General features: G+C 44.0%; 1 protein-coding gene and 1 pseudogene across 2 annotated transcripts; both read left to right on the top strand.

The window, feature by feature from the left end:
* The first annotated feature begins 12,292 nt into the window (after positions 1-12,292).
* On the top strand, positions 12,293-61,104 carry PSMF1 (proteasome inhibitor subunit 1). Of its 2 annotated transcripts, XM_017895708.1 has the most exons (9): positions 12,293-12,446; positions 14,276-14,400; positions 16,620-16,769; positions 23,293-23,445; positions 25,223-25,305; positions 32,684-32,869; positions 55,912-55,965; positions 57,086-57,244; positions 57,800-60,506. In XM_017895708.1, exons 3-9 carry the CDS (start codon positions 16,641-16,643, stop codon positions 57,849-57,851), a joined length of 816 nt encoding a protein of 271 aa, XP_017751197.1. In that variant the 5' UTR covers positions 12,293-12,446; positions 14,276-14,400; positions 16,620-16,640; the 3' UTR covers positions 57,852-60,506. The 2 variants fall into 2 exon arrangements, with proteins under 2 accessions (XP_017751197.1, XP_017751198.1); XM_017895709.1 differs by lacking the exons at positions 12,293-12,446; positions 14,276-14,400 and having other exon boundaries at positions 16,353-16,769; positions 58,996-61,104.
* LOC108544533 (actin, cytoplasmic 2-like) lies at positions 52,854-54,244 on the top strand (annotated as a pseudogene).
* Positions 61,105-71,813: the final 10,709 nt, after the last annotated feature.

The raw sequence follows: 71,813 nt of genomic DNA, 5'->3' as shown, positions 1-71,813 counted from the left end.
ATGAATTTTAGGACCAACTTATCAATATCTGCCAAATTGTCAGCTGGGATTTTGATAGGAATTACAATGATCGGTAAATCAATTTGGAGAATATCGCCAAATTATCTCTTTCAATTATGAACACAGATTTCTTCCCATTTATTTTATGTATGTATGTATGTATGTATTTGTTTATTTACTTTTGAGACGGAGTCTCGCTCTGTCACCCAGACTGGAGTGCAGTGGCACGATCTCGGCTCACTGCAAGCTCCACCTCCTGGGTTCACGTCATTCTCCTGCCTCAGCCTCCTGAGTAGCTGGGAGTACAGGCGCCCGCTACCATGCCCAGCTAATTTTTTTGTATTTTTAGTAGAGATGGAGTTTCACCGTGTTAGCCAGGTTGGTCTTGATCTCCTGACCTCATGATCTGCCTGCCTTGGCCTCCCAAAGTGCTGGGATTACAGGCATGAGCCACCGCACCCAGACTTCCCATTTATTTAAGTTTTTAATTTCTTTCAATAATGTCTCTCGGTTTTCAGTATACGAGTCTTCTGCTTCTTTTGTTAAATTTATTCCTAAATATCTTATCCTTTTTGGTGCTATTATAAATGGAATTGTTTAATTTCATTTTGGATTGTTCATTGTTGATGCATAGAAATATAATTGATTTTTTCATTTTGATCTTATATTCTGCAGCCTTGCAGAATCCTTTTATTAGCCTTATGAGCTTTTTTTTGGTGAAATCTTTAGGATTTTATAAAGATCATGATGATGTCATCTGCAAATAGAAATAGTTTTGCTTTTTCCTTTCCAATATAGATGCCTTTTATTTTTTTATATTGTTATTATCATACAAATTATTATAGACTACATGACCATCAACATAGATTCATAACCATTTCTTTACACAGTCATCTTTTAAGTCAGATAAGAGGAAAAGGTTTATAAAATATGTAAATATTTACATGACATGTATTTCTACTGTATCCTTTTACTGGTGTTCTTTATTTCTTCTTGTGAATTCAAGTTGCTGTCTAGAGTCCTTTTTTTCAGCCTGAAGAATTCTCTTTAGTATTTCTTAAAGAACAGATTTGCTAACAATAAAGTCTCTTAGTTTTTGTTTATCTGGGAATGTTTTAATTTCTGTCTTGTTTTTTAAGAAAAGCTTTGCTGGATATAGAATTCTTGATTGACAATCTCTTTCAGTGCTTTGAATGTGTCATTTCATCACCTTCTGGTCTCCATGGTTTCAAATGAGAAATCAGCTGTTAATCTTATTGGGGATCCCTTGTACCTGGTGAGTAATTTTTTTTCTTGCTGCCTTCAAGATTCTTTCCATGTGTTTCACTTTCAACAGTTTGATTATGATGCGTCTATGTGTAGGTCTCTGAGTTTATCCTAGAGCTTGTTATGCTGCTTAGATGTGTAGATAAATGTTTTTCCATCAAATTATTTCTTCAAATATTCTGAATCTTTCTCTCCTTTGCTTCTGGAACTCCTGTTATGCATATGGCATTATGCTTGATGATGTCCCATAGGTCTTTGAGACTGTTTATTTTTCTTCATTCATTTTTCTTTGTGTCCTTCAGACTGACTACTCTCAATTGTCTCATCTTCAAGTTTGCTGATTTTCTTGTTGCATGCTCCAATTTGCTGTTATGTCCCTCTAGTGAAGTTTTAATCTTAGTTATTGTGATTTCCAACTCCAAAATTTCCATTTGATCCTTTTATAAATATAATTTTAAATCTCTTTATTGTTATTATCTATTTGGTGAGACATCATTCTACTTTCCTCTAGTTCTTTATACATTATTTCCTTTAGCATGTATTTTAAATGGACTATTTAAAGTCTTTGTCTGGTAAGTTCAATGTCTGGGCTTCCTCAGGGACAGTTTTTATTGATTCCTTTTTCTCCTATGTGGGGACCAGTTTCTCCTCCTTCTCTTTCTCCTTCTTCTCCTCTTTTTTCTCCTTCTTGTCCTCCTCTTCCCCCTCTTTCTTCCCCTGCTTCTGCTTCTTCTTTATTTTTTTGAGACAGAGTCTCATTCTGTAACCCAGACTGGAATGCAGTAGTGTGATCATAGCTCACTGCAGCCTTAAACTCCTGGGTTCAAGCAGTCTTCCTGCCTCAGCCTTCCAAGTAGCTAGGACTACAGGTGCACACCACCACAGGCTAGTTTTTAAAATTTTTTTAGAGATGGGGTATTGTTATGTTGCCCAGGCTGGTCTTGAACTCCTGGTCTCAAACAATGCTCCCTCATTAGCCTCCCAACGTGCTGGAATTACAAATGTATCCGGCCACATGGCCATGAACCTGGCCATAGTTTCTTATTTCTTTTCATGTCTCTTTTTTTGTTTGTTTGTTTAAACCTGACTATTTTACATAATGTATTATGGATGCTCTGGAAATTATATTCTAGCCCCTGCCCCCCACATGTTGATGTTGTGGTGTTTGGTTTTTTTAAGTGACTTTTCTGAACTGTTTCTATAAAGATTGATCCTTTTTTCTGTGTGATATTGAAATATTGGGCAGAAATTTCCTTAAATGTCTGCAACTAAAATATCTCCCAGCTTTTGTTTAGGGTCTGTCTGTATGTTGAAGCGTATTCAAAACTCAGGTAGGCACTTGATAACTCTGCGTTAGCCTTCACGTTCTGCTTGTGCAGAGCCTCAAGGTCATCCAGAGGTAATAGTTTAGGGCCCTCTCAAGTCTTTCCTGTGTACATGGACAGTCCTGGGCAACTGTACCATCCCACACATGCTCATGGACTTCTAGATTCCCAGGAAATGTCAGAGCTTTTCAAAGCCCCTATAGGACATCTTATTCTCCAGCTTTTCCTTTAAAGCTTTTTGGTTAACTTATTGTTTGCCCCAAATGTTATATACAACCAGTGCAATCACAAAGTTAAATAATTGCCTCTAAACGTTTTTGACAAATACCACCAGTGAAAAGGCAAGAAAAGCTTTTTGCATTGGGTAAGCTCTGAGTGAGCTAAAATAAAGACAGTCTTGCAAGTGGGGTCACCAGATGGACCAACAAGGACAATTCCAGGGCATGTGACTTTGAAGAAGCTTCAACTCTATTCTATCCCCTCTGGTGGCTGCCAGTTTGATAGTTTTCATCATAAATGTGGGCTACTGGTTTCCAAGGCTACCACAGAGCTGAAAAGAGGGGGATGGGAATAGGGCAAGTAAGAACATCACAGAGGTCACTGTTCTTATCAAGATTTAGCCTTTTTTCTTGAATAAATGCTCCCTCAATTGCTGCAAGCCTTTGATTAATTTCAAGATTCTGAAAAAGTTGATTCTGACCATTTTTTCCAGTTTTCTCATTGGAGGAAAGAATTTTCCAGTCTTCCTCCACCATTTTTACTGATGTCACTCACCTCTGTTCTAAGGCCACATACTGCCTTATGTAATTTTCACCACAACTCTATGAGGCAGGTATTGATTTTTTAAATTATTATTTTATTTTCTCCATTTTACAGATGAGGCATCTGAGGCACAGAGAGGTGAAGTAACTTGCCCCAGGTCACACAGCCAACAAGTGGTAGAGCAAGGATTCAAACGCAGAGTTTAACTCTAGGCCTGGAATTCTCGCTGGGATCTTTTGTCTCCCTAGAAGTGGGAAAGGAGCACTGGCTTTGGGAGTTGGGAAGTCTGAGTTCAAGTCCCAGCTTTGCTGCTGTCCAGTTATGTGAGCCTCAGTGCATGACTCGCTCTCTGCCTCAGTTTCCCCATATGTAAAATGAAGTAGTTGACTGATATCTCCTATTTTCTCCAAGAGTTAGCATTTCCCCAGAGTGAGAACTGCCCACCAGACATAAACTATGACCCCTGCATGGGGACCAGGCCTGGGCACTGCTGCTGCAAAGAAAGGTACCCTGTCCTCCCAGAGCTCTTCCTTAGTGGGGAGCAGCAGCCATCACAAACTGCTCTGGCCCAGCCTAGTCACTTGGGTGCTTTAGGTGACTCCAGAGGAGGCTTTTGCCTGCCGGGACTGCCACTGGCAACAGGATCCTTTCACTTGTGTTGTGGATCCCAGAGCACTAATTCCCCCTCTGGCTCCTGGGCGGTGCTGCCCAACACCAAGGAAGGCCAGGCTGAGAAGGGGAAGTCTTTGCTCCATCCTCTGCTCCTCTCACTTCTACTCCCCATCTTAATTCCCCTCCCACCAAAGCCTGCAGGAACCTGACTCTGCTTTCAGTCCATGGAATAAAGGGCATTCTTTAAAGAAAATATTTTCCCAGTCTTTTCTTTGACCCATGAGGCCCTACTAATATCAGGCTTCCAAGTTACCCCTATGACCTCATCTCCTATCGCTCACCTCCCTCCCTGGGCTCCTGACACACATGCCAGGCACACTCCCACCTCAGGGCTTTTGTACTTACTGTTCCATCCACCTGGGACATCAGAGGGCTCACTCTGTCACCTCTTCAGGTCTTTGCTCAAACATCCCTTTTCAGTGAGGCCTTCCCTGGACTCCCTAGTTAAAATGCCTTACTCCTAACCTCCCTTTCTTCTCCCCACTTCATTTTCCCCCTTAGGACAATAAATTGCTTTTTTGCCCAAACCAGTTTGTTTTCCTTCCTTTGCAAACTAAGCATTCCTATGATCACAGCCCTCAGTGAAGACTCGAGAGCTGAACCTCCAAAGGCAAGGGCTCCTCCTCTGACCCCACCAAAGGTCTTGGCATGGAGCTGGGTGAATCGGAGGCCCAGACCCAAAGCAGGACTACTTGCCTTGCTTCGGCAATTGGCACAGGGACGCTCTAAGATGACAGCTGTGTGCAGGACGACAGCTGGGCCACAGACAAGGCAGGGAGAAGACACAGATTCAGATTCAGATGAAGCTGGACTCTGCCCTGTCCTTCCCATCCTCGCCAACTTGAGACCTGACCCAGCAGTTGGGAAACATCTTTTCCTTTTCTCTTGCTAAAGTCCAGCTGGGGCCAATCTTTTTCCACCAGGCCATGTGAGCAAGATGGAAACTATGACAGTTCTGGATGGGCTGGAGGCTGGACTTTATCCTGCCACATCCCTGACAGCCAGTCATTCTGACCTACCACATCCATGCCACCTGCCTGCCAGGCCATTCCCAGAGCTGCTCTGTCCTGGACAGCTTGGCAGCTGTGAAGTGCCTCACACAGTGGAGGGAATAGGAGATGATGTCACTCAGGAGTTCGGTTGACTGAGCACTCCTGGAAAGATGGGCAGACTGAGGCCCCACCAGGGGAGGAGGTGTTCAACAAAATCTCGTGTTCAACAAAATCACGTGGCTTGCGAGACCAGACAGGCCTGGGTTTTAACCCAGTTTGTGCTGACTTTCGAAGTGGTCAGAACTATTCTTACAAGGTGTCAACGCACACTAAGTGAGGGCATGGGTCAGGGTTGTTTGTGTGTGTTGCCCATTTCATCCTCCTCACAATCCAGTGTAAGAGAGACTGTTATAACCTTTGATTAGGGAACCAAGGCTTCACTGTCTGTGAAGTGTTCTACTCTACCAGTTCATTTCATCTTCACGCAACCAGGGAGCATTACAATTAGCCACTCCATTTTACAGATGAGGAAACTGAAACCCAGAAAAGTTGAGAAGTGCTGGATGAGAAGCCTGGAATCTCCAGGCCAAAAAGGTCTATAGAGAAAACTACAGCACACCCTTCTGGGGAACGTGTGATTCTAGTTTTGTTCATTGTCTCTGAACTTGATATTTTGCACTTTATAAATTGCAGATAACTGATAGACATACAAACTTTGTCTTGTCTGATGGAATTGACTTCCATCCCTTTGTGGAAAAATTAACTCTGCCTCCAATTGTAATTCAGGTCCTTTATTCCATATAAATTTATGCTTGTTTGACTTGTCCTTTGACCTAGTTGTAACATCTGTCTACTTATTTTACTCTATATACGTTTGTGCTTTTCTTTTGAATGAATTATAACATCTGTCTTGCCCCCTCATTGGTTAACAAGCAAAGTAAAATCTTTAGTATGGGTTCATTTTTATAGCTGTGAGAGAGTCATGGTTTTAATCTTTTTCTGAAAATTATCTTTTAACAGAGCCTTAGAAATCAATGCCTGATTCTTATTGAAGTAGTTCTGGAAACCAACCCTCCCATTCCTCCTCGCTCACCTCCAGTGCTCAGGGCGCCATCCCATTTTGTAGGTCATCCTCATTTGGGGTGCTACCTATCACCCCTCAGCTTACAAATATGCAAATTAAGGCTCAAAGAGGCAAAGAAACTTGCCCAAGTCTACACAGGAAAGCCAAGCTCTGTGTGTGTGTGTGTGTGTGTGTGTATGTGTCCTGACTGCTTGACCAGGTTGTGAATTCAGCTCCAGGTGGAGTACAAAGAACACATTTGGAAACAATGTGGTGCTTAGTGGGGGCCAGGTGATGCTGTGGTTAAAGAGCAGGTTCCAGGGGACTTGGCAGGTTGTACAATCTCCAGGGAGTGAGACTGCAGCAGTACTGTTAGTACTGTTGGTAGTGTCTTTGACTCCTGCAAATCCTAAAGAATAGTCCAGGCCTAGGTGGTGGCCTATTTCTGTCCCTTCCTAGCTCTCCGCCTAAGAAAATTGCCCAGGGTCATACTGCTTGTAAGTGAAAAAGCTGGGATTTGAGCCCAGAAAGTCTGACTTGCGAACTTGCGTGCTGCAGGCTTCAAGACTTGGACTTAGACCCAAGTTTGTTCTTCTCAGCTGTGTGACCCTGGAAACGTTGATTAATTTCTCTGAGCTACTTAACTTCTCATTTAAAAGTTGTTAAGAAAATTGAATTAGATAACATGAGCCACGTGCCAGACACATAGTAAACCCTCAATAAATAGCTGCTGTTTTCTAAGACCTCTTTATCTCAAATAATGAGCCACCTCTTAGGAGCCCTTACCATGAGCCAGGTACTGTGGGAGACACTTTATTGATATCATGTCCAGAAATCCTCCCAACAGCCCTTGGGAAGACACCACTATAACCCCTATTTGACAATTTGAGAAGCCATTTCCCCAAAGTTGCACAGTGAGTAAGCAAAGAGGTCAAGATGTAAACCCAGGTTGCCTGACTCCAAGGTCTAGACACTTTTCTACAACTATGCACCTGCTAATCTATTTATTCACTCATCACATATTTATTGGGCACCTACTATGTATGCCAGGCTCTGTTCTAGGTGCCAGGACTATAGCAGTGAACCAAACAGACACAAATCCCTGTGCTCGTGGGGCTGATATTCTGGTTTGGGGAACATCAGGCAGAACTTCTAGCCTTTCAATGTGAGGCTGGTCACCCCTCCCACCTGCCTGACCAAGGTGGGAAAGTGCCTGATGGAACTTTGGGGCTGGAGCTGGACATGGGTGGCATGGGGGCAAGGCAAGGATCAGGCCCAAGTCTGTGAAAGGATGGAGACAAGGAGAAGTAGGGGGTACAGAAAAGAGAGTGGCCTCAGAAACCGACCCACTGTGCCTCCAAGGACTTGGGTTCTCTGAGGACTGTCTATCCCTGAGGGCAACGATGCCCCAGAGCTAAAATCAGGTATTTCCAGGTGTGAAGGCTGACTGCAGTGTGGACAGAGCCTGCTGGGGGACTCTGGTCTAGGGCTTCCCTGAACCTCCTGGTGGAATGAAGTGAGGATGGAGGAGAGTGTGCCTCTCACTCCGTGGCTGCCGTCCGCGGGCATTTGGGTGGGCCGGGGTGCCCTCTTGTGGCTTCCCTTGTCTCTGCAGAGACTCTTCATGTGTCCTTGTGGTTGGAGGAGCTTCCCATGCCTAGACCATTTCTCTGTTCCCAGTCTGGACCTTGACCCTTTTTTCTATTCCCAGCCTTTTCTGCCCCTGAGGTCTGAAAAATGGTCCTCAGTCATGAATCTTGCCTTTTCCTGTGTAGATCTTGAAACTCAGAGCTCAGAATCCCGCAAGTCCTTAGTAATGCTGTTGGAGGCATGGCACTGTGGTGAGGAGGCAAGCAGGCTGACTGCCTGGCTCAAATCCTGACCCTGCTGCTTAGGACAATGACACAACTTCTTCCTGAATTTTCTCATTTTTCAAGCAAAGATCATAATAGTTTCTACCTTAAAGTGTTGTTCTGGGAATTAAATGAGACAATATACATTGGTTAATTTGTCTGTCAAAGCCTCAGTACCAACCCCCGACCCTCACCACACACACACACTCACACCTTTTATGCCTTTCCTTAGTATTGCAGGTGCCTGAAACCTAACAAGTGCATTTTTCAAAATGACTTGCCAGCTGGGTTCCGAGTTAGATCCAGCCACTGGGCAGCAGAGGCAGGGGCACATCATTGCTTCTCCAACAGCAATGGCAGAATCTCGAGTTTCAGGTTTCAGTTTGGCAGCAGCCTCTGCAGGTCCCCCCACCACCCTACATACATACATGCTGCCCCAGGATGGGAGGCAGCTGTGATCATTGCTGGTGGTTTCCTGAAGCTCCTGCAATGTCCAGACTTTCTGAAAGTTGGTGGCAGCTTTCCCTAATCTTTACATTCCAATCCATTCACTGGCTCAGTAAGCACCACATTTTCCCCCTTAAATCCCCTTCTGCTGGATGTCGAGCAACCAGGGCTCTCATTCATTGTTGGCAGGTGTGGAAAATGGTATGACCATTTTGGGAACCCATTTGGCAGTTTCCTATAAACATATACTGTTCCGTAAGATCCAGCAATTCTACTCCTAGGAATTTATCCAAGACCAATGACATCATAAGGCCATACCAAGACCTGTCCATGTATGTCTATAGCAGCATGACTCATCATCATCCCAAGCTGGAAACAACCCAAATGCCCATCAGTAAGGGACTGGACAAATTAGCACATCCATACAACAGAATATTACTCAGTAAAAAGGAAGGGACTGATACACACGACATGGATGAAGTTTGGACATGATGATGAGTGAAAAAAGCCAGGCATGAAGGGGTATTATTTTATGTGTCAGCTATGGAGGGGTGCCAAACCTTCTTCAAGAAAATAATTGCTATGCAGCTGTGAGGAGTGCAGTTTGCCAACATCCTCCAGCTGTAGGACCACTGGGACCATGCTGAAGCCATGCTCTTTACAGGCAGCCCACCGAGCAGAGAGAGCACTAAGGCCTGGACATTTCAGTCCAACAGGGAACTCTCTATGACGTTTCTTGGTGCTGGAGTTCTCCGTTGGGCTGGCTGAGACTTTCTCACTAATGCTTATTCCTTCCATCTCTTCTTTCGTAGGTGCCAGATCTGCAGAAAGGCCTGAAGGTTCTCCCCACATACTTCTGTTCCCACCCCCTTTTTTCTTTTGTGACTTATCCCCAGTAAACCTCTAATACTGCTAACTCCATCTTGACATCTGCTTCCTGGGGCAACATATACATTTCATTTATATGAACTTTTAAGAGAGGCAAAAGTAGACACAAAAAATATAGATGCAAAAACCACAGATCAGTGGTTGCCTGGTGATACAGTTTGGATGTTTCGTCCCCTCCAAATCGCCTGCTGAAATGTGACCTCCAATGCTGGAAGCAGGCCTAGTGGGAGGTGTTTAGGTCATGGGGCTTGATGTCCTCCCCATGATAATCAGTGAGTTCTCACTCTGTAAGTTCATGTGAGAGCTGGTTATTTAAAGGATCCTGGCACCTCTTCCTTGCTCCCTTCCCTTCTCTCTCTCCATATGACATGCATGCTTCCCCTTTGCCTTCCACCATGATTGAAAGCTTCCTAGGCCTCACCAGAAGCCAAGCAGATACTGATACCATGCTAGATGGCCTGCAGTGCCTTTCTTTACAAATTACCCAGTCCCAGGTATTCCTTTATAGCAATGCAAAATGGACTAACACCTCAGCTAGGGGCTAGAAAGATTAACTGCTAAGGCACATGAGGAAATTTTTTAGAGTCATATCTTGGTCATGGTGGTTACACTGGTCTATACATTAGTCAAAACTCATGAAGTATACAACTAAAATGGGTGATTTTATTGTATGTAAATTATACCTCAATAAAGATGAATTTTTAAATATCCTTTCTTTTTGGAAATATGTAGAGAATATGGTGGTTATAAGACTGTGTGCTTTTGTCAAAACTCAGAATTATACACTGAAAAGGGGGAGTTGTATAATCTATAAATTATATTCTTGGCCAGGCATGGTGGCTCACCCCTGTAATCCCAACACTTTGGGAGGCCAAGGCAGGTGAATCACTTGAGGTCAAGAGTTCGAGACCAGCCTGGCCAACATAGTGAAACCCCATCTCTACTAAAAATACAAAAATTAGCTGGGCCTGGTGGTGCATGCCTGTAATCCCAGCTACTTGGGAGGCTGAGGTAGGAGAATCTCTTGAACCCAGGAGGCGGAGGTTGCAGTGAGCCAAGATCGTGCTACTGTACTCCAGCCTGGGTGATGGAGCAAGACTCTGTCTCAAAGAAAAAAAAAATACGTATATATTTTTTCATTGAAGAAGAATGAATTAGGGAAATAATAATTTTTACTGATTATCATTTGGTTATTGCTGAAAATAACTTCATAGATGAGGAGGGAGGTGCTAATCAGTGATCTGCTTCATTGATGGCCTCATACTTCCTGATTTCAAAACTTACTACAAAGCTACTTCGAAACATTATGGTACTGGCATAAAGACAGAGATATAGACCAATGGAACGGAATAGAGAGCCCAGAAATGAACCTTCACATGTATGGTCAAATGATTTTCAACAAGGATGCCAAGACCATTCAATAGGGAAAGAACAGCCTTTTCAACCAATGATGCTAGGGAAACTGGATATTCATATAAAAAGAATGAAGCTGGACCCCTCCCTCACACTACACACAAAAATGAACTCAAGATGGATCAAAGACCTGAATGTAAGACCTAAAAGTACAAAACTCTTGGAAGAAAATGTAGGGCAAATTTTTCACAACATTGGATTTGGCAGCGATTTCTTGAAAATGACATCAAAGGCACAGGCAGCAAAAGGAAAATCAGGCAAATTGAACTTTATGAAAATTAAAAGCTTTTGTGCATCAATAGACACTATCAACAGAGTAAAAGGCAATTCACAGAAAGGGAGAAAATATTTACAAATCATATATCTGATAAGGGAATCATATCCAAAATATATAGAGGACACCTAAAATTGAACAACAAAAACCAAACAACTCAGTTAAAAAATGAGCAAAGGACTTGAACAAACATTCTCCTAAGTCAAACAAATGGTCAATAAGTACATCAAAAGATGCTCAGCATCCCTAATCATTAGGGAAATGCAAATCAAAATTATAATAAGATACCACTGGCTGGGCATGGTAGCTCACGCCTGTAATATCAGCACTTTGGGAGGCTGGGATGGGTGGATGGCTTGAGCTCAGGAGTTTAAGACCAACCTTGGCAACATGGCGAAACTCCATCTCTATTTAAAAAATAAAAAAGATACCACCTCATACTCATTAGAATGGCTAAATGGCTACTATGAAAACAAAACAAAACAAAACAAAAAAACACAAAATAACAAGTGTTGCTGAGAAGGTGGACAAATTGGAATGCTTCTGTACTGCTGGTGGGAATGTAAAATAGTGCAGCCTCCGTGGAAAGCAGTATGGTTAATATCACTAAACTGTAGACCTGAAGTGATTACGATGATCAATTTTATGCTATGTGTATTTTACCACAATAAAAAAAACTTAAAAAAACTAATAGAGTTACATAAAAAATTCTTTTTTTTTTTTTTTTTGAGACAGAGTCTTGCTCTGTCGCCCAGGCTGGAGTGACGCGATCTCAGCTCACTGCAAGCTCTGCCTCCCGGGTTCACACCATTCTCCTGCCTCAGCTGCCCGAGTAGCTGGGATTACAGGCACCCGCCACCACACCTGGCTAATTTTTTTGTATTTTTAGTAGAGACGGAGTTTCACCGTGTTAGCCAGGATGGTCTTATCTCCTGACCTCGTGATCCGCCTGCCTCGGCCTCCCAAAGTGCTGGGATTACAGGCGTAAGCCACTGTGCCCGGCCTAAAAATTATCATCTTTTTAAAAAAAGAGGTATCTGCTGTGGGTGTCAAATATGCTGGGTACCCCACTGACAAGGGGAATGGGAAGTTGGGAAGTCTTGGATATCAGATACTTGGCAGAAGCAAAGAACAATATCAATCATGGAGGGCTTCCTGGAGGAGGTGATATGGTTGGGTTGATGCTAGGCTGAGGAAGAATTACAGTAGTGAATGATTTCACCTCAGTGCCCAACTAGGCACTGCCCCTTGGTTCAGTTCTTCATGGTTTCCAGGGAGGCAGGGAGCTTGGAATACCCACATTGCTGTCACTTGGCAACCAGGAACTGGTGGCTGCAGCCACCGGCCAAGTTCTTTCTATCATCCTGGGCCCTCATCTCTGGCATGGGCTCTTGGTAGTGGGGGCCCAGACAGGGAGGCACCCGCCACCCGCTTCCCTTCTCAACCACTCACAGCGCTTACAAGGGCAGAATGGGACTCTTGCTGATGTAGGTAAGTCCACAGAAAGTGCTGGATGAATCAGGGGCAACACACACACACACACACACACACACACACACCAGCCCCAGGAGGTCCTCCCATTTGCTCCCATCCCTGGAGGACCCTGGGGTTCAGGACAGGTGGAACATAGTCCTGGCCTTCAGGGGATTCATAGCCTGGTTCAGGAGATAGAGTTTACCTCATTCTTTCAATACACTGACGCCAGTGCCTATTCCATGCTGGCTGCTGGGTTACAGACTTTCCAAGGCATGGCTCACCCCTGGTCAGGGGTGTGGGAGGACATAGCAGACCGCACTACAACACCCTCGTCACCCTTCAGCAGTCACCTCTACACGCAGACTGCTTTCTCTAAATTATGTGACTCTCTGCCTGAGGGCCTTCCAGGACCCCAGAAGCAGCTCTCAGCCTGTGGCAGATGCCCTCAAATGGAAGAGCTCTGAGACATGCCCCATACTGCCTCCCAGAGTTCCCGGGTAGGCGTGCGGTCCAGTTGCCCGTAGAGGTAACTGGCTTCATCACACTCCCTCTGCTGGCTGCCTTTCCTTCCTGTCTCACTTCCCTACTCCACTGCCCCCACTGCTATTTCCTGGAATCAGCTTCCAGATAAACCACTCAAATCCCTGTCTCACCATGGGCTTCTGAGAGAATACTTGTTAAGACAGGGATGATGGTGTAGAAGAGGGGGCCAGCGTTCTGTAAGATGCCAGCTACAACCAACTGTATGCAAAGCAGTGTTGAACCAAGGGGTGGGGATGACGGAGCTGCCTGCCCTGGTGCAGACAAGGAGTGGGTACATTTGCTGTAAAAAACTTAAAAGTAGTAATAAAACAGACCAAAAGTCAGTCCACTTTTTGCTATCATCATGAACCAACAATTTACATCAACTTCAATGATAAAATTCTCCATCTGACTAAGGCTGATAGCTCTCACTGTCCCATGCCCACCCCTTGGTACCCCACTGACGCCAAGCACACTGAGGAAAGAGCAATTAATCATGGGCAAAGAGATGAGGGAAACCTCACTCAGGAGGCAACACTGACCTTCTAATCACACAGAGCTAGCTGCATTCCACCATGCCTTTGCACATACTGTTTCCTTTTACTGGAACACCTTTTGCTCCTTAATCCACCTTTTTTTTTTTCTTTTTCTTTTTTTTTTTGGAGATAGTCTCACTTTGTCACCCAGGCTAGAGTGCAGTGGCTTGATCTCAGCTCACTGCAACCTCCACCTCCTGGGTTCAAGCGATTCTCCTGCCTCAGCCTCCCAAGTGGCTGGGATTACAGGTGCCTGCTACCACGCCTGGCTAATTTTTGTATTTTTGGTAGAGACAGCGTTCCACCATTTTGGGCAAGCTGGTCTTGAACTCCTGACCTCGTGATCTGCCCACCTCAGCCTCCCAAAGTGCTGGGATTACAGGCGTGAGCCACCGCGCCTGGCCAGTGCTTTTTTTTTTTAAACACTAGACAGCCCTATAGGGACAGGAACCTGTTCATCTGTGTCTGGCCCACACTAGGCACTTAGGAATGGGCTGCCACTAAGTAGGCACCTTAAGTGGACACCCTGCACTACGGTTCATGGCAGCGCAGCCTATCAAAGTGTATTGATGGAATGAATCTGTAGAACTTTTCCATAACTGGATAAGGGTATTACAACAGAAGGGACAGAACAAGCAAAAGCAGGGAAGCCCGAAAATGCAGAACTTCTCAGTAGAAAGGGCAAATAGCTTTATGCCACAGGCAGTACATCTCAGAGAGGAGTTCCACAGCCATCAGCTTTAGTGTCATCCAGAATGTGGTCAACATACATGGACTCTTCCTCAGACCTTCTCATCCAGAATCTCTGCAGAAGGAGTTCAAGAATCTGGGTGTCTCAAGGAAACTCTAGGAACACAAAATTTGGAGAGGCACAGGACCAGCTGACAAAGGGAGTGGTGAACTATAAAGAGGTAAGAGTGGCCTGATTGGGTTGGGGCTAGGCCAAGAATTCATTCCTTCATTCAGTATTCATTCTTTCTTTCAATAAGTACAGATTGATCCCAGAAGGCATTCAGGTATATATGTACACAAGGTAGACATGCTCCCTGTTCCTTTGTCACAGTCTAGTGGAAAGACAGTCATTAAATAAGCAAAGAAAGAAATACCTAATATAGTTTCAGGTTATGATTAGTGCTTTGTTGGAAAAAAAACAAACAAACAAACAGGAGAGGGGTTAAAGACTGGAGAAGGTTATTTGGATGGAATGGTCTGGAAAGCCCTCTATTGAGGATGGTAGGAGTGAAGGATGGAGCCACTAGAAATGAAGAAGCAAGACATGTAGATATTTGGGAAAAGAGCATTCCAGGAAGAGGAATGCAAAGGCCTAAACAGAACACATGAAAGAGGGAAAGTGATTGGGAAGCTACTGCAATAGTCTAAGTGTGAGATGCTGGAGGATCAGACCAGGGTGGAAGCAGTGAAGGTGATGGGAAGTGGTCAGATTCATAATATACTTTGAGAGTGGAGTCAACTAGCTTTGCTGTTGGACCAGATGTAGCTGTGAGAGAAGAAGGGGAGCCAAGGTCATTGCAGGTATAAAGGGGATGAGAGGACAGTTGAAGGAGATTGAATCAGAGAGGTACAGGACTGGCAGGGCTGGGGCAGGAGGTGGCAGACCACATGCAGGTTCCTGCAGACCACGGAGAGGACTTGACTTTTCCATTGAGTGTGATGGGAACCCTGTGAGATTTTGAACCAAGGGATGTGATCTGACTTGTTTTCTTTTTTCTTTTTGTTTCTTTTTTGAGACAGAGTATCGCTCTGTTGCCCAGGCTGAAGTGCAATGGTGAGATCTTGGCTCATTGCAACCTGCACCTCCCCGGTTCCATCAATTCTCATGCCTCAGCCTCCTGAGTACCTAGGACTAAAGGCGTGCGCCACCACGCCCAGCTAATTTTTGTATTTTTAGTAGAGACAGGTTTTCACCATGTTGGCCAGGCTGGTCTCAAACTCCTGACCTCAAGTGATCCACCTGCCTCAGCCTCCCGAAGTGATGGGATTACAGGCGTGAGCCGCCACACCCGGCCGATCTGACCTGTTTTCTAACAGAATCTCTCTGGTTGTGAAGTGCAGAACAGACTAGAGAGAGACAGGAATGGAATGGGGCAGTTCCGAGGCTGATGCCAGGCATCCAAGTGAAAGATGACAGGAGCTTGAACCGGGTTGGTGACTGGGATGGGGAAACTAAATTTATTCGGGTAAAAACAATAAGTGGATTTCATGAAACTTGTTGACATAATGGGTAGTAAAAATCATAAAGGGGGTAGGCAAATAAATGATTGAAATTTGGTAGTGGGTCAGGAGCTTCAGCTCTGCGGGCAGCAGTTGTGTCTTCTTGGAGAAATGGTTTCAACTCTCAGCCGTTTTGTCATCTGCAAAATGGGGATAATAATGGTACATCATAGAGTTGTTGAGAAGGTGATGTAAAGGTTTTAGTACAGGATGTAGCACACAATAAACACTTAATAAATGTTATCTTAGAAGCCAGACTGCTAGGTTCCTGTAACCATCTTAGCCATTCACCGGCTGGCTGTTGTCATCTTGGTCAAATTAGCCCTCTGTGCCTCAGTTTCCTCATCTGTGCAATAAGGCACATTAATCGTTAATATCAACTGCATAGAGTTGGGTTGTGAAGATTAAATAAACGAATACAAGTAAAGCATTTAGAATAATGTGGCCGGTAGTAAGCACTGCGTACGTATTAACGATTATTAAGAATGTATTTTAGCCACATTTCCCAGCCCCTTCCCCGGCCTAGCATAACCCATTTTGTGCATGTGAAGTCTGGCTCTCAGCAAGGTGGCCTCTTGGAGGGCGCTGTGCCTGCGTGAAGCGATCCTGTCCGCCGCGGCGAAGACCCAGGTTCCGGCTTTGAGGGGCCACGCCCCGCGCGGTCCCTGGCGGAACCTTTTAGTTCTGCGCTCGGGTTGCCAGCCCGGCGCGCCTCACGCAGTTGCGCCCGCTCCTGGGGCTACTTCCGGCTGCCCCGCCCCGCCCCGCCCCTGGGCGTCTCCATCTTGGTCTCAGGTGTAGACTCGGCCAGAGCTAGCGCAGGAGTGAAGCGGAGTTATAGCTATCCCGGCCGCGGAGCTGGCTCACTGCACTACCTCCTCCCCCTTCTCTCCTCCAGACGCCGTAGTCGCTGGCGCTCATGGCGGGCCTGGAGGTACTGTTCGCATCGGCAGCGCCGGCCATCACTTGCACGCAGGACGCGCTCGTCTGCTTCTTGCATTGGGAAATGGTGACACACGGCTACTACGGCTTGGGTGTCGGTGACCAGGTACGCCACGCAGCCGGCCAGGGTGGAGGAGGGAACTGTCTTCTGTCCAAACTCAGAGGACCGGAGGGCTGGTCCAGAGCGCCCGATTTCCCCGCCTTTCCCAATGCAGGGCCTGGGGCACATGACAGCGTTGGTAAAAACCCGCGGGTCGGAGTTTGCTCACCTGCTCCAACCCAGCCCAGAGTCCCTCACAGCACAGCTGGCACAACATGATTTGTAAACTCAAGGGCAGAAACTCGCTTCAACACAGCCTGGCAGCTTCTCAGGCCAGGACTGTGTGGACCTAGTATTCCATAGAATGGAAAAGAATCCAGACAGGAGTTTAGCTCCCCAGAGCACTCCTCACCCACCTAATCTCTGAATTCCTTCCCACCCAGCCTTGGGGTGAGGGGACTGACTCAGTTCTGCCCTCGTACCACACTAGAGCCTCCACCAAACATCTGGATCCAAGCACAGGTACGGGAGTGAGCTTTGACCTACTCAGCCCCAGGCCAGGGCCCTTTTTTCACCCCTTAGCATGGGCCCAGAGAGTTCACATGCCTTTCAGGCTTTACTCAAGGACCCAGCGTAGTCCACTCGCTACTGCCATCCCCAGCTCAAGCTCTAGGAAACAGTCCCCCCCAGAATCGTATACACATACAGCCTGATGTGAGAGTCATATAAGATTTTCTCCTCATAGCTGTCCCCGTAGGGCCAGCCCCCTCCACTCCCATCCCCAGGCTCCACCTCTTACAGCTAGGGACGTTGTTGTCATCCCCACAGAGTTCCAGGACCGCTGGGCCCAACCCACCTCACTTATTCTTTGCTCTAGCATTCTTCTATCTTTCCTGTCTCTTCCCTGTGACCCTCATCCCCCACATCCACATCATCCTAGACATCTGCTTCCTGGGACAACTGGGCCTGCCTCCATGCCTGCCCCTCACTGTCACTGTTCTCTCACTCTCAGAACCAAGACCAGCTATGGGAAACCGACCACCCCACCTGTTGCATCTTGCAGTGAGATTTCACCCTTCCTCTCCTTTTTGCCTGCTTCAGTTCTGAACTCCTCTAATCATTTTTTTAGCTTCTCAAATAGAGTCTTAATTCTCCTCTCCTGACATAGCTTTAGGGACCTGTCTTCAAACTTGCTTTGTACATTCTGAGCACTTAGGCAAGTATCCCCTTTCCCCTACCCCTCACTGCTGTCTCTATTCCTCTCTGTCTCTTAGAACTAAAGACCAAGACCACGATACCCCTCTCACACTTTACCTCCTTCAGCAGAAATCAGAGTCCAAGAACTGTCAGGGATTTTGGCTCTTTCCCCCCCGCCCCCGACCCCAGACCTCAGTTATCTCACTGGGACCCCAGGTACACACTCAGGATCCCCATTCCCACCTCCAGACTCACACGTACTTCATCTCTCAAATGGGCTCTATGACTGGAGATGAGGATGGAAAAGAACAGCCAGCCTTTCACACGCACATACCTGGAAGCAGGAACCATTTCACCTTCCCAAACACGTCTGTCCCTGTCCCTTCTCTTTGTGCTGCTCTTCATTCCACATACCTTTTAAATGCCTTTCAGCATTTCAGACCTTAGTACCAGGTAGAGACAGCGCCCTCGCATTTCGGTGTCAGGCCCCTCTTTCAGTGCATAGTCCCCCCAACAGAAGTCTTGTCTCCCCACTTGCCCTACTCCAGCTTTTTAATCTTGAGCAGCTCTTCACTTGCCCCAGTCATTTTATTTCAACTTTTCCTAGATTCTTCAAAGAAACTGGTATCTGGGATGGTGCAGGGGACAGTGAGGCTGAGAAGAGGAGTAAGATTTGATTTTGACCTGGGAGCTCCTCCATTGGCCCTCAGCTCCCTTGTCCTTCAGATGGAACAGCTGTGCTCTGCACTGTCCCTTCTCATGGACCTCATTCCCCTTATATACCCCTAGCTAGCTACTTCTACTCTGCCACACTGTCAGAACCCTGTCCACCTCTGCTCTGGAACTTGTTCTAGAGGGCGTGCCTGATGCCCTTCTCTTCTTGCCATTCCACAAATAAATATCAATCACTGTGAATCTGCTCCCATCATTCTTACCCTCACTCATCCTGTTGAATCACTTTGACAGTTTGGGAACATCAGTTCACATAAGTCGATACCTTCTTTTAGCTGGCATTATCACCTTTCCATACACTCAAGGCTGCAAAATTTTCAGATGAAATGTACAGAAAGAATACAATCTCATTTTAGTACTGTTTTTTTCTGTTGTTATTGTTGTTTTCAAAAAAAAGGTCCTTGACCAATTCCCCAAGGTCCATCTGATTTTTCTCTGTTCATGGTGCTATTTTTTGAGCTTCTGCAGGCCAGAAAAAGATGCTGGTTTCAGAAATCTTTGGGGAGACCCAGGAGCCTGGGGAATGGGTTTTTTGTAAGGCATTGCCACCTTTCTTCCTGAATCTTGCATGCCCTTGAAGGAATGGGTGTTTGGATTGCAAACTAGAGCGTGGTGTATTTTTGCTTCATTCTGCCTTTTCTCCTTGATTGCCAGTGGGGCTCAGGTTACACTTGTCCTCCTGTCACTTCTGCTGAGTCTACTTTCATTCAGAGTGGAAGCTGGAGAGGCATCTTTCCTGTTAGTTTATTTAAAAGGAGGTTTAATTTTTCAGCCTGGGGCCAGCCAACTCAGCTGACTTGATTGTATTTTCCAAGCTCAGAGGATATTTGTGTTGCCTCTCCTGCCATCTCCTGTTTCCACCCTTCTGTATGCTTGACTACACAAGTTGACAGTTAAATGGAAAGCTAGATTGTCTGCTTTCTCTTAGGTTTTGCCTCCTCTGTTACAGGGGAATTGTGTACGTAAAACTTGATTAGAAGACCAGTGCAGCCACTGGCTTCAAGAAAAATCCAATGTTAGAATTTGGATTTCTTTCTTAATGTCAGAACCACTCCTTGCAAGAACTTTACAGCTTTGTCAAGTAGTTTAGGTGGCAAGGGGGTAGGTAAGGGATGACTTAGGTGGTCATCAACATAAGTTAGATAATTTTGTTTTCTGTTGTGGGGAATGTAAGGATTGTGGTGAAAGAGAGAAAATGCCCAAAATGATCTGTTTAAGTTTCTTTGGGTGCATTTTAGCTCAGAGGCATTGGGTCAAACTCATGGCCATTAAAGAACGCTTCCAGTACCAGGATTTTGCCTAGGAAAACAGTTATCTTTATTCTTTTAGGGCCAGTCTTATGGACCTGGCTGGGGAAAACCTCTAGCCATAGCCTGGGCAATCAGGAGCTCTGAATTCCAAGTACAACCCTATAGCTGACTTGCTGAGACCTTGGTCAGCTCTCTGACCCTCTCAGGCCTTAGAATTTTCTTTCTTTTTTTTTTCAAGATGGAGTCTCACTCTCATTCAGGCTAGAGGGCAGTGGTGCGATCTTGGCTCACTGCAACCTCTGCCTCCTGAGTTTAAGCAATTCTCCTGCCTCAGCCTCCCCAGTAGCTGGGATTTATAGGTCCCCGCCACCATGCCTGGCTAATTTTATTTTGTATTTTTAATAGAGACCGGGTTTCACCATGTTGGCCAGGCTGGTCTCGAACTCCTGACTTCAAGTGATCTATCTGCCTCTGCCTCCCAAAGGGGTGGGATTACAGGCATGAGCCACTGCACTCAGCCTCAGGCCTTTGATTTTTCATCAGAGGAAGTTAAACCATGTGACTGTGTACTTAGGCTACTTTCCAACTGTGGCTTTCTGGAACTCTTGATATTTGATGTCAGGGTTTACAGGGCAGTTGCATGCCGTGTTTGGCCTGATATCCCCAGGGTCTGTGCTCTGTTTACTGGGAAACATCAGTTGCACTGCAGTTAGAGACAGCAGTCACCTGACTCAGGGATTTTCTGTAACTCTGGAAGCCAAAGGTGATGGGGTGGTGAGCAGACCAAATTGTTTATATTCCGAGAGAGAACTGTGGTGGTTTGAATGCTGTACATGGAGGATATAATATAAATTTAAAGGCCTTTGACAGAGCAAAGATGAGGATGTCATCAAATTTCTGGCTTCCAAAGTAAACAAATCCATAACACTAAACACTAAACATATTTGGGAAAGTTACCCAGTTTGGGGTGAGGGGATAGTTTCTTTTTCTCAGAAGAATAGTTTGATTAGTTTCATTTTTGTTTTTCCTCACTCTCATTTCTGTGCTTCAGGCCTGTGAATTTCATCCTCATCCAGCCAGGTTTTAAACCATGCCAGCTGTGACATCCTGAATTTTATTTGGATTCTCTTTCCCCAAAGGATTTCTGAGCACCAGGGGTGACCAAAGGGGACAGGCCAGCTGTTCTCAATGTGTGGTCTCCCCTTGTCCTTGGTGTGTGAAGTTTTGCTTTGCTGGACCTTTGTCTTTTCCATTTTCTTCATCTCCCACTCCCTCCCGCTGTATTCTCATGACTGCAGATCTTCCCAGTCCACCTGACCCATGGTGAGCAATATAAACATACATCCATGAAAAAAGATTCTAACTTTTTTTGTGCTTTTTAAAATTTTTACATAAAGGTACTGGAGTGTAAACCTCATTTTGGGGGGAACTTTTCTTTAAATCATATTTTTTATTTTACGTATAATACTATCATTAGATCTGGTTTGTTCCTTCTGACTGCTGAATAGTATTCCACTTGTAAGCATATTTTGCATTTTATCTCCACTTTGGCTACCTTAGCCAAGGCTATCCTTTGTTATGGACCCTGTGCACAGGGTTTCTTCTGGGAGTAGGGATTTTAAATCATAGGATATTGGCTTACCTAATTGCACTAAAAACTTCCAGATTGCTTCCCAAAGGGGCTGTACGAGTTTAAATGCCCATCAGCAGGGACTAGAGGTTCCTATTCTCCCCACATCTACACAGACATCTGGCAAAAAATAGAAAACTGGGTAATAACAGTCCGAATCATATAACTTAGTGTCTCATTATTTCAGTTCTGCTTCTCTGATTGCTAGTAAAATTGAATAACTCTTTAGATACTATTAACTGCTCTTTTTCTTGTTTGTATCTTTTGCCACTTTTTGGAGTTCCCAGTCGTTATTGTTCATTTTCCAGGCATTCCCTTTATGTAGAGGTTATTAATTTCTTTCCTTTGCAGCCATAGCAAATGTCTCTTCCTAGCCTGTGGCTGCTTATTAACTTAGTAGTGTCTCTGTTGAACAGAGGCTTTCAATTACAATGTCAAAGGCAGCTTTTTTTTTCTTTTATGAATCTTGTTTAAGAAATCTTCCCCACCTGGAAATCACTGTATTATTTTTCCTGTAGAAATAATTTGAGAACTATTTCTCAAACTTTAGTATAGAAAGTCTTAGGATTTTTTTAAAAGAAAAAAGGAAGACATCACAACTCATAATAAAAGATGTATTTTACACCCACCAGGCTGACAAGCATGAAAATGGCAAGCATTTTACCCCTACTAGATTGGCAAGCAACAATAGCAATGTTGCCAACTACACGGAGCAACAGGAGCTTTCATACATTGCTAGTGGGAGTATAAATCAGTAACTCTTTAGAAAACAACTTGACTTTATCTTATAAATTAAAAGCTTTTCCTCCATGCATATTCTATAGAAATTTATCCACATATGTACCAGATGTGTACAAGAATGTTCATAGCAGCATTGTTCGTAATAGCAAAACAAATAAGCTGGGAAATACTCCAAATCACCATCAACAAGTAGATGTATAAATTGCAGCATAGTCATACAGAATGCTTTGTAGCTGTGAATGTGAATCAGCTGTAGTTAAATGCATTGACATGGATGCCTTTCCAAAAACAATATTGAATAAAAAAGGCAAATGACAGAAGTGATGCCGTTTATTTAAAATTCAAAAACATTTGAAACAATATATTTTTATGGTTGCAATATAGAGTAATATAACTCTAGGGAAAAGTAAAGAAATTGTTTAAGAGTGGTGATTACCCTTGAAGGGGAAGGAGGGACATTTATTGGAGTATGCTACCCAAGGCTTTAGCAGTATTGCTGATGTTCTATTTCTTAAGCTGGTGGTAGAGACATTTTATAATTCTTTGTTATTTGTGCATATGCTACATTTTGTGTACCATGAAATTATAATTTTTGTACATCACTGCAGTCAGTTAGGGTGTATTAGGATCTGTGATTTTAGTTAACACCTTGGTAATCCTATTGTAGTTAGCCTAAGGTCCAAACTTTGGAAAACACTACTTAGAACTTCTCAGTGTTCCTCAAGGTGACTGGCTTAATTCTTAGCAGAGGGATGGGGAACAGATGATTATTAAACCAACACTGCAGGTTCTTGACAGGTTCCAATGCTGTGTCAGAAAGGTAGCTCAATATGAGGGAGAGCGCAGTAGAACAGAAGCCCAGAGACCTGGGCCCTAGACCTCTCTCTCGCTGTAGGATCTTGGGCAAGTCATTTCTCTTGACCTCCACATCTTCATCTGTGAAGTGAGGCAGGTAAGATTAGCTTATCTTGTGAGGTTCTTTATAATTCTGTGTTTTGAGGTCATGATCTTTCTCCTCTCAACTGTGCTGTCTTCCCAGCCGGGTCCCAATGATAAGAAGTCAGAACTGCTGCCAGCTGGGTGGAACAACAATAAGGACCTGTATGTCCTCCGGTATGAGTATAAGGATGGATCCAGAAAGCTCCTTGTGAAAGCCGTCACCGTGGAGAGCAGCATGATCCTCAATGTGCTGGTGAGTCTCTGAGACACGTGAGTCTGCTGATGAGATGAGGATAGGAATGGCTGTTTTGAAACCCATTTAACACTCTGGATCCAGAGCTCCAATGTTCTTGTAGCCCTTACCCAGTGATCCCACTTATGGAAATTTATCTTAAGGTGAGAACCCTAAGTATAAAAAACCTTTGTACACAAAGGTATTCACCACCTGGAATTAAGAAGGAGGGGCTTTCTGTCAACAGGGAAATGGTTAAATAAGGTAAATCTATTCAGTGACAAGATAGAAGGAAAAAACTTAGGTAACTCCAGTGGGCTACTTCAGTTCCTTAAATAAACTGAATTCTTTGCTGCCTTGGAGCCCTTGCACTTTATATTTCCTATGCTGGAAGGCTCTTCCCCTCCCCCATCTGCCCCTCTCACAGCCCTCCACCATTCCTTCAGCCTGGACAATTCTCTTTCATGTTTGACTTCCTCAAAAAGTTCAGTTCTGACTACCCACTCCTACCACTCCTACTGCCAAAAATATCTAAATTATGTCTCTTTACGCCATCATTTTATTTTCCTGCCTGACACTCATTGCAGCTTGTAATTGTGTACTTATTTGTGCTTTGCTTTTATTCTGCCATGGGACTGTATGTGCCACAAGGACAGTGACTTTCTTTTTGTTAACTTTTGTCTTAGTGGTTTGTGTGTGACCATGTGGAAGTATCCTGCTATATGTATTATACTGCACTTTGCGTTTTTTTCACTCGATGTTTTGGAGGTCTTGACATGGAAATACATATAGATGTACCTTATTTGTTTTAACTATTATGTAGTTTCTCATGGCACCGTTATTTCTTTATTCCTTTCCCTTTTGATGAACATTTAGATCTTGTGTCAGATAGGGTTCTTGGTTTCAAACAACAAAGACCTCTTGGGTTAGTTTAATCAAAAAGGGTTTATTAAAAGAACCAGGATCACCCAGGTGCAGTGGCTCACACCGTAATCCCAACACTTTGGGAGGCTAAGGCAGGTGGATCACTTGAAGTCAGGAGTTTGAGACTAGCCTGGTCAATGTGGTAAAACCTTGTCTCTACTAAAAATATTTTTAAAAATTAGCCAGGCATGGTGGTGGGTAATCCCAGCTACTTGGGAGGCTGAGGTAAGAGAATCCCTTCAACCCAAGAGACAGAGTTTGCTGTGAGCCAAGATTGCACCACTGAACTCCAGCCTGGGCGATAGAGCAAGCCTCTATCTCAAAACAAACAAAACAAAACAAAAAGAACCAGGATAGCTCATTGAAACAGGTTTAAAGCTAGGTTTCCGGAAGCAGTGTCCCAAATCATGCCCCGGAAACCGCTGCTGCCACCAACACTGCCCAGTATTAGGTACTGGCTGATTCTGTCTGCCCTGGTGCACCCTTCTGTTAAGCTGCTGATATGACCCCCTGGCCTCTGCTGCTACCCTCATTAGCAAGATATCTGCCCCTTGCTGGGTCTGCCTCTTCATGTTTCTCACTTCCAACTCAAAGTTGATGCATCAGTTCGACACCTCAATTACCATGCCTGAGCCCTTTTGCGAAAGAGCCTGGGAAGTAGGTGTTTTAGCCTCTGCCTTGGAAAGGCAATATTCCTAAATCAGAGAAGTCTCCAAGCCTTAGGAAGGTATTTTATATAAACAGTCCTTATATATGTCTTTGTGGACATATGTGAATATGTCTTTAGGTTGAAGACTCTGTGACTCTCCTTCCACCCTCCCACTCTTAGCCTAGAAATATCCCAGTCTCTCACTTTCTATTTTCACTCATCTAGGAATATGGCTCACAGCAAGTGGCAGACTTGACCCTGAACTTGGATGATTATATCGATGCAGAACACCTGGGTGACTTCCACAGGTACTTCTAAATGATGTCTTTTCCCTGAGAAAGAGAGAACCAATGGCAAGATATAAGGAATAGGGTAGATGTGTCCAGAAAATTAAGGAAGGTGAATGGAAGAAACTTTTACTTCTGGGCACAACTTCCTAATTTTCTTTTCTGTTTTTTATGTATTTGAAGAGGAGACTCACATAGGAGACAAGATGATGCAATCAAGAGTCCACAAGTGCTGTGGTGGCTGCAGAGTAGAGGTGGAGCCAGGCCAACTCATTCAGCCAGAGCAGACTCCTGGGAGAATGTGTGCCTCATTGGGTCCCCAATCCCAATCTCCAACTTAAAAAAAAAAAAAAAAAAAAAATTATTTTCTTTAGGGTCGTTTTAGGTACAAGCGAAATTGAGCAGAAAGTGCAGAGCATTCCCATATCCATATTACCTCCTGGTCCCATACACCCACAGCTTATAGCTTCCCCGTGTCAATATCCCACACATAGTGATACACTCCTTACAACTGATGAGTCTACATTGACACATCATTATTAGGGCTCAAGCCTGCTGTTGTGCAGTCTGTGGGGTTTGACAAATAGATGAGAATGTGTGTCTACCATTATAGTATCACACAGAGTAGTTTGACTACCCTAAAAATCTGTGCTCCTCCTATTCTTCACTCCTTTTTCACTAACTCCTGGCAACCACTGATCTTTTTACTGTCTCCATAATTTTGTCTTTTCTAGAGTGTCATATAGTTGGTATCATACAGTAGTACATGCTAGGCCTTTTCAGCAGATAGAGCTAGGAAAATTTTTCCTTATGAGTTTAAATTGCCACCTCTGTTTTTAATATAACACTACAGGATTCTTTTTCTCTTATTCCGTACTTATATGTCCCTTCTGCTGTGGTGAGAACCCTGATTCCCAACAGCATCAACATATTTACTTATTTAGTTGATCCTAGAATACATACAAATATTTTCTGAACTACATCAGTGCCTACCAAGAATAAACCTACTGAGTAAAGTTCCAAATGATTTATTTCCGGTTCTTTTTGTTTTTTGTTTTTTGTTTTTTTTGTTTTTTTTTTTGAGATGGAGTCTTGCTCTGTCGCCCGAGCTGGAGTGCAGTGGCCGGATCTCAGCTCACTGCAAGCTCCGCCTCCCGGGTTTACGCCATTCTCCTGCCTCAGCCTCCGAAGTAGCTGGGACTACAGGCGCCCGCCACCTCGCCCGGCTAGTTTTTTGTATTTTAGTAGAGACGGGGTTTCACCGTGTTAGCCAGGATGGTCTCGATCTCCTGACCTCGTGATGCACCCGTCTCGGCCTCCCAAAGTGCTGGGATTACAGGCTTGAGCCACCGCGCCTGGCCCTCTTTTTGTCTTTTAACTATGTCCCACAAAAGATGTAGGCAGAGTAGTGTCTTCCAAAGGTACTTAGATTAGTGCTTGTTTTTTAAATCAGTATAATGAAGTTATCTGTTTTATAGATAGTTAAGCTGATTTATGTCTGCTTTATTCCATTATAGGGAATTTTCCCCCATCTTCATTGACCACCGCAGGGTTTTATTTTTTATTTTATTTTATTTTTTTGAGATGGAGTCTAGCACTGTCACCTAGGCTGGAGTACAGTGTGACAATTCAAGCAATTCTGCTGCCTCAGCTTCCCGAGTAACTGGGATTACAGGTGTGCACCACCACACCCAGCTAATTTTTGCGTTTTTAATAGAGATGGAGTTTTGCTGTTGGCCAGGCTGGTCTCAAACTCCTGACCTCAAGTGTTCCACCCGCTCAGGTGATCCTCCCAAAGTGTTGGGATTACGGGTGTGAGCCACCACGCCCAGCCATCCTCAGGGTTTTAGAGTAAGCTTGGCATCACTATAAATAGCTTCTGTGTGAGGAGGTCTTTTACGTATTCCCCTCCTGCATGCCACCCTCCAGTGTATTTCCCTCATAGCAGTCGGACCAATCTTTTTCAGACATAGATCAGATCATGGTTACAACTCTGGCTTAAAACCCTTCAGTGATGCCACTTCACACCCATTAGGATGAGTACTATCAAAATAACCAGAAAATAAACAAGCATTGTCAAGGATATGGAGAAATTGGAACCCTTGTGCACTCTTGGGAATGTAAAATGGTGCAGCCACTATGGAAAACAATATGACAGTTCTTCAAAAAATTACTGTATAATCCTGCATGTCCGCTTCTGGGCAGATACCCAAAAGAATTGAAAGTAGGTCTTGAAAAGATATTTGTACACACATGTTCATAGAAGCATTATTCACAGTAGCCAAAAGGTGAAAGCAACCTGGCTGTCCATTGACAGATGAATGGATAAACAAAAGGTAGTATGTAAATACAGTAGAATATTATGCAGCTTTAAAAAGGAAGGAAATTCTGGCCCATGCTACAACATGGACAAACCTTGAAGACATTATGCTAAATGAAATAAGCCATTCACAAAAGGACAAATTCTGTATGATTCTATAAAAGGTACCTAGATTAGTCAAATTTATAGAGACAAAGTAGATCGTGGTTGCCAGATACTGGGGCAAGAGGGGAATGGGGAGGGGAGTTAGGGATTAATGGGTACAGAGTTTGTTTTGCAAAATGAAAAGAGATCTGGAGGTGGATGGTAGGTGATTGCACAACAGTGTTAATGTACTTAACACTACTGAACACTTAAAAATGGTTAAGATGGTAAATTTTATGCATATTTTACCACCATTAAAAGGCTTCAGGGAATGCTCATTGCTCTTAGGATAAAGAACACAATCCTTGATGAGGCCTTAAAGCCTAGCATTCACCCCTTCAATCTCACCTTGTGCGGCCTTCCCCACATCCCTGTGCTTCAGCCAGTGTCATTCTTCTGCCCTCCTCAGACTGCTTCCTTCTGCATAAAGTGCTCTCCCTGATCTCATGTAGCCAACTCCTGTTTATCTTTTGGTTACCAATTTAAATGTCAGTTCCTCAGAGAAGCTTCCTCTGGCTCCCAGGCTTAAAGCTTCAAAACATTTTCCAATTTTTTTTGGAGACATGTTTCCCTGTGTTGCCCAGGCAGGCTGGAGTACAGGGGCACAATCAACTCATTGCAGCCTCAACCTGCTGGGCTCAAGTGACCCTCCCACCTGAGCCTCCCAAATAATTGGGTCTACAGGCATGTGCCACCATGCCCAGCCAGTTTTTTATTTTTTGTAGAGATGACGTCTTTGCTGTGTTGCCCTGGTTCAAAACATCATTTTTTAAGCATTTAATCAATCAGTAGATATTTTACATTTGCCTTCTTAGAGTTGGTCGTCCCTTGCCTGTGATCTCCTTGAGGGCAGGGCTTGGGTCACTTTTGCGTACTGTAGACCAAGAGGGGAAAGGGAAATTAGCCAGGCCTGACCAGCAGAATGCTGCTCCTCTGGGTGTTGCACACACCCTGACACTGAACCGTCTTCGTGGGTGAGGGAGGCCATTTGGAGAATGGTCTCTTGACTTCTTCACTCTGGAGTTCCATTGGGAGAGAAATTGACAAAACCTGTGGAAGAGCCTAGGCATTATATTGGCCATTCATGCTCATTAGAGCATTCCGTCTGCTCAGTAATACTGGGAGAGAATTGTGATCTTGTCTCTGTCTTTTAAGTACATTTGTTTGAGGGGTTTTTGTGTGAGGGAGAGGATGTGTGTTGTGTTTTGTTTTGTTTTTGATTACTGTGAAATGAGGGACACAATAGTACTACCTCAGGGTTTTTCTGAGAATGGAATGAGATGTCAGCACATAGAGTGCTTAGTGCTTAGTCCAGCTTTTAGTAAAATACACAAAGGGGAAAAAAATCTGATCACCAGGAATCATCTCCGTGGAAATGGGCGGTGAAAGCTGAGGTATGGCTCTGCCTCCTGATCAGAGGCCCTCTCTCCCTCCTTTGCCTTTCGACCATAGCTTCCTCCATGTAGCCCTCTTTGTTAGGTCGTTGTGGCATGTCTTGACTCTTCTAGGAATTTTTGCTCCTCAGTGAGCAAACTGTGATTTGCTAAGAAATATAAACCTCTTGTGTTCCATTCTGCTGTACCCTTTCTGTGTCAGATGAGATGATAGGCTGTCGCAGTTGTTCTGCCAAGGCTTAGAAATTATGTGAGAACCTCTCCTTCAGGACCTGGTGGTTTTTTAATCAGGCCTGAATTTTACACATGCCTAGGGATATCAGAGGCCTCCCTCTGATCTGATTAAAAGGAAAGAGGATTTGAATTTACCCCCGCACCCAGCTTGGGCAGGCAAGCAGCTCATCTTTTTACCCATGGATGTCCAGTGGCTCCAACATCATTTGTTACTCCTTCATTGAATTGCTTTTGAAACTTTGTCAAAAATCAGTTGTCTGTACATCTGTGGATCTATCTCTGGATCCTCTGTTCTTTTCCATTGATCACTATGTCTCTTCCTCTGTCAGTATTACTCTACCAGTATTGATTATTGATTATTGTAGGCCTTAATATTGAGTGGAATAATTCCTCCCACTTTTTCTTCGTCAAGATAGTTTTAGCTATTCTAGGTTCTGTGCCTTGTCCTTTTCCTTTTTTTCTTTTTTTTTTTTTTCTTTTTTTGAGACAGAGTCTCGCTCTGTCTACCAGGCTGGAGTGCAATGGCGTGATCTTGGCTCACTACAACCTCTGCCTCCTGGGTTCAAGCGATTCTCCTCCCTCAACCTCCTGAGTAGCTGGGACTACAGACGCATGCCACCACGACTGGCTAACTTTTTGTATTTTTAGTACAGACCAGGTTTCACTGTGTTAGCCAGGATGGTCTTGATCTCCTGAACTTGTGATCTGCCCATCTTAGCCTCACAAAGTGCTAGGATTGCAGACGTGAACCACCACATCTGGCCTCTGTGCCTTTTCATATAAACTTTAGAGTAGGCTTGTCTATATCTATGAAAAACCTTGCTAGGATTTTGATAAGAGTTGCATTAAACCTATAGATTAGTTTGGGGAGAATTGACATTCTTGCTGTGAACATGGTGTATCTTATCTGTCCATGTTAATGTTTAGGTTTTATTTGATTTCCATCAGTATCATTTGTAATTTTCAACATATATATCCTGTACATACTTTGTTATTCATTTAAAGCAGAAAGGGAGATGATTATAAATGGCATTCTGTCATTTGTTTTGGTTTTCAGATGTTCATTGTTAGTATATAGAAATGTAGTTGATTTTCCTATGTTGAACTTGTATCCCGTCACCTTGCTGAATTCAAGGTATTCTAGGATTTTTTTTTTTTTTTTTTTTTTTTTTTTTTTTTTTTTTTTTGTGGATTCCTTGGGAATTTCAGGGTAGACTATCATGTCATTTGCAAATAGGGACAGTATTATTACTTACTTGCTAATGTGAATGCCTTTTCTTTTTCTTGTCTTATTGCAGTGGTCAGGATGTCCAATATTACGTTAAATAAGAGTGACAAGAAAGAACATTCTTTCCTTGTTCCCAATCTTAGGGGCAAAGTATTCAGTCTTTCACAGTAAAGTCTATTGTTATGGGTAGGTTTTTTGTAAATGTTCTTTATCAGATTAAAGAAGTTCCCCTTTATTCTTAGTTTGTTGAGAGTTTTTAATCTTGAATGGATTTATCATGTTGGATTTTGTCAAAAGCTTTTTTCTGTATCAATTGATATGATCATATGATTTTTCTTCCATAGCTTATTGATATGGTAGATTACATTGATTGATTTGTGACTACTAACCAGTCTTGCATGCCTAGAACAAGTCATACTTAGTCATGGTATATAATTCTTTGTATACATTTTTAAATTCAATTTGCTCATATTTTGTTGAGGATTTTTTATGTGTGTAAGTTCTTAGGATATAATAGTCTGTATTTATTTATTTATTTTTTGTATGGTCTTTGCCTGGGGTTTGCTACCAGAGTAATACTGGTCCCATGAAAGGGGTTGGAAAGTATTCCCTCCTTGTATATTTTCTAGAAGTGATGGTAAATTTTATATTAATTCTTCCTTAAATGTTTGGTAGAATTCTCCCTGAAACAATCTGAGGCTCGAGATTTTTATTTTTTGTTTTTTGTTTTTTTTTTTTGTTTTTTTAGAATGTTAAGTGTAATTCAGTTTCTTTAATGAAACTGTTCAGATTATCTGTTTCATTTTGGCTGAGTTGTAGTTTATGGTTTTTAAGAATTGGTCTATTCTGAATTGTTGGATTAAGTTGTTCTTAGTATTCTCTTATCCTTTCAGTGGCTACAGATCTATCGTAATATCTTCTGTTTCGTTCTTGTTACTGGTGACTTGTGTCCTCTTTTTATATTTGTCAGTCTTGCTAGAAGTTGGTCAATTGTATTCATTTTTTTTTTTGAAGAATTGACTTTTTGTTTCATTTTCTCTTGTTTCTCTTTTTTGTTGACTTATGTTCTTACCTTTATTACTTCTGCTTGCTTTGGGTTAATTTGCTCTTCTTTTTCTAGGTTCTTTAGGTCAGAATTTTGGTTATTGATTTGAGTTCCTTCCTCTTTTTTGATGTAAGCATTCAGTGCTATGAGGTTTCTTCTCAGCAATCCTTTAGTTATATCCTGCATATTTTCATATGTTTTTATTTTCATTTTAATTCAGTGCTATATATTTCTTTTTTGGGACTTTGATCCAAGGATTTTCTAGAAGTATGTTGCTTAATTTGCATATATTTAGAGAGTTAACTTTTTGTTTTGATTTCTGTTGTGCTTCCATATGGTTGGAGAACATGCTTTGTATGGTTTCAGTTATTTTACATTTGTGAGCTTTGCCTTATGGGCAGGATGTGGTTCATTTTAAAATACCAGTGTTTTAGAAAGCCTGGAGTCCTACCCATTCTGTTACCTCAGCCTGCCTCCACACCTCAGCTGTGGCTTACATCACTTGTCTCTCACAGGCAAAGAAAAAGAGGCCCAGGCAGGACGGGATAGGTGTTAGGGGCAGCCTTCTGAGGACTCCTGAGTTAGTGACAGAACTGGACCTTGAGCCCCCAGAGCTCTGCCTGCCTGGACCAGGAACCTGATTCATCCTCTCCATGGAGGCTTTGCCTTCCATGACCCTTCCCATGACACGTGATGAACACACAATGAAGCTGAGGGAGGGGTGAGGTGGGTGAGAACAGAGGAGTAGCCAGTCCAGGCTCTGTGCCCCTACACCCTCACCTCTTTCTAATGGGGTGGTAACGAGGAGGGGCAACCCAGATGCCTAAGAAGCTTAGGCCCAAATCTCAGAGACAGCGTGGGGCTGTTGCCCCCCTCACCCAGGTCCACCAGGCGGTCTGCTCCCCCACTTATAAACAGGCCAAGCGCAACGCCAGGAGCTATCAGGGCCGCCGCTGCCATCGTTGCAGCCAGAATACCGCTTCCAGGGTTCCTAGCCAACTGCAAGCAGTTGACTCTTCGTCTGCTTCCTGCAGGACCTACAAGAACAGTGAGGAGCTTCGGTCTCGTATTGTGTCTGGAATCATCACACCTATCCATGAGCAGTGGGAGAAAGCTAGTGTAAGCAGTCCCCACCGGGAGTTCCCCCCTGCTACCGCCAGAGAGGTGGACCCACTCCGGATTCCTCCATACCACCCACGCACCAGCCAGCAGCCTCCCTGGTGAGTACAGAGCCTCCAGCGGGAAGCCCATGCTTCTGCAGAGGGATTGCAGCCAGCTATCCCCATCCTGCCACTTGACCCCATCTCTGGCCCGTGTGTGTTTTCAACAAAATGATCAATGTCTTGGGGTGCATGGAATTAGAAAGTGGAGACGTAAGTGGAGCAGTGAGTTCTTGAACTGCTACTAGTCACCCTAATTACCTAACATCTTAAGCCTGCCTGACTTCTTTCTAGAGGCCACACAGAGCCCCTGAGTCTTTCCAAGGATCAGTGCCTCTGGGGCTTATGTGCTGTAGTCCAGGGTTGCTGCCCAGGTAATTCACAGCTAATTCATCCCAGAGCTCTTTGTCTAGACAGGGCCCTGGGCCAGTCTGTTTGAGAAAATGCAAAGATGCAGAGGTACTAACCCAGAGGAGATGCAGTCCCAATGTCTTGCCCATTTCATTTCATTTCACTGTAGTCCCCCAACCTCTCACTATCAACTTCAGAAGTTTTCCAAAATAGCATGGGGTACGAGTGAGTCACATTCCAAGGTTTTTGCAGATTAGGATGGCAGCATTAGGACTGGAGACTTCTGCTCAGAGGGAGGAGACAAGGACCAGGAGACCCTAGTCTCTAGCTGAGATACCACTTCTCAATGTGGAGCCCATACTGTGATACCATACTGTTGGGGGGATAAGGGACAGAGTTCACTGTGAGGGACATAAATAAGAACTTAATAAATATAGACTACCATTGTTATTTTATTCTGGTGCATAATTATATGCCTTTAGTTAGCTAAAAATGGGAAATCAGTTAAATTATTACAAGTAATGATTGGCATATGTCTCTGGCAAAGTCTTTACCAAAAATATTGAGTCCTGTGAAGACAATGGAGAATAAGAAAAAGTGGCTGAAAAGATTGAAAATGACTTGTCTGATATATCTTATTTTACCAAAGGGAATAGAGATAAGATGACCTGCCTGAGTTCACCAGCCACCAATAAAGAGGTAGAGCCAGGGCTGGGGTCTAGGTGTCCTTACTCCCTGCACAGTGCTCTGCCTATGATGTAAACAGATGTGATCTAACCACCTTTCCATGGTGGAAAGATTTAAGAATAAGCCCTGGTCAGAAGTCAGGTTGGGAAAACATTTTAGACCTGAAGTAAATAGTAATTCTCAGCTTTATTAGACCCAATGCCCATTTCAAAACAAATATTCTGTAAAATAGCTCTTACTGTATTGAAATGGAATTCATAGGTATTCTAACTTACCTCATGCACATTTCAGAGGAAATCAGTATAAAGTCCTAACTATAACATAAATTAGAAAAAGAGTAATTAATAAGATGATGATGTATGTTCCACGTGTAGGTGCATGAGTACACTGGAGAGCATAGATGTTTACACGTGTATGTGATATTATCTTGAATTCAACAGTGACAAAAGCTGTTGTATACAGATGTATTATGTCGACAACTCAAATACCACAAAACTCTGTTGCTGTTACTAACATGACTTTTTTGAAATGGTAAACAGCTGTTAGGAGAATTGCAAACAAAATAGTGATTGAATATTGTTTCTTCAATTATGCCATAGTTACATTCCTGGAAAAACGTGCTTGTTTTAAAGTAGCAGAAAAAAAATACTTTGTGTTCATACATAAAATGGCCTTACATTCAGATAATTTATTTAGGCTTACACCTCCATGAATATCTAAACAAGACATTTGAAAATTGTGTGGGATGTAGGTCATTCTGCATTTCGTGAATCTCTACTATCAATTGTAGAATATCCAGCATCTCTAGTCTCTGCCTGTAAATGCCAAGAAGGCCCTCCAACTACTGTGACAAGCAAAAATGACCCCAGGGCTTGCACTATGGCACCTGTAGGTTATGCTTCCCTATTTAGGAATCATAGACCTAGAGTATAGAATTGTGAAAGTAAAAATCCTAGCCTTGGAAGAACTGAGAGAATGAGAAAATCACTATGTTGCAACTTCTGCTGAAATAATGTACCTAGTCACAAATTGTCAATGGTTGATAAAACTACGAAGTAAAGGTTGATAGGGGACTTTATAATAGGTGGATCTGGTGAGTAGCGTCTGAACCCATTGATTAATCTTAACGCTAAAAGTGGGATAGCCAGATACTGTTTTCTAATATTATGCAATAGTAAGTTCACAGCAACCTCAATCTAGATCTAACTCCCAGTTTCAAAATATGAAGGACAGAAGAATGAGTTAAACAGACACACAAGGATACAACATCCAAAATTGGAATACAGAAAAATTGTATAGGATAAATTGACCTTGTTTTTACACCAAATAAATTAATTGCATGGGGAGAAAAGGGAGAAAGAGGCCGTTATGGAAAGAGTCATGCCAACTATCCTTGTGATTCAAACCAATTCAAAAAAATTTTTTTAAACATTTGGGGAAATTTTAGCATGGACCAGGTGTTAGATAACATTATGAATTACTGCCAATTTTGTTAGGTGAAATAATTCTGCTTATGTTAAAAAAAAAGAAGTCTTTATCTGTTAGAGATATACATTGAAGTATTTAAAGGTGAAATGATGTGTGTGGGATTTGCTTTAAAATAACTTCAGCCCCCCAAAAGAGTAAGATGTGGGGGAGGGGAACTATAAGTAAAATAAGAATGGTGGACTATTGATAATTATTGAAGTTAGGTGGGAATACACACAGGAACTCATGATACTGTTCTTACTATTTTTTGGTATGTTAAAAAATTTCCTTAGTAAGGATTTTTTATTAATACTAGTTCTTCACAAAGTCTTCCAAAAATAGAAGAGGAGGGAATACTTCCCAGCTTCTTCTGTGAGGCTAGAATTGTCCTGATACCAATACCAAAGACATTACAAGAAAACTACAAACCAGTATCCTTTATCAATACAGATATAAAAACCCTTAACAAAGTACTAACAAACCAAATCCAGCAACGTATACAAAGGATTATATACCCTGACCAAGTGAAATTGATTCCAGGAATGATTGATTTAACATCTGAAAATAAATCAGTGCAATACACCATATCGATAGAACAAAGGAGGCCAGGTGCCCGGTGGCTCATGCCTGTAATCCCAACACTTTGGGAGGCTGAGGCAGGTGGATCACCTGAGATCAGGAGTTCAAGAGCAGCCTGGCCAACGTGGTGAAACCCCTTCTCTACTAAAAATACAGAAATTAGCTGGGTGTGATGGTGGGCACCTATAATCCCAGCTACTCAGGAGGCTGAGGCACAGGAATCTCTTGAACCCAGGAGGCAGAGGTTGCAGTGAGCTGAGATGGTGCCACTGCACTCCAGCCTGGGTGACAGAGCAAGACTGCATCTCAAAAAAGAAAAAAAAAAAAAAATACAACAAAGGATAAAAACTACGGGTTCATCTCGATAGAGTAATAGCATTTAACAAAGTCTGATACCCTTTCATGACAGAAGCATTCAGCTAGCCTGGGAAATACAGTGAGACCCTGTCTCTACAAAAAATTTAAAAATTAGCCAGACATGATGGCATATACCTGTAGTTCCAGCTACTTAGGGGGCTGAGGTGAGAGGATCACTTCAACCTGGGAGGTCAAGGCTGCAGTCTGTCATCACACCACTGCACTCCAGCCTGGGCAACAAAGTGAGACCCTGTCTCAAAAAAAAAAAACAAAAAACAAAACAAAACAAAAAAAACGCATTCGCGATAGAAGGGGCCAGGCATGGTGACTCACCCCTGTAATCCCAGCACTTTGGGAGGCCAAGGTGAGTGGATCATTTGAGGTCGGGAGTTCAAGATCAGCCTGGCCAACATGGTGAAACCCTGTCTCTACTAAAAATGTAAAAATAATCTGGACATGGTTGCGTATGCCTGTAATCCCAGCTACTCGATAGGCTGAGGCAGGAGAATCGCGTGAACCTGGGAGGTGGAGGTTGCAGTGAGCCGAGATCACGCCACTGCACTCCAGCCTGGACAGGAGAGCGAGACTGTTTCAAAAAACATGCACACAAAAACAACAACAACAAAAACAACAATAGAAGGGAGGTTTCTCAAGCCAATAAAGAGCATCTACAAAAAAAAAGCTCACAGCTGACAGTCTCCTTAATGGAGAAAGATGGAGTGTTTTCCTCTTAAGATCCGGAACAAGGCAAGCATGTTTGCTTTTGTTTTTGCCACTTTTATATAACATTGTACTTGATATTCTAGCCAGGGCAATCACTCAAGAAAAAGAAATAAGAGGTATTCAGATTGGAAAATAGGAAGTAAAAATATCTCTATTTGTCAATGACATGATATCTTGTATACGGAAAATCCTAAGGAATCCTCTAAAAAAACAGAACTAAGCAAATTCAGCAACGTGGCAGGATATAAAATTGATATCCTGACTAACACGGTGAAACACCGTCTCTACTAAAAATACAAAACATTAGCTGGGCGTGGTGGCAGGTGCCTGTAGTCCCAGCTACTCGGGTGGCTGAGGCAGGAGAATGACGTGAACCCAGGAGGCAGAGCTTGCAGTGAGTTGAGATTGCACCACTGCACTCCAGCCTGGGCGACAGAGCGAGACTGCATCTCAAAAAAAAAAAAAAAAAAAAAAAAAAAAAAAAAAAAAAAAAAAAAAAAAAAAATTGATAAAATCAATTGTATTTCTATACATTAGCAATGAACAATCTAAAAATTAATGAAATTATCCCATTTATAACAACCCCACAAAGAATATAATACTTAAAAATATATTTAACAAAAGAAGAATTGTAAAAGATTTGTGCACTGTGAAAGATTTGGGAAAGAATTGTATAAGATTTGTACAGTGAAAACTATAAAACATTATTGAAAGAAATTAAAGATTTAAATAAAGGAATGACATTCTGTGCTAACGACTAGGAAGAGTTAATATTAGCCATACTCCCCAACTTGATCTATGTATTCAGTGCGATCCCAATGAAAATCCCAGCAGATTTTGGGTTTTTCCCCCCAGAAATTGGCAAGCTGATCCTAAAATTCAGGTAGAAGTGCAAGGGAACCAGAATGGCTAAAACAATCTCAAAGAAAAACAAATTTGGAAGACTTCCAGATCCCAATTTCAAAACTTACTACAAAGCTTCAGTCATCAGGACAGTATGCCACTGGCATGAGAATAAATATATAGAGCAAGGAAATAGAATTGAGAGTCTAGAAATTAACCCATACGTTCATAGGGAATCGATTTCAGCAAGGGTGCCAAGAGAGTTTAGTAGAGAAACCATAGTCTTTTCAAATGGTGCTGGGACGATTGGATATCCACATGGAAAAGAATGAAGTTGGGTCGCTTCCTCAATTAACTCAAAATGAATCACACACCTGAGTGTAAGAGTTTGAACTATAAAATTTCTAGACCTAGTAATAAGTCTACCTTGGGTAGTCTTATTCGCCGACCTTCGGTTAGACTAGTTTCTTAGACACAACACCTGGGAGGTCAAAAGCACAAGCAGTGAGGAAAAAATAGACAAATTGAACTTTGTCAAAATTAAAATATTTTGTACATAAAACGATAGTATCAAGAAAGTGAAAAGATAATCCACAGAATGGGAGAGAATATTTGCAAATCAGATATCTGACAAGAAACTTGTATCCAGAATGTATAAAGAGCTCTTACAACTGAACAATACAAAAGAAAACCCAATTTTAAAATGTTCAAAGGATTTGAATAGATATTTCTCCAAGGAGGATGTACAGATAGTCTGTGAGCACATGAAAAGATGTGCAACAACATTGGTCATTAGGGAAATGGAAATCCAAACCAACAAATAGCATTATTTGCAATAGCCAAAAAGTAGGAACAACCTAAATGTCTATTAGTTGATGAACAGCAAATGTGATACATGCTTACAACTGAATATATTAATAGCAGTAAAAATGAACTACTTATACATGTTATAACATAGATGAACCTTGAAAACATCACGTTAAGTGAAAGAAGACAGTCATAAAAGACTATATATTATGTGATTTATTTAATGTGAAATGTCCAGAATAGGCAAGAGATAGAAAACAGATTAGTGGTTGCCGGGGTGGAGGTGGAGGATGGGAAAGCAGGAATGAGGAGAGACTGCTAATGGGTACAAGGTTCTTTTTGGGGTGAAGAAAATGTTCCAAAAAATTAGAATATTTGCACATTCTGTGAACATCTAAAAACCATGCATTATACATGTTAGCTGGTTGAATTTTTTAAGTGAAATGTATCTCAATAAAGCTGTAAAAAATGGGTATTTTACAAAAGTCCTAGAGTTGGCTTAATTGGAAACACGAATATATAATGATAGAAATGATTTCCTTGAGATCAAACCATAGTCCAAGAGAATTGATAATAACTGCCCATGACTGGGGCTTTTTTTTTTTTTTTTTAATATTTTTCCTTCAGCTAGAGAGTGGTTTGTTAGTACCTAAACAATATTTTAAGGATTCATCATCATACCAGCAAAAGTGGTTTATTTAAAATTAGCTACTGAATGCCTTCCCCCTAAGGAACAAGGCAAGGATAACCACACTGACCACTCTTATTCAGCATAATACTAGAAGTTTTGCCCACACATTAAAACAAGAAAAAGAATTTATCATACAGATAAGGTAGGAAGAAATAAACTGGTTTATATATGCAGATGACATAATGATCTACATAGAAAATCCCAGGGAATCTACCTAAAATAATAATAAAAATGAGTTTAACAAGGTTGCCGGATACCAGATTAACATAGAAAATTAATTGTATTTTATATACTAGCAATAAACAGATGGAATGAAATTTAAAATACCGTACTGTTTGTAGTTGTTCAAAAACTACTCAGGTAGGCTGGGCATGATGACTCATGCCTGTAATCCCAGCACTCTGAGAGCCTGAAGAGGGTGGATTACCTGAGGTCAGGAGTTTGAGACCAGCCTGGCCAACCAACATGGTGAAACCCTGTCTCTACTAAAAATAGAAAAATTAGCCAGGCATGGTGGTGCACGCCTGTAATCCCAGCTACTTGGGAGGCTGAGGTGGGAGAATCGCTTGAAGCCAGGAGGCAGAGGTTGCAGTGAGCCAGGATTGCACCACTGCACTCCAGCCTGGACAACAGAGCAAGACTCCGTCCCCCCCCCCCAAAAAAAAAGCTAAAATACTCAGATATAATTCTAACAAAACTTGTATAAGACTTTTATACTGAAAACTACAAACTGCTAGTGAAAGAAATCAAAGAAGATCTAAATAAATGGGGAGACATAACATATTCAGCATAGTAAAAATGTCAGATACTCCACAAATTGATATACTATTTTAATGCAATTCCTATCAAAATCCCAACAAGAATTTCTGTAGATATGGCAAGATATAACAGATAATTCTAATATTTATATGGAAAGTCAAAGAATCTAGAATAGCTATAACAATTTTTTAAAAGAATAAAGTAGAAGAAGTCATTCTACCCAATATTAAGGCTAATTATATAGCTAAAGTAATCAAGATGGTGGAATTGGCAGAGGGACAGACATATGGATAAGTAGAACAGAATAGTGAGCACAGAAATAAGACCAGCCAACTTCTGACAAGGGTACAAAAACAAGTCAATGGAGGAAGGAACGTCTTTTCAACAGATGGTGCTGGAGCAACTGGATAATCAAAAGCAAAAATATAAGCCTTGACCTAAACCTTATATAAAAATGACCTCAAATTGGATCATTGATTTAAATGTAACATACAATGCTACAACACTCCTAGAAGAAAACACAAGAGGAAATCTTCAGTATCTAGGGCTTAGTGAAGAGTTCTTAGATACAGCACTAAATGCACAATGTTTTAAAAAGATGCTAAATTGGACTTCATCGAAATTTAGAACTTTTACTCTGTGAAAGACCCTGTTAAGAGGATAGAAGCGGCCGGGCGCGGTGGCTCAAGCCTGTAATCCCAGCACTTTGGGAGGCCGAGACGGGCGGATCACGAGGTCAGGAGATTGAGACCATCCTGGCTAACACGGTGAAACCCTGTCTCTACTAAAAATAAAAAAATCTAGCCGGGCGTGGTGGCAGGCGCCTGTAGTCCCAGCTACTCGGGAGGCTGAGGCAGGAGAATGGCGTAAACCCGGGAGGCGGAGCTTGCAGTGAGCCGAGATCCGGCCACTGCACTCCAGCCTGGGCGACAGAGCGAAACTCCGTCTCAAAAAAAAAAAAAAAAAAAAAAAAAAAAAAGATAGAAGCATAACCTACAGTTTGGGAGGAAATGCTAGAAAACCGTATGTTTAACAAAGGATTCATATCTAGATAAAGAACTCTCAAAAATCAACTGCTTAAGAAACTATCTAATTAGAAAATTGAAAAATGAAGGCTAGGCATGGTGGCTCATGCCTGTAATCCCAGCGCTTTGGGAAGCTGAGGTTGGTAGATCACCTGAGGCCAGGAATTCGAGATCAGCCTGGCCAACATGGCGAAACCTTGTCTCTTCAAAAATACAAAAATTAGCGGGTATGGTGGTGCATGCCTGTACTCCCAGCTACTCAGGAGGCTGAGGCAGGAGGATCACTTGAACCTGGGAGGCGGAGGTTGCAGTGAGCCGAGATGGCACCACTGCACTCCAGCCTGGGTGACAGAGCAAGACTCCGTCCCCCCAGAGAAAAGAAAAAGTGGAAAAATGATATGAAGAGGTGATACGCTGAGAAGCACGTACAGATGTCAAAGAAGCAATGAAAAGATCCTCAGCATTGCTAGCCATTAAGCTAGAGGAAATGCAAATGAAACCACAATGGGATGTTTCACACCTATTAGAATAGCTAAAATTAAAAATAGTGATGATGCTAAATTCTAGAGAGAGTGCAGAAAAACTGAATCATGTACACTGCTGGGGGGCATGTCAAGTGTTACAGCTACTCTGGAAAATCATTTGGCAGTTTCTTAAAAAACTAAACATGTACTTAATAGTTAGATCCAGGAATCACACTCCTGAACATTTATCTCAGAAAAATGAAAATTGTGCCCACAGAAAAACCTGTACACAGATGTTCAGAGGAGTTTTATTTGTAATAGCCAAAAGCTGGAAATAATCCAGATGTCCCTCCTCCGGTAATGAATAGTTAAAGGAACCGTGGTGTATCCGTACTGTGGAATACTACTCGGCAGTATAAAGGAATGAACTGTTGAAGCACAGCAATTTGCTTAATCAAAGTCATTATGCTGAATGAAAGAAGCCATTCCCAAAAGGTCACATATTGTGTGATTCCACTTATATAACATTTTTTAAATGATACAATTGTAGAGGTGCTAAACAGATTAATGGTTGCCAGGGGTTATGAGGGCAGAGTTGTAGGTGTGGTTATTAAGGGGAGTAGCATGAGAGAGATCTTTGTGGTGGTTTAACTGTTAGAGAAAACTGAGTGAAGTGTATTAGAACCTCTTGTACTGTTTTTCCAACCCCTGTGAATCTTTTTTTTTTTTTTTTTGACAGAGTCTTCCTCTATCACCCAGTGTGGAGTGCAGTGGTACTATCTTGGCTCACTGCAGCCTCCACCTCCTGGGTTCAAGTGACTCTCCTGCCTCAGCCTTCTAAGTAGCTGGGATTACAGATGGCTGCCACCACATCCAGCTCATTTTTGTATTTTTAGTAGAGACAGAATTTTACCATGTCGGCCAGGCTGGTCTCAAACTCCTGCACTCAAGTGATCTGCCCACCTCAGCCTCCCAAAAGGCTGGGATTACAGGCATGAGCCACTGTGTCTGGGCCCCTGTGAATCTTTAATTATTTAACAGTAAAAGGGTTCTCAAAATTTAGATGCTGAAGAGCCACTTAGGTTCTTAAGTCCATGGTATTTAGTCAGCTGTGTGTAGGGGGACAGTGGCTCTAGCCCTGAGTGTTTCACGAAGGCCAGTGAGGCCTTTTGTCCTCATATCATCTAGTCAGGGATGAGCAACGGACTGGGAGCACATAGGGAAAGGAATCTGAGCTGTACCTGAAGGCTTCCCCAAGGAAGGGACTGACCACTAAGCAGACTCCTAAAGAATAAGGAAGAGATGTTAGCCAGACAGAAAGTAGGGCAGAAAGGGCATCTTAGCCTGAAGGCCTGTTCTGTACAGAGCCCTGGAAGGACAGGCAGTGGAGCCAGAGCCGGGCAGGGGTCTTTAAGTGGGTTGCTGAGACCAGGTCAAGCTTCCCCACTTAGGGTAAGGGAAAGGATACAATACTCTTTACCAGGGTAGAAAATTACCAAGAAGTGATGTAGGCCTTAGTTCAGTGAATCCATACTAAGTGAAGGCTCTGAGTCTCTGGTCTGAGGAGGCTTCAGAGAAGATGTGGATATTCTACTAGGCCCAGAAAATAAGGAGGGTACCAGTCAACCACTGGACTGCTGCAGGTCCAGCAAGTCCTGCCCCAACCTGGTTTTGGTTGGCAGAAACCTCTGGTTCTCTGTCTCTGGAGTTCACCCTACTTTTGACAGTACCACCACTCAGTTATTTTTGTCTGATCTCAAGATTACTGGCTTTTTTCAAGCGCATATTTTCTTTGCTCTGTGTTTTCACCCATTGCTTGGACCTGTGCATTGTACATTTTTGGTGAGTCCTCTGTTCAGCAAATATTTGTTTCTCTGTGGGTTCAGGGATTCCTAGGGCTGGGCCCCTACTACAGAGGCATGCACTTCCCCTGTGGCATGGGAAATAGGTGAGTTAAGAGAGATAATTGCTGTTACAGAGGTTAACACAGAGATACTTCATGAGTATCCTGGGAAAGGCTACTTGGAAGTGCTGCCTGAGCTGTGTCTTATGGGAAAGGGAATTATTTCTTACACTCTCTCTCGGCCTTTCCATGTGTCTGAATTACTACATAACAGATTTTTTTTTTTTTTTTTTTTTTTTTAATGAAGAAGGTTGTTCCAGATTGAGGAAACAGTAGATTAGAGGCATCAAGGTCTAAAAACATGGGGCTGTCCCTGAACTTCAACTGGACAAAAATAATTTTTCTGGAATCATAGCATATACCAGCTAGGGAGGATGGGGCCAGATTTGGGGAAGCCCCTGATGTGAAGCACGTGGATCTCCCTGTGGACAATTGGAAACCACTGAAGGATTCTGAGGGCAACAGTGCCTTTGGCTAATGAGCCTGGTGGGTTGGAGAGGTTCAGGCAGAAGATCAAGCTTGTGCCTCCTCCATACCACTCTGAAGGAAGAACTTGGTCCCCTTCCTTCGCTGCCTCACCTCTCCCTTCATGTCAAGAAGAGTATTTTGTAGCAGTTAGGAGCACAGGCTTTGGAGATTGATCAGCTGTGTTCAAACCCTGAGCTTGTACCTTTCCCTGTCTCTTAGCATATTTAGCCTCTTGGAGCCTCAGGTTTCTCATCTGCACCTTGGGAATAATTACAGCTGTCTCAGAGGTTTTGTAGGATTGAATGTGATGATGGATGTCACATGTTGACATTCAATAATTATTCAATGGTCTAGTAACTGGTCACTGGAAAAAAATACTCAGTGGATTCCCATTCAGGTAGCTGGCAAAGATGAGAAGAAGATTGAAGATTTAATGAGTAGAGGGTCTCTCAAAAAATAACCTTGTTTTATTTTTTTTTAAATACTACCATCTTCCCCCCAAAACAGATTTGATGTAGGATTAGGTGTGAGAGTGTCAGCCCAGAGAGGGTGTTGGGCAACTGTATTTAGGCCCAGGCCTAGGTCCATTATAGACATTGTTTGCGTTATCATCATCATCATCACCCTGTGTTGAGGACAGAAGTAATTTCCCTTTCTTGGCTGTTCACTGTGTGTTGGTCTGTGAACCAAGTGTGTTAATATATGGTTGCTCATCTTCTGGACAGCCCTACAAGAAGATCAGTGGCATCCCTGTTTACAGGGGAAGAGACAGTGGCTGAGAGAGGTAGCACGTAGCTTCTCAGCGTTATCTCCCTGGGAGGGTGAGCACTGGGATTTACCCCGAAGTGGGTCTAATTCAGCAGCTCGTGCTTTTCCCACTGCACCTGTCGGCGTTAGTTCATGTAATAAGCAGTGTGTGTACAAATTCAATGTAGTGTAGACTGATTATGGAGAAAAGCCCATCTCCTTTCCCCTCCTCAATTAAATCTTTCTCAGGCAGACCTATTTCATAAGACTAAGGCACTGAACTGGAGAGATGGTTGGAAGAGGAGGCAGAATGTTTAGGAGGCTTTTTCTTAGCCTCTAGCAAATTGGCAGCCTATCAGATCTCCCCTCTGCACTCACCTCACCTGCCTCTGCCCCCACTCTCTGCTTGTTCCTTGGCCAGCCCCATTTGTCCGTGAGCTCAGATAGCTGTGGTTCCTTTACTACAGCTCGCATCACCACCACGTTGCTCAGCAACCAGGCACTCAAACTTCCACCTTTTCCTTTCCCCCGAAATGCCTAGTTTTGGGGTGAAGCCACAGGCAGGAAGGAGGCAAAAAGCAGCACAGCAGCTGGCCTTTCTGTCTGCTGCAGGGTGTTAATTATCCCATCACTGAGCAGCCATCACTGAACACCCTTGGCTGGTGCTCTGAGCAGAAATAGCAGCCTCTACTCCTTCCCATAGGACACAGTCCTGTGTCTCACCCCTCGCCTTAAACACTCTTGTTTTGCCTATCTCACACCTGGAAATTTGCAAATACAAACTAAAGTTGGGATTGTCTGCCCTAGAGCGTAGAGACTTGTTTCCCTAGGTGTGTAGTGATGTATGGCTGCAGCTTGTAAAGGATTCTAGGTCTGCTGTGATACTGGGTGTGTCTAGGCGAGGAGTATAGCTAGAGAAGACATTCCGTTGTAGTGGAAAATTGGAGGTGGGCAGGTCTTTCCTACTCCTGAGATGTCTAGGAAAGAATTACTGAAAACAACCCATCTGTAAGGAAAATATTTTTTTATCCAGCCTAACTTTTTATTGTCATTATCTGTCCTCTGATAGTCAGGAGACTGTATGCCCCAAATCTTGCTCCATGTTTTGAAAAAAACATTTTTTCTATGTTTAACCAGCTTCTTTAAAAAGAAATCTTTAGATATAAAGCTCTTATTTATGTCATTCTGAATTGATTTTTAATCCCAACCAGTCTGTATCTTTACATATTTTTAAGTGTTCCAAATAGTTTGCATTCTGCATTTTCTTTTTAAATTTCATAATCTATTTACTAAAGTGCTAAACATAACTCTTTTAGCATCTGATATTTCATTTTACTAGTATGCTATGGTTTATATCACTTCTATGTGGTATTTCAAGCATTTCTAATTTTTCATTGTAAATAGTACAGCTATGAACATCCCTGTGTATTAGGGTTTTTTTTCTTTTACTTCCTTGAGTTATATTGCTTACACTGGAGGACCTCAAACTTTATGTTCTGAGGAACCCTCTAGCACTCTAAAAATTATTGAGGACCCCAGAGAGCTCTTATATGGGTTATATGTATCAATATTTACTGCATTAGCAGTTACAAATGATATTTTCAAAATGCACATTTATTCATTCATTTAAAAATAAGCCCATAAGTGTTAATATAAATAACAAATTTCTCTGAAAATATCTTTTCAAAACAAAATTTAGAAGAGTAACATTCTTTTACATTTTTGCAAATCTCTTTAATGTCTGGCTTAATGAAAGACAACTAGATTCTCGTTTCTGCTTCTGCATTCAGTCTGTAGGGGATATGTTGTTTTCATTGAAGCCTTTCACATATCAGTTGTTGGAAAAAAGGACTAGTTTAATAACCTTTTCAAATAATTATAGATATTCTTCTTTACTGTTTTGTTTGTTTGAGGCGGAGTCTCGCTCTGTCGCCCAGGCTGGAGTGCAGTGGCGTGATCTTGGCTAACTGCAAGCTCCGCCTCCCGAGTTCACACCATTCTCCTGCCTCAGCTTCCCTAGTAGCTGGGACTACAGGTGCCTGCCACCATACCCGGCTGATTTTTTTTTTTTTTTGTATTTTTAGTAGAGACAGGATTTCACTGTGTTAGCCAGGATGGTCTCGATCTCCTGACCTCACGATCCGCCCACCTTGGCCTCCCAAAGTGCTGGGATTACAGGTGTGAGCCACCGCGCCTGGCCTCTTCTTTACTGTTGAGCCAACTTGACAAGTAGTAGTTTTTGTAAGGGTTAGTTGTAATGTGGAATCTGAATCCATATCAGTGAACTTTTTTATATATCTGTTACATTAAAATCCACTGGTCTATCATGCCCTTTGAATGGACCTTTTACCTGTGTATAATACTGTTATAGAAGATTGTGTATTTTGGTCATTTGGAAAATATTGATTCACTGAGATATGCAGATCTGCTCTCAAAGTTCACACATTTTATTATATAATATCATTGCTGATTTTTGCTTGAAAACTTGAATTTTCTCATTGGCAGTAAATACCATTCATTATTTTCCTTGAAGTAATGGGCTCACATCCTTTTGGAGAAGATGCCTGCTATGTAGCCAAGTCTGAATAAGCATGGTTTGTCATTCTTTCAAGTAAAAAAAAAAAAATGTTTTCTGTGAAAAAATGACTGCTTCAGCTAGTGACTTGAACAACTGCACAAGTACTTTTCATCAAGACAACCACTGTGCCTCTGTGTGCAGCAGAAGTGCTTTATGCAAGGCCAGATGTGATGGCCCATGCCTGTAATCCCAGCACTTCAGGAGGCTGAGGCAAGTGAGTTGCTTGAGCCTAGAAGTTTGAGACCAGCCTGGTCAACATGGTGAACTCTGTCTCTGAAAATTAGCTGGGTGTGGTGGCGTGGCCCTGGAGTCCCAGCTACTTGAGAGGCCGAGGTGGGAGGATTGCTTGAGCCTAGGAGGTGGAGGTTGTGGTGAGCCGTGATCATACCACTGCACTCCAGCCTGGGCAACAGCAAAACCCTGTCTCAAAAAAACAAAAAAAGAAGTGCTTTATGCCCATTTCCCACTTCACACAGAATATTAAAAAGACATATTCAAATACTGAAATTTTACAAAACTTGACAATCTATACCTCTTCATGAAGTACATGCTAAAGTGAAGCTAGATGTGGGTGAGTGAGTGGTAAGGGAGGATGCAGTGACTGCCAGGTCAGTGCTACTGCTTTGAGTCATACTATGGCATCAGCAGTTCCACCCACTATTGCTTTTGCACCATCAGTGCAAATGTCAACACAGCAAAAAAAAGCAAACAGTTTCTGAGATAAAATAGTTTTGACCTCATGGTAAAATGTGGCTCATGTCCATGAGCCATATTTAAAATTTTTTTTTTCTTGAGGTTTACTAGCCATTTGGATTTCATCTTTTGTGAAGAGGTAATCAAATCTCTTGTTCATTTTTCTATTGGCTTGTCTTTTTATGACTGTTGGCATTGTTTATACATTCTGAAGTTAAGTCCTTCGTTAAATAAATGCATTACAAATGTCTTCCTCCCCTCTGTAGCTTGCCTTTTTACCCTGTTAATGGGATTTTTTTAAATTGTTAAAACATTCTTAATTTTTATATAATCTAGCTTATCAGTTCTTTCCCTTTGTTTCATGCTCTTTTGATTTTTGTTTAAGAAGTCTTTGCCCTATGCCAAGGTCATGGAGAAATCCTCGTATATTTTCTCCTAGAAGCTTTAATGGTTTCCCTTCTATATTTAGATCTATAATCCATTTAAAATATTTTTTATGTGTGACGTGAGATTTGTATTTTTCCACATTGCTATCCAGTTGGTCCAGCACCATATTTTGAAAAGATTGTCCTCTACCTATGTTACTTTAATAATTTAATTTTCATTTTTCATTACTTGTGAAACTATTCTCTATTCTTAAAATTTGTTTTCATTCTTTTCCCGTTGGAGTCACATAATATCCCTTTGGTTCAATAACATTTATATAGCCAGTATTTATTTATTAAGTGCCAATGATTCCAGACAAATGCTGGGCATTTAATCCCTGTGCTCTTATTTAATCCCCTCAACAATTCCATGAGATTGATAAGGGCTCTCCCCATTTTGCAGGTAAGGAAGCTGAAGTTCATGTACAGTAAGTAACTTCCTCACAACAGTAAGAAGGAAAAGTTGTGTTATAATAGTAAATTACTGAATTCTACTTATTGGACTCTAAATGTACAGGCACTACACTTTTGTAAGCATTCTCATTTAATATATATGTAACAACCCTGTGACGTAGATACTATTATCTGTATTTTACACAAGAGAAAGCTAGGGCTTGGAGATTTTATAACTTGCCCTGGGTCACATAGCTGTGAAATGGTGAGGCCAGAATTTGAACCTGAGTCCATCATGTGCCACTTACTGGGAATATGTCATGAGGTGTGGACTCAGCCTTCAAGGAGCTCACAGTTGATTGGGGCTAATTGCCCTTTTCATTCCAGATCATAAATCTTTTAAAAATAATTTTAGAAGTATGTCTGAGATCTGCTGAACCTCATTGAAGAGTAATTAATCTGAAGGGTAGAAGGAAAGGTTTCATAGAGATGATGCCTGATGAGCTAAGTTTTAAAGGACCAATAAAAGTTCTATGGTATTGACGGTAATTGACTTTTATGCAGAGGGAACGATGGGTACCAATGGGGCTATGAAATCATCTTGTACAAGTGGGGGAGTTTTTGTTTCACTCATGTCAGCATGTGAAGGGAGAAAAGATGAATGTGAGGACCAAATCACAAGGCCAGTGTGTGCTAAGAAGCTGGATTTGATCCATGGGGTGATGGGAGCCATCAATGTTTTGAAAAGTTATGTGGTTGGGACTCGGTTAACCACGGATTTTTTTTTTCTCTTGAAGAATCCCAGTCATATTCTGACAGTGTACATGTTAACATGGTTAATATTTATTGAGCTTTCCCTGTGGGCTGAGCAGTTACAGTAAGTGTAAAATATATGTAAAACAATCTCTTTTAAGCCTCATAAGAGAATGAGGTAGATGCTCTTGATATCTCTGTTTTGTGCAAAAGAAAACTGAAGCACCAAGAGCTTGACTTGCCCAAAGCAACATATCTCATGAGCATTGGAGCAGGATTCAGCCCTTAGTATTTCCCACTTTTGTTACATATATTGGCAGTTGTTTCAGAAGAAATGAGCTTGGCTTAGATTGCTCGAAGAACAAAGAAATGGCCTTGGCTTGGATTGCTCCAAGTACTGGTTGGAACACAGTACAGCAGTGGAGCAGAGACATAGGAGATGACACCGTGGGGTAAGCACAGGCCAGTGCATGTAGCCCATGGGGCCAACATCAGGAAAATGGGAAGCCACTGGGCAGGTTTTACAAGGGAGGGACTTCATATTGTTTACATTAAAAAACAAAATAACCCTCTGGCTCCTTTGTAGAGATGGATTATAGAGGGACAAGAGTAAAAACAGACCCAGAGAAGAAGCTGACACAGGCAGCCAGGCAAGAAATAGTGGTGGTCGGTGGTAGATGGTGGTATATAAGACAGGTGGCTCTAGGGTCTGTTTGGAAGTACACCTGGCAGGACTTGCCGATGGGTTGGCTTAATGAAGGGAAGAAAACTCAAGGACGATGCAAGTTCTCTTTTTAGCCTGTCATTTCTGGTTTGGGGCTACCGTAACTAATGATTCATTACTTTTATGGACATACTTTTATGCAATTTGGGGCACGTCTCTCAATGTTTCCTTAGAATAGATTCCTATAGAATTACTACATTAAGGACCAAGTCTGTTTATAGAGATTTTCATACTTATTGCTCAGTTGCCCTTCTAAACAGTTGTGTTAATTGACATTCTATGTTTCAGTGTCATTTTCCTATCCTTACCAATGCTGGAGTCAGTCTCATTATTCTTTTAAATTACTTAGAAAAACAGTGTCTTCGTAACCTCTGTTAGCTAACTGAACTCAAAGTGTAAGGCTAGTAAAGTGAGGAAAGTATTTGCAGCATATGTGTGCATCATAAATTTCCACGAACTTAGTGGCTTTAAACTGCACCCACTTATTATGTCATAATTCTCTAGGTCAAGAATATGGATTTGCTTGGCTCATTCAGGTCATTAGCAGAATTCAGTTCCTTGTGGTTATAAGACTAAGGTTCCTATCCCTCTCCCTCAGTTCCATAAGACCTTCTGCATTTCTTCTCATGTGGCTGCCTCCTCTTCAAAGCCAGCAGTGCTGTGTTAAGTCTCTTCTTGGGCATTCTTCTTCTGCCACATTCCATGTTCTGTGCTTTTAAGGGTTCCTGTTTATTAGATTAGCCCACTGAGATAATGTGCCCTTTTGAGGTCAACTGTGCCATATAACAAAACAATCACAGGATTGCTTTCTCATCACATTCATAGGTACTGGGGATTAGGAGTTGTGGAGTCTTGAGAGGGGATTGAATTCCATCTACCACAGTCTGTTCTCTGGCCTCTCAAATATGAAATATATCTTTCTTCCCCTGAGGTTTCCAAGAGTCTTAACGCATTACTGCATCAACTCAGTCTAAAATGTTATCTAGATGTCATTAACTTGAAGGACCAAGACCTAATCATCTCAGTCAGGTGCAGTTGAGGCTCCTGAGCACAACTCCTTTCAATTAGTTGACCAAAGAAACATTAGTTCTTTGTTCCCATCATATAGTAGTGGAGTGACAGAAGGTAAGATATCTGTTTTCTAACATAGAGAAAAAAAAATGTACATGAAAGGTATTAAGTACAGTAGTTACACATGCATACCCCAGAAACATCATCAATGCTTGCAATAGAAAATTAAGTAAATTTTAAAAATTTACTTCTCTTGAGTATGTATTGGCCATTAAAATGTTAATAGCAAAAACAACTTAGGAAATACAGCATCTATTTTTCCTTAATAATAGAGATGGGGGGGTCTCACTGTGTTGCCCAGGCTAGTCTCGAACTCCTGGACTCTCAGTCCTCCCACCTCGACCTCCCAAAGTGCTTGGATTACAGGCGTCAACCACTGCACTCGGCCTTTAGAGATATGGTTTTGCCATGCTGGCCAGGCTGGTCTCGAACTCCTGGCCTCAAGTGATTTGCCCACCTCAACCTCCCAAAGTGCTGGGATTACAGGCATGAGCCACCGTGCCCAGCCTGCAACTGCCTTTCTGGCCTTTCTTGTTCTCTGTTTCTTCTCTCCTCCCCATATTTCATGGTCCAGAGAGAAAAATAGAGATGGTTGCATATTTCAGAGCAATCAAGACTCTTTATTCCCAAGCATTTTAACAGCCACTAGAAGCCCCCTGTGTTTGCCACTCTGTCGGGGGGCACTTCATGGAGTCAGGTAAGATGCTCACTGCCCTCTGGCACCACCTGGTCTGCCTCCAGTTGGGCAGGATATTGGAGGCTGCTAGAAACTTTGACTGCTAGCTCCATGAACTGTGGCTTGGGAGTAGTAACCTAGGTCAGGAAAAATTCCTTCCCTCGGAAACCTGGCCTTGTCCATTTAAATCACAGTATTCTGCGATTCCAACCCATCAGGTGGAACTGACTGGAGGAGCACCTACTTTTGGATTTTTTCCCAGTTCTCTAATTAATGGCTTCTTACCTGGTAGCTTAGATTAGCTGCTATATATAAGGCTTTCCCAAGGTCTGGCAGGAACCTGCCACTGCCCCGAAACTGTCAGGTTTGTATTTCTTGCCAGGGCTCTGCGAAGATTCCAAAGCACATCTTTCAAAATTATAAAGATTTTTGTTGTATTATATCCATATCCATTAGAGAAAAAACAGGAAAGTATAAAGAAATACCTCACCACCCAGGAGTAACTGTCACTGTTTACACTCTCAGTACACTTCTTTCTAGTTGTAATTATACATACCACCACCACTACCCTGCATACAGACATTTTTCACAGTTAATTTCCCTAGGCTGTTGATAAACCCCATTTCCCCTCGATACTTAACATTACAGCATGAGTGTTTTTCCACATCATTTTAAAACATTCTCAGAACATGGTTTTTATTGTTTCCATGGCTACATTTAGGAACCTGCCATGATGTTCCTAACTGGTCTCCATTTAAGCTGACTGCAGTTTCCTTGATTGATGTCTCTGTGAATATATTTTAATTTAAATTCTTTATTCTTTATTTAAAATGAACACCTCGACATAAAATTATCAGATCAAAGAATATAGAGATATATAAGAGGGTCTCACTCACTACTGCCGGCCTGTGTTCCACATCTTCCCACTGCTCTGCCGCCTAGAAGGAGGAACTCTTCCCGCTCCTCCACCAATCACAATGGAAGAAGAGATTGCCATACTTGTCATTGACAATGGCTCCAGCATGTGCAAAGCTGGTTTTGCTGGGGATGACGCTCCTCGAACCATGTTTCCCTCCACCGTCAGGTGCTCCCAACACCAGGGCATGATGGTGGGGATGGGCCAGAAGGACTTCTACCAGAGCAAGCACAGCATCCTGACACTGAAGTACCCCATCGAGCACAGGATTGTCACCAAACAGGAAGACATGGAGAAGATCTGGCATCACACCGGCTACAGCAAGCTGCATGTGTTCCTGGAGGAGCACCTGGTGCTGCTGACTGAGGGCCCCCTAAACCCCAAGGCCAACAGAGAGAAGATGGCTCATATCACGTTTGAGACCTTCAATACCCTGGACATGTACGTGGCAGTCCAGGCCATACTTCTATGCCTCTGGGCGCACTACTGTCATTATCATGGATTCTGGAGATGGAGTCACACACAGTGCCTGTCTACGAGGGCTGTGCCCTCCCCACGCCATCCTGTGTCTGGACCTGGCTGGCCAGAACCTGACCACCTCATGAAGATTCTCGTAGAGTGTGACTACAACTTCACTAGCACGGCCGAGCGGGAGATCGTGCATGACATCAAGGAGAAGCAGTGCTACGTCGCCCTGGACTTTGAGCAGGAGATGCCCACCGCCACATCATCCTCCTCCCTGGAGAAAAGCTACAAACTACCTGACAGCCAGGTAATTACCATTGGCAACATGCAGTTCCAGTATTTGGAGGCGTTGTTCCAGCCCTTCTTTCTGGGCGTGGAATTTTGCAGCATCCATGAGATCACCTTCAGCTCCATCATAAGGTGTGATGTGGACATCCACAAGGACCTGTACACCAACACGGTGCTGGCCAGTGGCACCACCATGTACCCAGGCATCTCCAACAGGATGCAGAAAGAGATCACTGCCCTGGTGTCCAGCACAAGGAAGATCAAGATCATTGCGCTCCTAGAGCGCAAGTACTCCGTGTAGATCAGCAGCTCCATCCTGGCCTCATTGTCCACCTTCCAGCAGATGTGGGTTAGCAAGCAGGAGTATGACGAGTTGGGCCCCTCCATGTCCACCGCAAATGCTTCTAAATGGACTACAAGCAGATGTGTAGCATTTGCTGCATAGGGTAATTCAGATGTATAAATTTGCCCCTGACAAATGTATACACCTCATGCCAGTCTCATAAAACTGGAATAAGCTTTTGGAAAGAAATTTGTCCTTGAAGCTTGATCAGCAGTGGATTGTAGAACTTGTTGCTGATTTTGACCTTGTATTCAAGTTAACTGTTCTCTTGGTATTTGTTTAATACTCTGTTCATGCCTTTGATTTCAACCCTTAGCACATGTGGTTTGGGCACTTCATGACTGAGATGAAGAACATGCCTGTGGAAGACAAGTCCATGACTTGGTGGGTCTGTGTGGCTGGCAGTCTCCCACTGGTGCAGGGTATTAATGTATCCGGGCTGAGTATTCTGGGATTTCTCTAGAGGCTGGCAAGGGCTCCTGAACCAGTTGTCATTTCTGTCTTGCCTGTAGGACCCAGTTTCCTTTCTTAGCTGATGTCTTCCTGCCAGAACACCATGGGGTGTTACTTGCCTTGAGCTGGAAGCGGTTTGCATTTACACCTGTAAATTTATTCATCCTTTTCATTTATGTAAGGTTTTTTTTGGTATGCAATTCTTGAGTCTTTAAGAGATGACAACAAATTTTGTTTTTTTTTACTGTTATGTGAGAACATTAGGCCTAGCAGCACATCATTGTGTAAGAAAAAAAATAAAAATGCTGCCATTAAAAAAAAAAAGACATATAAAACTTCTGAAGGACTATGTATTTTTATGTGTATCTGTATCTATATATATTACAGAGATAATATAGAATTACTCTCCAGAAAGCATGCAGTCATTTATGTGCTTTCTAGCTCATGCATTCTCCATGAAGGCAGAAATCGGCTCTTGGGGTCGGGGCAGTCCTAGAGATTACAGTGGTTTGTGGCCCTCCTTCAGGTACAATGCATAAACAGATACACAGTACATCTATAGTACTAAAATTTTATACAGGGCTATATTGACAAAAAGGTTGAGAAGCACTGTTCTAGCTATATGTGACTCCATACATCTGTCTCTACCTTGGAAGCTTCTGTCTGAATCTTAGCTTTGGGTTTTTTTTTTTTTTTTTTTTTTTGAGGCAGAGTCTCGCTCTGTCACCCAGGCTGGAGTGCAGTGGCCGGATCTCGGCACACTGCGAACTCCGCCTCCCGGGTTCACGCCATTCTCCTGCCTCAGCCTCCCGAGTAGCTGGGACTACAGCCGCCTGCCACCTCGTCCGGCTAGTTTTTTGTATTTTTTTAGTAGAGACGGGGTTTCACTGTGTTAGCCAGGATGGTCTCGATCTCCTGACCTCGGGTTTAAGAATAATATTTTTCTGATGTAAAACTTCTTGGTTCATTATACAAAGTTGAAGAAACTGAGAAAGATGGACTTGTCTTCCACAGGCATGTTCTTCATCTCAGTCATGAAGTGCCCAAACCACATGTGCTAAGGGTTGAAATCAAAGACATGAACAGAGTATTAAACAAATACCAAGAGAACAGTTAACTTGAATACAAGGTCAAAATCAGCAACAAGTTCTACAATCCACTGCTGATCAAGCTTCAAGGACAAAATTTATCTGGAGGTTACCAATATTACTATTTTAAAATATTAATATTTAATATTTTAATCTATGTTTTTAGGTTTGTGTTCCGCCCTTCTTACATAATTGTCATTGTAGGATTATCATTGTTCATCTGAGCCAAGGACCACCCTGAAATATCCCTTGTGTTATGGTCTCATGCAGGGGTTTGCCATGCCTGCAAGTGTGTTTGTGATCCCACATGTATCAGGTGCCTGGCTGCTCTGGGACTTGCAGTAATTGTCTCTTGTTTGTTTCAGGTGTGATCCCCTGGGCCCATTTGCTATCGGGGGAGAAGACTTAGACCCTTTTGGGTGAGTACTGCTGGGGAGGTGGCAGCAACACAACTTGCTCTTGTGGCTTTTCGGCCCCAGTTCATCTTCTAATTTTAGAGTTTTCAGTCAGTCTCTTCCTTTGGGGTGGAGGAGGGAGTTGTTGCTGAGCGGCTGAGAAAGCACTGCCACATGTGCGCCCCTCTTCAGCTAGAGCAGTGCAGGAGAGCGCTGAGTGTTGGCAGGGAGGTGAGCAAGCCCAGCAGGCAGCTCTTCTGCCATTTCCCGGTCCCCCTGCCCACCCTAGTTTATCAACTGTATAGTGAAGAGCACATAGTGGGCCTTAGGGCAGCTCAGGGCTATTCAGAGATTACCCCACTTGATAAAGGGAGCCTCTGAGCCCCATTAGACTCTGGATGGTTCTTATCATGCATCCAACAAAGTTACTATAGCCTCTGCTCTCCACTCTCTTCCCTGAATGATTCCAACTAGATTTTAACCTCTGCTGCAAAGTGATCCCAACTTCAGCATCTCATTCATAGACAGTGGGAATATAACTAAGCAGTGACCTCAAAATTTTGGGAACCATCAGCTCATTCATCCTAGTTTGAGCACATGAGGTCAGGTCCATGGAACTCCATGAGGGACAGATGCTGTCAGGAGCCAGACTTAGGCAATCTACAGGCAGTCAGAAATTGCCCTGAGGCCCTTAAGGGAAAGAGCAGAAAAAACCAACATCACAAATTTTCTCAATGCTATTATTAGTCTTAAACCTAAAGTAGCACCCTGCAGAACCTTGTGAGTGCATTGAAGTTGACCTTGGCAAGTTCTGGCTCTTGGTCTTGATCAAGTTGGCCCTCTTGGGTATAGGATGTGGCAGGGATCTCAATTTTGAGGAGCCCTACAGAACCAAAAGCACTGTGCAGAAGAACCAACCCCTGCAGAGCCAAAAGTACTCAGCTGTGAAGTATGCTCTTCGTATAGGCTTTGTGTTCTTGCCCTTGCCCACTTTTTGCTGGCTCTCAGGCAGCCATCCACATGTCTGCTTGGGCCATCCACATTAGACAACCCAGCCATTCTTGGTCCATTCTCACCTCCCTCACCTGTTCTCCAGCGGCAGTCCTTGCCACACCTGCTTACCCAACTTTTCTTCTTGCCTTAGGCATCGGAGAGGTGGCATGATTGTGGATCCCCTGAGATCTGGCTTCCCAAGAGCACTTATTGACCCTTCCTCAGGCCTCCCGAACCGGCTTCCTCCAGGCGCTGTGCCCCCAGGAGCTCGCTTTGACCCCTTTGGACCCATTGGGACCAGCCCACCTGGGTAGGTAGTCACTCAGGTATGCTGAGAAGTAGGACCTGATGGCAGCTTGGCTCAGTGTGGCAGCAACGAAGGTTTCTAGCCCCAGGCACACAGTTGCTGCTGCCTTCACCTGTTGCTGCCAGGAGAGTGGAGCCTCCTCCAGGTCCCTGCCTGATGCCTCCCTGGAGCCTTCTAGGAGCTCCCTATCCCTCAATGCCTCTCTTTCCCCAGCTCCCCTCTGGGGAGGACTCAAAGTAGGAGGAGGAACTAATAGTTCTTGAAAGTTAAGTATGTGTCAGAAACTCATTGGATCCTTTCTTCAGGAGTCTTGGGTAGATAGTGGTGTCTACATTTTATAGATGCAGAAAGTGAGACCCTGAAAGATTAGGTAACTTATACCAAGTGGGGGAGTCAGGATTCAAACCCAGGCTGTCTGGCTCTTGAGTGCATGTTTTTAAATTCCTCACACCACCACATCATTTTGAAGGGCAGGTTCCCTCAGTGCAGGGTCACGTCTGCCCATGTCCCCCTGGTCTCTCCATCACTCCAACTCATCAGCCCCTCTTTCCATTCCAGACCTAACCCAGACCATCTCCCCCCGCCGGGCTACGATGACATGTACCTGTGAAGGCCTCAAGAATGTAACATCCCAGGCTTCCCTCCACTCTCCTGGAGCTGCCACTGCTGTCCCCATCAGCAACCATGTTCTTGCAGACTGGGGGCAAGGGATTCTGCTCATATGTTTGCAGGCCGGCTGGGATAGCCTTCCCACCCCTTATCAGAGCCAAGACACCTGCTGCAGCTCTCCACCTAGCTGTGGATAGCTCCCAAAGAGAAATCAGTGTGTCTCTTTCACCACCAGCTCCTCCCCTTTCACCACCAACTCCTCCCCACTTCCCAAGGGAGACTCCGGCAACCTTCAGCAACATATATCCTCGACCAGATGCAGTGCTATAAGAACAGAATGCATTTTGGATGTTATTATTAAGAACCAAATGTCAATACAGAATTCCTGTTGCCGGCTTCCCACTTTTCTTTTTACATTAATGCATAGCTCCTTCCATTTATGAGACTTTAGAGTTTGAGTTTCTGTAGGGCTGAATGACTCTTTTTTCCTGCCCAGGGCCCATTCTTGCTTCTCAGGCACCTTCCGTTCATTAATTGCCATTGCTCCTGACATTACTAAGATGGGTCCCCATCTGGCTGCACGAATGGAAGTGAGTGACTGGAATCCCATAGGCCACAAGGATGACTTTCACAAGGGCAGGAACATTGTGGAAAGACTGCATCATTCTGATGAGGCAAAATCCTCCAGCTATTCCTGTCTGGGCCAGTTTTGTAGGTCCATCTGTGCATGGGCAACAGTAGTCAAAAAGCCAAGGAAAAAACAGAGCAGACCTGAAGGCTAATCTTATTTTTGCCACTAACTTAGTGACTGACCCTAAGCAAGTCCCTTCTCCTCTTAGGACCTTGTGCCAACCCTATGAAACTGGAGGTGGCTTTCTTGCTCTAAAGCATTTGGATGTCTCATTCTGTGTTTGGTAACCCCTGTAAACTGGGGCAGAGGAAAAGAATGATGATTCAAGGCCATACTTCCTTTGAACCTTGTGTGGTTCTTGCCTAACTCTGGTTTTTGGACCCCATGGGGCCCAGACCGAGCACAGGAGCTTGGACTACATCTGAGTATGGTGTTGAACTTCGGGAGGAGCAGGGAGTCCTGTGCCTTGTATCCTGGCCCACCTGACCTTTGGTGTTCTCCGGATCCTTTTCAGCCCGAGGCCTGACAGACGCGGGCAGTGATGAGCCCTGTTCTGGAGTGGAAAGAGCACGATAGAGCACCAGGCTAAGAGGCACGAGATCAAGGCGGTAGTCACTTCCGCTCTGCAGCTAGCATTTCAACCATATGTGGGTCCTTTCATTTCTCAGCTCCTTGGATTCCTTCCCCTAAATTAGGACCTATTATTTACCTGTAGGTAAAGAAGGTACCGTAGCTCTTCTGAGGTAGCCTGAAAACAGGTAGATGAAAACTAAACCGATGCCTAGGCCCAGGGTCAGTCTCAGATGGAAGCTGGGCCTGGGTGGGGAGGCTGTCATGCGCAACAACCTGGGTACTTCTGTCAGTCCCCATGGCAAGCAGTGATTTAGTAAAAGACCCCAGAGACAGGGAAGCCAACCACCTTGAAACCTTTAGAACATCTCTGCTTTGAAGAAAGACCCAGAGATCAGGCAGAGGTGCAGATTCAATCATTATTCATAACCTTTGAGAGCTGGCAAGTGGGAGGAATGTTAGTTTTTGTTTTGGAATTGGACCATACTTGCAACCAAAAGGACTTAGAGCAGTTTGCTCATAAAAATATCCTTTATTATAAAAGGAAATATTTAAAGGATGATAGAGACCATCAGACAGAACCAGGGAAGGTAGATAACTTTTAGGATCTTGATGTGAGGAAAAGATAAAATTTAAACAATAAATTTGCCACTTAGATTTTCTAGTAGCAAAGGTCGAAAAGATAGTCATATACAAAATTCTGTTTTCTGAAAACAAAATTGTGATTAATCTGCAGAATCAGCCATTTTCTGTGAGTTTCCTTGCATCAAGGACACTGAGAAACACAGTCATTTTCTTTGGTGTTCTATGGGAGGAAGTGAATAGAGCCTTTAGGAACTTCCTGGTCAAGCTGATGGTGCTTATTTTGGTCTGGGCCACTTCCTCCTTCCAGTCATGAGTAATCATCAAGCAGGAGGTTGGAACGTTTCAGGTGTATATTTTGTAGAACCCAAAAGATTGGAGCCTTAGCAATAAACATCAGCACTAAGTGACCTGTTCCTCCTTTTTTAAATAACAGCTTTATTGAGATATAATTTACATACCCATAATTTACATACCTGTTTAAAGTATGCAATTCAGTGGATTTAGTGTGTTCACAGTGTTGCACATCCACCACCATTTCTAATTCCAGAACATTTTCACCACCTCAGAAAGAAACCACACACCCATTGGCATGACTCCCCATTACCTTGCCCCCAGCCCCAGGCAACCACTAACATCTATCTCTAAAGATTTCTTTTTGTTTTTTCTGGACAGTTCTCATAAATGGAATCACTCAATATTATGGCCTTGTGTGTCTGGCTTCTTTCATTTCATGTGATGGTTTCAGGATTCATTCATGCTGTAGCATGTATCCATGGTATGGATATATCACATTTTGCTTATCCTTTTATCAGTTGATGGACAGTTGGGTTGTTTCTACAAAAAGGCTATTATGAGTAATGCAGCCAAGAACACTTGTGTACCAGTTTTTGAGTTTTCAGTTGTTTGAGTTTCAGATGTTTTCAGTTCATTTGGGTATATACCAAGGAGTGGAATTGCTGATTCACATGGTAGCGCTATATTCTACTTTGTGAGGAATTGTCAGACAGTTTTCCACAGAAGCTGTACCATTTTACATTTACACTGGTAATTTATGAGGGTTCCAGTTTCTCCACATCCTCACCAACACTTGTTATTTTTCATGCTTATGGCCATCCTAGTTAGTGTGAAGTGGCATCTTATTATGGTCTTCTCTTCCATTTTTTAAGAAAGAATTTTGACTTACACCACGCAAGGCAGAGACCAGAATCAGTGCTCCTTGGGGAGCAGTCTATGGTTTTGATAATCACCACCTTGGGATGAACATGGCTGGTGAGCTGCAGAGGAGTTGATTAGACTTTTGGGGATGGTTCTGGGCTGGATGTGATATAGGGCAGGTTCTGTCTCTAGAGAAAGTTCTCATGACCTTTTCAGATCTAATGAGATTCACATCATCACTTTGGTTTGGTTTGAAATTTCTTTGTTTATCCAGTGAATTACAAGTAGAATAAAGATCTAGTTCTAAATTGTCTTTTGGTGGTGAAGTGCTGTAGACCATCTCGGACCATTTCTATGATGTACCAGCAGCCCCCACATCTCACCTTCTCTCAAGGCTTGTCTCTTCCCCAATTCTTAATAGTTAGCTGTGTTTCTTACTGCATTCATCTCCTCAGTCATCAGCGTCTGTCAGCCTTCATTGTGAAGTCATGCGTCTCTCGAGACCGAAACTCCGAGAATGTATTGTGCTCACAGCGGAGGTGGTGTGCCTGTGCTGGCTGGTCATTAGTTGTTGACATGTAATTAGAAAATAGGTAGCAAGCTCCACGCAGCCTCACTCTTTGGAACCTCGTTTCTCCTATGGCCTCCCTTTCTACTGTTGTTAAGAACATTCTGTTAATGATCCATGCCTCTCTTCACAGGAGAAAATTAGAATCTGTGGAGCAGTTTGTATTCTTTGTCACCTAAATTTGTCTACTTCTGTACATTTCCAATAAGGCTTCACCAGGGCAAGGGAAGATTCCCCACATGTGTATCCCCAGCTGTTTCTGTCATAAAACTTGTATGTGTGTAAACCACTATTGACTTTTTGTACCAAAGGAGATACTGAAAGACAGACATCCAAGTCCCCAGCCCTTTATTGCCCTTGGGATACCACAAGGCACAGATATAGGCAGCTGCTGTGTGGCTCTGGAGTTCCTAATCCCCAGATTGTAGCAATGATGATGTGATCCTGCTGCTCTCTGGACCATAACCTTTTTGGTTACAAAAGGTAAATTTCTCTTTACTGCAGCTGAGCCCCAGGACTAATGCGTCCCTGCATTAACCCCAGGACACATGCACCAAGTCACTGCAGCCGTGCTTGGTCCTGAATCTGTCCTGGAGGGTGGGTCAAAAGGCAAGTGTGGCAGGTAGGATGGTAGGCAGGGAGGGGTGGCAAGGCCTAGCTGACTGAGGACAGACCCAGCAACAATGATAGGAGATTTGAACACCGCACAAGTGGCAGTGCCTGTGGGAGGCGCAAAGTGGAAGGCCCAGCCCCTCCTTAGAGGAGCATGAGGCTGACGGTGCAGTGCAGTAGAAGACACTGGATGGCCATTTGAACAGCTGTGCTCCAGATGAGCCACCTAAGGTGAGTGTTGTGAGAGTCACCGTGGGTTTAGAGGGGCAAGGTAATGAGAGGATGCTGCTGACGCAAACAGTTCTCCATGAGATTTGTGTACACTTAAAGTGTGAGAATCTCACATGTACTATGCCTTTTTCCTTTACATGAATATCAAGTACAAAGAATTGAGTCAGTCAGTCCTCTTGGTTAATGGCACATTAGAACTCTGATTTGAAGTTTTCATTGATTTTTCCCCCAGGATCCACTCCATTCCTTTGCCCCCATGGGTCACTCACATGTGTTTCATGTATCATATAAAATTCAGCACCTTTATAGCATATATTGTATCTTCAAATCATAACCATAATGAGGTGTTATCCCCATTTCCTATACCAGAAAAGAAAGGATTGGAAAGGTCCAGTAATTTGCTCAAGGTCAAGCAGGAGTCTCAGACTCTGTCAAGCATGGGTTACTCACAGCCTTCCCTTTGTCAGTGTGTGGCCATCCTCATCTGCAAAATGAGCATCACCCTTATCTGCAGGATTCTTGCAAGATCCAACCAAATAATGTGTCTTATTAACAGAGAGTTGGGGCTCGGTGGGTGCTTGCTGCAATTGTTACTGAAGTCATATGGGTAGATAAGGGTGGGACTCAAGGACAAGAGAAGAACCTTGGAATATCCCCCGGTGCAGGAAATAAGCATTTATCTGGTGCACACAGTGTGCTAGGCTTCTCCTCATCGCATGTAGTACCCCTGACAACCCCAAGGTAAATACAGCTAGTGGCATTAGTTGAGATGCTGCACATACCCCCTGGGGTGGCAGAATCATGATTGGAACCCATGTCAGTGCTCTTTTCAGTAGAACTGCTGTGCCCAGACCTCACATCCTCTCTAGGTGAGGTGCATGGGTCCCTGGGCAAAACCCATTCCAGAAGCTGGGAAACCACGTCAGGACTTGTGTTCTTCATAATCCCCAGGATGGTCTTAAGGCTCCTCAGTCAGTCCTGTTTGCACAGCGTGCCTTATGCTCCTGAGTACTTCCATCTGCAGCCACGGTGCCCAGAGCACGTGGTTAGGAGGAGCAGCTGAAACCACCTGCACAACCTTCATTCCACAGAGGAAGAAACAGGCTCAAGAAGCCCATATGTGATGGGGAGCTCCTAAGAGGCTTCCCTGGGCCACAGGAATGGGCTCAGACTCTGCGCAGGGCTCTGTCACCTGGCCCCATGTGCTGCTCACCTCAGCCTTCTGAGTTCAGTAGGATGGCAGCTACTCTTCCCTATTGACAGGTGAAAAAGCAGGTCCACAGCTGTTGAGTGACTTTCCCAAGGCCACACAGACCACAAATTGTGGCTCCAAGTCCAAGGCATTTCCAGTGAGCACTGCCCAAATCAGTCATGGAGGTCCCTGAGTGACAAAAATATGAGGGACCCCTTCTTTCCCCGTCCCAGTTCCCGCAGCTAGGCTAAGAAGAGGAAGGTGCCATACAGGTTCAGCACCCTGGTCAGCGGCCAGCCTCCCTAAAGGTGCTGGAGGAGGCCTTTGGAGCTAGGTCAGGTCAGTGTCTGCTGCTTCCTCACCCAGGATGGCCCACTCCTGGGGACAGGCAGGCATCCTGAGAGGAGGGGGTCTGGACCTAGGCTTCTTGCCACCCAATACAGAGCCCTGCCCTCTCCTCCTTCAGAAGGAAGCATGGGAGCAGTTCCATCCTCTAGGTTTCTTGGTTCTCAGGACAGAAATTCAAGTGAGAAGCCTATGAAGAGAGAGATGGCCCAGGGGCCCTTGGCCATGGTGGCCTTGGACAAGTTTGGCTTTCCCCCTCTGTAAAATGTAGATAAGGATGGACCCACCTCCCCAAGATCCTGCCTGTCTGTGAGAGTCCATGACTAAGTGGGCCATGAGCTGGACTGAGTTCAGTGCTCCCCTAACCTGCCCTCCTCCTCTTCCCCACAGAGCTTACCAATTTACATGTAAACCACGGGCATCAAAGTGACAGCTGAGAGCCCAGGTTTGCCCACCAATGTGCTCTGACTGGCTGCATTTTATTAAATTTGAAAGATGCATGATGGCAGCTATTAAATTTGAGTTTTGACTCTGTTCTTTACCAGTGGTGTGACCTTCGGCAAGTCACTTAATCTGGCTATGCCAAAGCATCCTCATATGTCAAATGGAGGTAGTGATAGGACCCCTCTATAGGATTGTTGTGAGTTTTAAGTGATCTAGTACATGTAAAGACAGATGAGGGCTTGGCACAGAGAGAACACTATTGCTTAAAAATTGGGTGACTTAATGTGTGTAATAAGTAACTGGTTCATTGCAGTGTACAAACATGAAGTGTTTTCTTTTTATCCAGCTGACCTCTATCAAATACTCCTTTCTTATCTCAACATTTTGGGCCCAGCCAGTAACTAACTGGGCACTTTGGTTTTCAAACTCAGTCCAGCCCAGCTTAAACTTTCCAACTCCCAAACTTCCAAGAGGTAGTCTCTGGCTTCTTCTGAGGTCTCTTGCTCCTCCACTGTGGTGGGTGAGGGGGAGGAAGGGAGAAAAGTAAAGTTTCTTCAATGGCCATGATGATGTTGGTGAGAGGAGATTTTGTTTTTTGGTTTTTTGTTTTTTTGTTTTTTTAAGTAACAGAGTCTCTGTTGCCCAGGCTAGAGTGCAGTGGCATGGTCAAAGCTCACTGCAGCCTTAAACTCCTGGCCTCAAGTGATCCTCAAGATGGAGTCTTGCTATGTTGCCCAAGCTGGTCTTGAACTCCTGGCCTCATGTGATCCTTCCGCCTCAGCCTCTGGAGTAGCTGAGATTACAGGCACAAGCCACTATGCCTAGCTACAGGTGTTCTTACTCTAATTCATACTAGGGTTTCGGGTTTGGTTTGGTTTGGTTTGATGCTGGGGTTTTCAGTAGACTATATGGGTAATTTGGGGGTGGTGGCGAATTATCTGGACCCTCAGAGAGGAGTGGGGATCTCTGTCCTATCTAAGAGGCTCACAGCCCATCTCTTTGACGTAGTATGCTGGGCTGCAGTCACCTGTGCCACCCACAGCTCAGCCTCCTCTCACCTCGCTGCATCAGTGCTTGGAGCCCCAGGAACACTGGGGTCCTCTACCTACCTACAAGGGCCTTAGGACACTGCGAGGGGAGGTAGGACTGTCCCTCCTCCTCCCTAATCCCCAATACCACCATCCCTTCAAGTGAGCATGGGCTGTTCCCACAGGGGCCTTCCCACCTCAGGAATTCTCTGGTCAGAAATAGACCTCATCTCCATGTTCACAAACTCTTCTGAGCTCCAGAAGATACATTTCAAGCCCTCTCAAGAATACCCTCCTTACATTTTTTATCTGTTCAGTGCAGTATCTCCAAAACCTAGCACAGAGTGCTCAAATCTTTGTTGAAAGAATGAATAAAGGGTGCTTGGATGGGTAGCACTCAGGTGGTCCACAGGCCCTGCAGCTTAGCCCTGCAGCTGGGAGGCAGGCATCAGTCCCCTTCTTAAGTGATTTAGTAAGTCCTGGGCAGGGGGAAGGGTGTGGAGGTCTGGTCCCAGCAGGTGGCATCTCATTGGACACTCCCTTGTCCTCAACCACCATTCTCAGGCAGCGGGATAATCCCTTTCAGCATTCTTTTACCCACACAAAGGTCCAGCAGTCCAGCTGCTCTTGAAAAATCAGGAGTTCTGGTAACCCTGAGCCCATCCACCACAGGGCATCAGCCAGCAGGAATTGAAGCAGACCTCCCCTTTAATCCTGCCGCTGTCACAGCCACCTGCTTAGTTTGTTAATGTCACCTGCCGAGCCCTGCAGGCATTTGCACTTGGGTCCCTGCTTTAATCTGATGAGGAAGGGTGGGGACTGTCAGGAGGAGAGTCAGCAGTAGTAACAACTCTCCCGTGGGTGCCTAACCCCCATGAGTGACTTCAGTAAAATGAAATGCAGACACGAAAAGGAATCAAAAAGAGAGGAATAGGGGAGATTGGAGGAAGAGAAGAAAGATGAGATGGGAGAGAAATGGCTTTTGCTAAATGCCCTTGGCCCTAAGTCAGTACTGACCCAGACACTGAGCCACCCGGGAAGAGGTTGGCATGGAAGCCGCCTTCTTCCTCTGCCCTCCCTGCTCCCCTGGGGCTTTCCTTCCACTCACTAACCTCCCTGTCAGCCCAGGAGAGCAGCGGCCGCCACCTTGACCTTGGTGGCTCAAGAGTCCAAGTAGGGACAGGTTGTTGAGATGAAGTACCTGGAGCTTGAGGTCATGTCCTCTGGCTGCAGCAGGATCTCTGAGAGAAGGGCTGGGGGTACTGGAGTCCACAGTCCCATGGACGGGCCTCCCCAGTGCCAGTGTCACCCCTAAAGTGCATGACATCAGAAGATTCTTCTTGCCACACACATCTGCAAGCAATTATAGTGGCTGACAGTGACCTCTCTCCATGTGCTATACATTGTCTCTGTGTGAACTGAGTCTTCATAATGGCCCTGTGACTTCAGTACTGTGGTTGTCCCCATTCTATAGATGATGAAACGCTGAGGCATGCCCTTCAGTATGCCTCATCCCACACTCCAGCCCAGAATGCAGACCTCCCTTCCACCCCCTGCCATCCCCCTCCCCACTCCACCAACCCCCCCGCCCCCCACCACCACCACAGTGCATGCCAGGCTGTGTAGGCCTCTGAGCTTCTGCTTATGCTGTTCCTCTGCCCTGAGTGCCTTTCCTTCTCTCCACTCTCTCTTCACACTGGTACTGCCTCATTGTTTTAAGATTCCCATTAGACACACCCTTCTTTCCTGGAAGAAGGGTGACGCTTTCTGACCCCAGTTCAATCAGATCTCTCCTCCACACACAGAGTCCACTGTGCATGACCATCACAGCAGCAATCACTGTCCTCTTTCCCCAGACAGCCTGTGACCAACTCAAGAGCAGGGTCTGTGTGTACCCTACAGCGCCTAGCTCTGGGAGGAATGCAGATTGTGTGTGAATGAATGAATGAACAAACGAACATGAATAGCTAACATCAAGCAATTATGGGGTGCCAGACACCGTGCTAAGTGCTTTACAGGTATCATTTTATTTTCTGCTCACCACAGCCTTATGGGGAAGGCACTGTTATTAGCACCACCCTTTTACAGATGAGGAAACAGGCTAAGAGGCATTAAACTACAACCAAGCATCCAGGCAGTCCCACTCATCTGACGGACCATCCTCAGTGCACCTCCTCTGTAAGGGACTCTGCCTCTGACAAGCCCTCTGAGATTTGAGTAGGGAGAAAGCTCAGAATCACTTGGCCCTCTGGGAGGAGGAAGATGGTCATCCTGCAACCCTCTGCACCATTTAGGTGTCCTGGTCCTGTCCATTTGCTCATGGAACAGCTTGATCTAGAAGAGAAATAATGTGGCAAAGAGGGTTTTTGGGCCAAAGACAAGAAGATACCACAGGGCCAGGGTTGTTACTGTCTTTAGCCAGGCCTCTGGCCATTGGGACATTGGCTGCCCTCAAAGCGGGGGGTTGGAAGCTTGGGGAGTCTCTTGGCTAAATCCTACCCATCTCCTCTATGCTCCATCCCTAAGATATCCAACACCTGACCAGTAGATGCTAACATACCTTCACTGACAAGAAGCTCCCTACCACTCCAGCCCAAATCTCAGCAAGTTTCTCTTTCTCTAGCTGAAATGTACCTCCTGGGGACCATCAAAAGGAGTCCATTCTCCAGGAGAGACGAGCAGGCCCAGATGGAGGGCCTCCCTGACTTTGTGAGTGCTTCCTGACAGAACCTGACACAGAACCCCATTTCCTGTGGCTTCTTAATAATGCCTCCCTTCCCCCCTACTCCTGCCCCTTCAAAGCTCTCCAGACCCAGAGTACCAAGCTCTCAACTTCGGAAAGCCCTCTGCTTGTGTTCTTTGATCCCCCAGCTTTCAGAGAAGACAGAGTGGGAAGGTTTCCAATTTTCCTCTGGTAGACCAGAGAGATGGAGTAATTTGCCTAAAGGCCCACAGGGAGAAGGGGTGACCAGCAGGACCTAGTTCTCCTGGTTCCCAGCCCAGGACCACACAGTCCCCTCCAGAAATGCCAGGACAGAAACGCTTCTGGACATCTCTCCCCATCCTGCTAAGGGTGCGGGGAGCAGGAAGAATACAGAGAAACCAGCTTCACCTGGGGAGGAGAAACTTGATTGTTGCTGTGAGGTTGGCATCCTGGGAACTGCAAGGCCTATGGCTGGTGGAGAAACAGAAAATATCGTCAATCATCCAGAGGATGTCCTGGCTTGAAGCTGCTTTACAAGATAGGTGTCCTTGGCCTCTGGGCTAAGTCAGACAAGAGAAAGCTGTGTGTGTGTGTGTGTGTGTGTGTACGTGCATGCACATGTGTGTGCTCATGCACATATGCACGTGTGTGTGTATAGATATGTACATACAGGGAGGACATTTTAAAGAGAATCCCAGGGAAATTAATGCTTATTCTCAAGGAAGGGAGCAGTAATGGTGGAATCTCAGGCAGCTGGCATTTTTGGCTGGGAGATGCCTGAGGTAAGTGAGTAGATGTGATCATGGATACTGGGGTTCCAAAGGGCCAGGCCTGGGCACTCAAGGTCCTTGGATGGGAAGAATCCAGCTGGTTTATCTCACAGGCCCCTAAACACCCAGCAAATGTCTCCCAGGTCTAGCTGGAACCTGGCTATGTCCCAACAAGGTTGGGGGAGAAGGGTCTTCATGAGGGAGACCCCTCTAACCCTTCCACATAAAGCCCTACCAAGGCCCAGGGAGAGGAAGGCAAATGGGTTCCCAAGTTCCCAGCTGCAGGGTCCAGTGACAAAATCAGCGCCTTTGAGGCATGTGATCCTTTGCACAACTGATCATCACCCCTAGAGAGGGCTCCAGGAGTTTGAGAAGGAGCCATGGGCCTTCTGGGTCCTGCATATGGCTCTGCAGCACCAGCAGGTATAGGAAGCTTTTGTTACATGTATTCATCCATTCATTCAACAATGAGCACCTATAATGTGCCAAACATGTTTCTAACACTGGGAGTACAGCAAGAACCAGTTAGACCTAAATTCCGGCTTTCATGGAGCTTGTAATCCAGTAAGGGAGGTCGTGGGTGGGAAAGACAAGTACAAGGCTCAGCCTGCTGGGTCACGATTAGTGATCAGAGAAAAATAAGGCCGCGAAGGAGAAAAGGGAATGAGGTGGGGTGGGGTACAATTTTAAATACGGTGTTCAGCAAAGGCTTCACTGAGGAGGAGATATTTGAACAAAGCCCCTAAGGAGGTGAGGGAGTGGGCCTTGCAGATATTGAGGAGAAGTACCTTCCAGGCAGAGGAAACAGCACATCTGAAGTCCCTTGGATGTAAGCGTGCCCAGTAAGGTTGAGGAATGGTCAAGAGGCAAGTGTGGCTGGGGTGAGTAAGCAAGGGGGTAAGGGGTGAGAGATAAGGTCAGAGAAGCACAGGGGCCCAATTGCTTAGGGCCTTGTAGGCCACTGTGAGGGATGAACCCCGGTTTGGGGTTATCTGAAGCTTATGCAGTCCAGGGGGGGACATCTTCAAGATAGATAAATCAATTCAGGGCCTTGGAAGGGGCTTGTGCTAGAGAGAGGCCCGGACACTTAAGCTTTGCCAGTCTTGCTATAAATCTGCCACTGGTTGTGGTGAGAATTTTGGCTTTTGCCTGGAGAGGGAGCCATAGGAGAGTTTTGAGCAGAGGAGTGGCATGACCTGACCACCCTCTGGCCTTCCTCTGGCTGCTGAGTGGAGGATGAACCTGGCGGTGGGGCGGCGAGGAGGGGAGGAGAAGCGGGTAAGAGAGAAAGCCAGAACACCAGTGAGCAACCCCGGACTGGCAGTGACAGCCAAGGGTGGACAGCGATCAGATTCTGAAAGTGGAGCTGACAAGATGTGCTGATCTGGGATGTGAGGTGTGATAGGAGAAAGGCAGAAGGGTTGGCCACAGCATCTGAGGCCTAATCCAGCTATCCCCAGTTGAGGTGGGGAAGGAGAGCATCATCATTCCTGGACCTTATACTATGCAGTTCTCCATTTTATCTGTAATCTGCACCACCACCCTGAGGCAGAGCTTTCGTTAAACCCACTTCACAGATAGAGAAATCCCGACTCAAAGAAGTGGAGTAACTTGCCCAAGGTCACACAGCCAGTAAGTGGCAGAGCCTGGATTCCAACTTTAGTCTTACCGATTCCAAAATCGGTATCTGTTCTGATGCACCAGGAAAAGCAAGGTTTGGGGCCCTAGGAGCGGGTTGGGTGGGAGAGGCAGTTCCTGGAGGAGAGGCAATTTCAGTAACCACAGGGGCCCCTGGGATGCCTGCAAAGAAAGTTCTCAGCACCCTACTCTGTGTTCCTAATCACCTCCTTCTTAAACCTGTTTCTGATCCACCAGCTGGCAGATCTCAGCTGTAATCATGGGAAATGTTTTTGTCATCTCTCAAGCTTTCTTAATTCACTGACAAGGTAATAACTGCCTCGGTCCATTATACACATTTTCTAAAAGAGTTTCAACATTAGAATGCAAAGCAGACTTCTCTGGCTTAGAAAAACCTGAGATTCCTGGGATTTAATCATCAAACAGATTTAGCCCCTAAATCTGTTTGATGATTAACATCAAACATTTCATAAGAAAAAAACAAATGGCAATGTGGCCAGCATGTCCAGGCCACCCAAATGTGTCTGATTTCTCCCCTAAATAAACTCGTTGCATTTAAACTGATAGGAACTGATGGTCCCAGATGCATTCACTCAACAGGTATGACAGATCATTAGTATCCAGATGAGTCTGCCACCATCACAGTAATCCATATGACTTGGTTGATATTTTTATTATTAGCATTATGGATTGAAAAGCCTTAGCCCATGATTTGGGATGTCCAATCCTCTGTAGTTTACTTAGAACAGCTCATGCCACGTTCTGTGGCTGTGCCTGCTTGGAGCCTGGGAGAAAGCGACACAACAGCGGAAGCCTAGGACTTGTCAATCTTTTACCATCTTGGAGCTTTGCTCTTTTCAAACCACACCCCTTCAATACCACAACAAAAATCTGGGAAGCCAAGACAAACAACCCTTGTCCCTTCCAGCCTTCCTCTAGCTCTCAGCAATTGGTAAAACCTACCAGTAGGAGCAGATATTTGATCTGTCATAGAAGCTGTGATATTACATTCCCCAGATGTTCAACTTACTGGACTGAAGGCTCAAGTTACAGCTCATCAGGGCCTCTCTACCCTACAGACTCCATGCCCACCCCACCCTCCCATCCCCAAGAACCAGGATCCTCGGCCCATGTGGCCAACTGAGATGGAGTAAGTAGGACCTACATTGGGCAGGGGATTCACTAAAATGACTCCTGTAGGGTCTCTACACCAGTGGCTTAGAAGGCATGTGCTCTCGAAGCCCTCGGGGGCCATTCAAACTGAAGGATGCCTCCCCACAGTCCTCAAACACCTATATCTTCTTGCCCCAGGGCCTACTTCCTTTCCTTATCAAGAGTTTAAAGAGAGTCTGCAGGAACCTAGAAACATTTCATAAGAAAAAACAAATGGCAATGTGGCCAGCATGTCTAGGCCACCCAAATGTGCCTGATTTCTACCCCGAATAAACTGTGGCTTCACTTTACAGTGGGAGAGTGGGGGAGATTAAGGT

Source organism: Rhinopithecus bieti, unplaced genomic scaffold, assembly GCF_001698545.2.
Source record: "Rhinopithecus bieti isolate Rb0 unplaced genomic scaffold, ASM169854v2 scaffold_27016, whole genome shotgun sequence".
NCBI lineage: Eukaryota > Metazoa > Chordata > Mammalia > Primates > Cercopithecidae > Rhinopithecus > Rhinopithecus bieti.
This window is presented reverse-complemented; position numbering and strand designations above follow the sequence as displayed.

Bases quoted from the DNA above. Each gene is read 5' to 3' on its own strand.
- PSMF1 (XM_017895708.1), top strand. From the start codon at position 16,641: ATGGCGGGCCTGGAGGTACTGTTCGCATCGGCAGCGCCGGCCATCACT. The intron at 23,446-25,222 runs GTGAGTCTCTGA...TCACTCATCTAG, and splicing joins GCATGATCCTCAATGTGCTG to GAATATGGCTCACAGCAAGT. The intron at 57,245-57,799 runs GTAGGTAGTCAC...TTTCCATTCCAG, and splicing joins ATTGGGACCAGCCCACCTGG to ACCTAACCCAGACCATCTCC.